This window comes from Bos indicus, chromosome 12 (genome assembly GCF_029378745.1).
Source record: "Bos indicus isolate NIAB-ARS_2022 breed Sahiwal x Tharparkar chromosome 12, NIAB-ARS_B.indTharparkar_mat_pri_1.0, whole genome shotgun sequence".
Classification (NCBI taxonomy): Eukaryota; Metazoa; Chordata; class Mammalia; order Artiodactyla; family Bovidae; genus Bos; species Bos indicus.
Window position 1 is genome coordinate 29,815,073 of NC_091771.1, and position 71,661 is coordinate 29,886,733.

The 71,661-nt window shown below is 44.1% G+C and overlaps 2 protein-coding genes across 11 annotated transcripts; both read right to left on the reverse strand.

Annotated features, from left to right (window-relative positions):
* Positions 1–1,672: 1,672 nt before the first annotated feature.
* On the reverse strand, positions 1,673–25,138 carry TEX26 (testis expressed 26). Of its 10 annotated transcripts, none has more exons than XM_070800207.1 (8): positions 24,946–25,096; positions 20,576–20,657; positions 16,134–16,268; positions 15,038–15,203; positions 12,397–12,547; positions 3,959–4,135; positions 3,628–3,789; positions 1,673–1,901 (listed from the first exon to the last, which is right to left on the reverse strand). In XM_070800207.1, the coding sequence occupies exons 1-8, from the start codon at positions 25,004–25,006 to the stop codon at positions 1,828–1,830; spliced, it is 1,008 nt and encodes a 335-aa protein (XP_070656308.1). In that variant the 5' UTR covers positions 25,007–25,096; the 3' UTR covers positions 1,673–1,827. The 10 variants fall into 10 exon arrangements, with proteins under 10 accessions (XP_070656308.1, XP_070656307.1, XP_070656310.1 ...); XM_070800206.1 differs by having other exon boundaries at positions 20,576–20,660; XM_070800209.1 differs by lacking the exon at positions 24,946–25,096 and adding an exon at positions 23,450–23,997.
* A 5,723-nt stretch (positions 25,139–30,861) lies between these two features.
* On the reverse strand, positions 30,862–49,119 carry MEDAG (mesenteric estrogen dependent adipogenesis). Its single transcript, XM_019971448.2, has 5 exons — positions 48,558–49,119; positions 37,928–38,037; positions 35,892–36,004; positions 35,163–35,448; positions 30,862–32,687 (listed from the first exon to the last, which is right to left on the reverse strand). The coding sequence occupies exons 1-5, from the start codon at positions 48,833–48,835 to the stop codon at positions 32,563–32,565; spliced, it is 912 nt and encodes a 303-aa protein (XP_019827007.2). The 5' UTR covers positions 48,836–49,119; the 3' UTR covers positions 30,862–32,562.
* Positions 49,120–71,661: the final 22,542 nt, after the last annotated feature.

Consider the following 71,661-nt stretch of genomic DNA (forward strand, 5'->3'; position numbering starts at 1 on the left):
TTTGTTAGCACAGTCTGAGGAAGTGGGTTAACATAAAACCAAACCATGTTCACAGGGATACACAACTTGTACTAGCATAAATTTATTGACTATTCTGGAACACAGAAGCGAGAACAAGAGAGCCCATGCTGTCAAGAGCCAACGACACTCTCTCCATGCAAGATCTGACTCCCCCTCCTTGACCTCTTTTGTCTGACAGACCCTCTGCCCCGTGTCCCCAGCCGACTATGCTTCAGCCACTCTGCCTCTGACTCTTTCCAGAACACTTTGAGAAACACTTCAAGATATTTCTTACTTGGATGACTTGCTGTTCCCCAAGCCTGGAAAGCTATTGCTCATCTTTTGGCATGGCTGGCCCTTCCTCTTCTTAATGGGTCAGCTTAAACCAGGCCTCCTTACAGGAGCCTTGGACTATCACAACGCTGCTTACACTGTGAGTGTGTGTGCATGCGTGCTTAGTCACCCAGTCGTGTGTGTGACTTTTCTGTGACCCCATGGACTGTAGCCTGCCAGGCTCCTCTGTCCATGGAATTCTCCAGGCAAGATTACTGGAGCTGGTTGCCTTCTCCAGGGGATCTTCCTGAGCCAGGACTCGAACCCAGGTCTCCTGCATTGCTGACAGATTCTTTACCATCTGAGTGGCCAGGGAAGCCCTATGCTGTGTGTAGCACTTACACTTTGTAATTCTCCTGTTCATTTTCACTTGTTTCTGATCTGTCCCTCTCTCCATGATGCAAGCTCCATGCATGTCTTTTCACTGCTAGTGTATCCCCAAGACCTACAACCCTGCCTGGCACATAAAAGGTGTTCAATAAACATTCATTGAAAAAAGGGCTCTTCAGTGTTTAATATTTGGTTCAAGATCCTGATGGAATATGGGCCATGCTCTGGAGAGTACTGGGAGGACAGGAAGTCCCACTGCACACACTAAACTGAGACAGAATCCATATGAAATTACTCGTGGGCCACAGCTACATCCCCGGTGCTCCAAGAAAGACATAAACAGGAAAAAAAAAAAAAAAGAGAGAGAGAGAGAAATTTGGAATTAAGTAAATGCACAGAAAAAACAAACCCAGCATGAATGGCAACATGAATATAAATTAAAACATAATTCAAGATCAAAACCATTAACATGGTCAAAGAAGAATAACATGTAATAGGAAAATGAAGAAGCTCTGTGTAAGTCATAAGCACTGATAAACAACATAGGAGCCAAAAGTATGTAGCAAAAACCCCAGAAATACTAGGAGACATGATGAAAACACTTCTATTGTGGAATGTTTTTAATTTTTTTGCCTCAGAATATGACAGTTAAAATATACAATTAAGACAAAGAAGTGGCTTAAAAATAAAATTAACTATACATTTTTTCTTCCGCTATTCATGTAATACACAAATCATTCTTATACTTGGCATAAAAAATGTTTGCTAATTTTCCAAAAGCAGAGATTTGTTTTTTTAACTTTCAAATTCAAAATCAACAATAATGAATTTTTTCATCCCCTAATTATTGAAAAATTAAGAAACCTCTTCCACATAATTCCTGGTTCAAAGAGGAAACCAGAACTGAAGACACAAAGTAAGTATCCAAAAGAGAATGGCGAAAAAACATTATATCAAAACCTACTGGATGCAGTTAAAATTGGGTGGGAATAGATTGGGAGGCAAGGGATGATTTTCAGCCTTAAATGATTTTATTGTTTAAAAAGAAAACAAACAAAATTACACCAAGTCATGATGAAATTATAATTCAGAACAATTTGGATCTTATTTTTTCTTGATTATTGAGAAAAGAACTCAGTTACTTTCAGATGTTCTTCATTTGAACTACTTTTCTTTTTTATCCGTCCTTTGGCCCACATCACAGTAGGAGCGAATAAAGCGATCAAGAATCTGCCTTTCTGAAAATTATGAAGAAAAACAGGATGAAATTTTCCACTTAACTATTTCAGGGCTAAATAGAGAAATTTCTAAGGTGACAAATACCTGACAATAGTACTCTAAATATGAATTCAATGAGACCAAAAGAATCACGATAATCAAAGCTATTATGTCTAATAGCTAAAAAGACTCTTCAATATTCAACATCTCTTGAATGTAATTATTGACTAAAAAGAGCAAACAATATTCAAGGGATCAGCAAGACTTCCTGGAAAAAGCATGGATTGTGGAATGAAATAGACTTAGGCTTTTGTTCTGTGCAGCCACTCTAGTATTCTTGCCTGGAAACTTCCCTGGACAGAGGAGTCTGGCAGGTTACAGTCCATGGGGTTGCAAAGAATCAGACATGACTGAGCACACATGTGTCATCTCTATTTATTCGTTGCCTCATCTCTGAATCAAGGTACTGATACTTACCTAGCACAGGTGTTGGAACGGATGAAGAATGCTATATGTGAAGCACCTAGACAGTGCTTGTTCTGCGTGATGCGATGAGAAACAAAACAATAGAAACTATTGCTCCAAAAGTTACATGAAAGCCAGGGTTGCTTTTCTGCCTACCAGTACTGGTAGGCTTTGCAGTCTTTGAGTGATAACTGATCATGGGAGGCCCCTCTCTCCCCAGCCTCCATTTCCTCATCTGGAAATTGAAGGAGTCTTGTCTGTTTATGAACATCTATGGTCCCCTAATACTAACTACATATTTTTAAATTGTACGTGGTGGAGCTATAAAGCTTTGTCACTCCTAGAAATTACCATCTGTGCAGCCAAAACTAAGAGAAAGAAAGCATGCAAGTGATGTTTGCCTGTCCTTGTGCTCAGTGTGACGAATGCCACCTGAGGGCTAGAGATCAGGGTGTGTGTGTGTGTGTATGTGTGCACGCAGCTGAGTTACTTTCCACCTAAGTTTGCATTTGTTTTTGTGATCCCACATTGAACTTTGAATGTTTTATAATGTACATAACATGTTAGTTTGGTGATATAGGAATATGTGTCCTAGAAAGTGACCCAACCAGTCCTGAATGACATTTATCTCTTTGAGGATGAGCTACATGAAGATTTGCATGTACCCTAAGAAGACTGTCACACACACACACAAAAGCACCAAACAGGAAATAAAGATTACACAAACTAAAACAAAGCTGTGAGAGAGCACAGACTTCCACTGGAGAAATCAATTAACCACAAGAAAAAGAGAAGTCGCCCTGGAGCAGTTCAACCACAGCAAAGTGAGATCAGAAGTAAGTGAAAAGCTAGATGTTTTCTTTTTAATAAGTGGGGATATATTCACTGGGGCTTCTTCGAATAAAAACTTATTTTCAATGGGATGAGGTTTACACAAAACTATATATGTTGCATGCATGCTCAGTCATGTCTGGCACTTCGTGACCCCACAGGCTGTAGCTCTCCAGGCTCCTCTGTCCATGGGATTCTCCAGACAAGAATACTGGAGTGGGTTGCCATGCCCTCCTCCAGGGGATCTTTCTGACCAAGGGATCAAACCTGCATCTCTTGCATCTCCTGCAATAGCAGGTGGATTCTTTACCACTGTGCCACCTTTTTGTAGTCACATACATATATATTGAACACCACGGGCTAGAAGTTGGGAAAGTTTCTATTTGGTGGAAAGCCACGTATTATTATGACCTGTAATTTATCGAATAGTAACTTGAGACCTCATCTTACCTTTGTAGGAAACACCCTGAAGGTACTCTGTGACTTGAGAGGGGCTGAATGAGTTGAGAATTGTCAAGAAATCCAGGTAGGCTTTCCCGTAATCACTTTGGTAGATGGACTGCTTCTTCGTGCGCTCTTGGCTCCTCATGTGGCTGAACAGCACAGAAGGGACTAGAGAGACGCAAGGGAAGGAAAGACAAGAAGCTGTCACTGGGCAGAGAATCCCAGCCTTTATTTGTGGGACTCGCCAGGTCCCACAAATGTGTTGTGGAATGTATTGAGGAATCTCGGAATAAGAAGAGTCTACAAAATTGTTTTAAAAAGTTACAGGTGTACTCACCTAGACCTTGAGAAGCAATGGGTAGGCTCGAGTAGCATCCATATTTGAAACTAAAATCCTGTAACTCAGGAATTTTAGCTGGAATTTGGTAATTCCGTCGAAATTCTGTGTCTGCTGGTCGGGGAACTAACTTTTTCCATTCTAGAAACATCTGAGAACGCTGTTTATCCTTCTGATCTGGGGCAGAGGTACAAATGGAAGGCAATAATTACTCCTTGTAAGGTATTTCTAAATAGCATCATATTTTCATTCCATTTTGCTTCTGGCAGTAGCTTCCAATTTATCACACTCAGAACCGTCTCTTCTTGCATTTAGAGGTATGGTCAATGTATTTTTTATGGACATTTCAACCAAGAAGTAATTTTCTGCTTTATCAGGCACAGGAAGCATAGGCTAAAATGATCAGAAGTAGTTTCTAATGAATATACTGTTCATCAGTTAGGAGTGTTCTTTGTTTCTGCTTCATGGACTCAGACAGCACACCTCACTCCAGTAGTCCTGCCTAGGCTCTGGGGCTGGGGTTAGGAAGCAGAGTGAGATATTTTAGACAGGGCTATGGTTGCCATATAAAATATAGGAGTTCAGTTAAATTTGTTGTAGTTGCTATTTTGGTTGCTGCACAAGGCCCTTGCAATGGAAATGTGGAGTTAAGTTTGAATTTCAGATAATGAATAATTTTTTGTGTCTGTATAAGTACTCATTTTTTACCTGTTATTAGGACTTCCCTGGTAGCTCAGATGGTAAAGAATCTGCCTGCAAACGCAGTATTTTTGCCTGGGAAATCCTATAGACAGAGGAGCCTGGCAGGCTTCAATCCATTGGATCGCAAAGAGTCAGACACAAGTGAGACACTAATGCAATATCATTATTCAGTTTTAATTGAGCATCTTGTATTTTTATTTGCCCAATCCAGCAACCTTAGATGGGCAGTACACATCATCCCCATTACCTAGAAAAGAACCACTCAAAAAAGACCTTACTGATGGATGGTTAGGCCAGATCATTGTTATTAGTGGGTCATAATAGTATTATTCTTAGAAATAACTGCTAAGAAATATTCACTAATATGATCATTAAAACCTCTGACGCACTAGCTAAAGTCAAGTTCCACAAGCATTACCAGATTAATGAAGTAGAGAATCACATCATCTTACTTAGAATGAGCTCACCCCTAATTCTCGCTACAAAATGTTGGTTCAGAGGCACATCACACAACACCAGCCTTAATCAGAACAAAAATATTAAAAATAGGAGTATCATGAGCAATGTCACAACAGTGCTAATTACTACTGACACTAACCTTGATTCTTCTTCCAAAATAGTTTTTCAATAGGTCTTCTCGAAATAGACTCCAATGTACATTGTATATCAAGCAATATGTGATGTCATCTACTGGCACCCAAGAGCAGTTTAATATTGATTTTTTAAAGAATGATCTCCGTCCAGAACAGCACAGTGGGAAAGGGTTTCACTACATGGTGTCTCTTAATTTAGATGTTGCAGGGAGAGAGGACATGGGTACTCAATGGCCCTCATAATGACCTCATAAACTGCCTGAGGAGAAGACAAGGTTAGAGAGAAGGGAAAACTCTAGGGCTCCAAAATCAGGACACTCCTTAAGATATTTTGGACAACCGTCTGGTATTGTTGCTAGTAAGTACCATCTATATAACTCAGTTTTTGTGAATTACTAATCAGTTCAGTTCAGTCACTCAGTCATGTCCGACTCTTTGCGACCCCATGAATCACAGCATGCCAGGCCTCCCTGTCCATCACCAACTCCCGGAGTTCACTCAGACTCACATCTCTAATATCTTTATTAATAAACAAATTCCCATTTGTTGCAGATGTCTAGCCCTTTTTCCTAGCTACAACTCAAAAGCAAATGCTTTCAGTTCCTACATGTGTTCTGTGCCAAAGTTAGAGATAATGAAGTCATTGTTCTACCTTAAGACAACCTAAAATGAGTGTGATGAGAAAGAGATAGACAGGAGACATAGATACAGAATGTAATACCTTGCAACTGTAACAAATGGAGATAATACATCAGAATTACTTAGGAAGGTTATGCCAAAATATACCTGCTGAACCTCATCCCAGACATTGAGAATTTCTAGATGTGGGAGGGACCCAGGCACTTATATTATGAACAAGCTTCCCATATGCTTAAGAATCACTGACTCAGAGCTTTGGATAAGGTGCTACAGAAGCCCAGAGGGAGTGGCTTCTCTGGTAGCTCGGTGGTTAAGGCTTTACCTTCCAATTCAGGGAGTGCAGGTTCGATCCCTAGTCAAGAAACTAAGATCCCACATGCCTCCTGGCCAAAAAAACCAAAACATAAAAAACAGAAGCAATATTGTAACAAATTCAACAAAGACTTTTAAAATGGTCTGCATGAAAAATCTTTAAAAAAAGAAAAAGAAAAGAAACCCAGAGGTGGAAGGAAGATAAGAATCAAAAGGCAGATACAGTGGGAGGGGACGTGGGTAAACCTATGGCTGACTCATGTTGATGTTTGGTAAAAACCAACATGATACTGTAAAGCAATTATACTTCAATTAAAAATAAAGAAAGGCAGACACAGCAGAAGGTGTGTTTTGACGAATGGTCAGCACTGAAGCTAAAATGCACGGTGCATTTATCAAATGCAGTCTAGTTGGTGTGAATGTGAAGAATGCAGGGTAGGGAGGAACAGTAGCTGAGGGTGAAGCAGGAGGGGAAGGTTAGGATCCACACTGTGAAGGGTCTTGAGAGACTTGTCCATATAGAGCAACTGGAGATGAAGACCCAGAAATGACGAAAATCAGGCTCTGGATTTACTCTGAGTTCCTTTGAAGAGAAAGAGTAAGTCTTCATTGATCCTTAGTACATATCACCATAATAGACCTCATTAAATATTTACTAAATTGAGTGAACAAAAGAGAAAAAAGAAATGTAATTGCTATGTATTAGTAATTAATCTGAACCACACTCTAGTGACTGCCTACATGATATATGCTTACAGTAACTCTTAGTTCTTAATCCTTAACTAATGGTTTTATAGTCTTTGTAAAATTTCCTATAAATGAGTTCCTTCAGCACTATTGGGAGAAATTGCTGATACAGAAGGATCTGAGGAACACCATGTGAGTGCTGAAGTGCAGCCGTAATGTTGTTGAAGTCCCAACAGAGAAGATAACCTGACCCAGTGCCAACCCCACCCCGAGGGACTATCCCTGTGCCTCAGGAGACCAATTCCCACTGGTTTTCTTTTCCAGTTGGTAAAGGTGATAGGGCTTCCCTGGTGGCTCAGTTGGTAAAGAATGCACATGCAATGCAGGAGACCCAGCTGCGATCCATGGGTGAGGAAGTTCTCTGGAGAAGGAAATGAATACCCACTTCAGTATTCCCGCCTGGAAAATTCTATGGACAGAGGAGTCTGGTGGGCTACAGTCCATGGGGTCACAAAGAGTCAGATATGACTGAGCGACTCTTTCACACTTCCACAAAGGTGAGACCAGAGTAGTTATAGCCCAAAGGGAGAAACTTCCCCTTTGAGATAGTCCATGGAATTGCAAAGAGTCAGACATGACTGAGCAACTAAGCACAGCACATGATGTTTGATCCCTAGGTGGGGAAGATCCTCTGGAGAAGGAAATAACTACCCACTTGAGTATTCTTGTCTGGTGAATTCTATGGGCAGAGGAGTCTGGCAGGTTACAGTCCATGCAGTTGCACAGAGTTGGACATGACTGAGGCAACTTACACACACAGCACATGATGGCTGCAGAAAGGCCCCTGTAAATCCACAGCAAGGACTGTTCAAAATGACTAAGACCAAGGGCACTCAATCTATAGCCAGGTGAAAGCTAGTTCTGTTCTAATTCCTCAAAGCCAAGTTCTCAAGCCTGAATGTGTAAACAAGCCCCTTTTACTGCTTCTCACTCATTGGCCTTAATTCAATAATGAGGATTCAAAGACAAGACACAGTCTCTGTGTTTCAGAAGCTTAAAGTATTAGAGAAACAGATACATAAAAGGGAATCACAATATTATTTGATAAATGATGTGGAAGAGGAAAGAACAGGAGCTATAAAAACATGGGAGGGGCGCTGATCCAAATCTGGAGGATCAGAGAAGTCTCCTGGGAGAGAAATGAAGTTTACATTTAGACTTCAAATACGGACAGAGATAGGGCTTCCCGGGTGGCTCAGTAGTAAAGAAACTTTCTGCCAATGCAAGAGCCGCAGGACACATGGCTTTGATCCCTGGGTCAGGAAGATTCCCTAGAGGAGGAAATGGCAACCCACTCCAGTATTCTTGCCTGGGAAATCCCATGGACAGAGGGGCCTGGGGGGCTACAGTCCATAAGGTTACAAAGAGTCAGACACGAATTGGTGACTGAGCACACATGGACAGATAGGCTAAAAATAAAAGGAGGGAGAAGTCTTCACACAGAAGAGGCAGAGGGCAAAGGGCACAAGGTTACAGGAGGCATTGTAAAACTGGAGGGTAGGGGGCAGTCATAGGGGCTGGAGGACGCTGAGGGGGTGGGCAAGGACCAGATTATATAGCACTCACCTTAAGGCACTTAGCTTTTATCCTGGGGATAACGGTGGGGAGGGGGATATAACTGAAGGGTTTTAAGCTGGAAAGTGATGTCAATTGGCACATCTGGAAACTTACTATGACCCTAGTATGGACATGGACTTGAGGAGACAAAGTTGGAGAGGGGAGTGGATTAGAGGTTATCCAAGAGATAGATGATGATAGCCCGAATTAAGGCAGGGGCCGTGGGGAGGGAAAGAAGCAGATGGAGGCGAGAGATTTAGGAGGGAGTCTCGACAGGTCTGGGGTATTTATCCACACATGGGGAAATGGTAATTTGTGCTTGCAGAGAGCACAACTCTAATTGGAAGCTTAAAGACATCTTTTAAGAAGGCTGACATTTCAGATGTTTTTCCATGACCCTTTATCTGCAAGTATGGAGGTCTTTTGATTCTGTTCCCATCCAGCTTCAGAAAGTATACTTCCCAAAGATTCTCTCCATCACTCAACAAATATTTACAGGGAATGAGGCTACATGCTGTACTAGGCCCTGAGTGAATAAGAGCTTTGGGGGGCGTACTGAGTCATGGAGGAAAGAGCAAAGCACAAACAACAGGAAACAAGAATCAGTCAACACATGACTGCAGAATGCAAAGGCGACGGGCAAACAAGATGACAGCAGGCCTCTTCAGATAAATCTAGGAAAGGTCTCACAGGCAAGGTGACATTTAAGCTGGAGTCGAGAGAGTGACAAAATGAAACCGCGCCTTTCAGGCAGAGGGGACAGGCTGAGTGCTGACCAAAGGTGGGCAAGAGGTTGCAATCTTAAAGGAACTGAAAAAAGGCGCATGTCGCTGGAGACTAGTGAATGAGAGGGAAAGCAAGGGCCAGGCCAGGCTTGCAGGGCCTTGTGAACCAAGAGAACGAAGTGGAACAGGGATTTTATTCAAAGTGCAAAGGAAGACAGTGAAAAGAAGCAGCAGAGGTATTCGATCCAGTTTAGACTGTGAAAGAGCCTCTGGCTGCCATGTGGCGAAGGAATTGCAGGGGTCGGTAGATGATACACAAAGTTCAGTGTTAGGGGAAGAAGAAGGTGATGACTTGGAACCCTAATGAGGCCTCTACTTGATCCCCCAATACACAAAATCAGGGGCCCAAGGAAGGACTTGAGGAAGAGATACAAATGCAGAAATCCTCGGGATGATGGAGAGTTGCTTTTATAAAGGAACCAGGAACCCTAAGGAACTCTGTTAGAAGTCAAGTAGAAAAAAAGACCAAAAAAAAAAAAGAGAGAGAGAGAGACACAAAGAAGTAGGGGAAACCAGGAGAGTATGGTGTCACAGAAGTTCAAAGGCCGCTTGCTCCTTCTTGTTTCAAGAAGGAGCAAGCAGCCACTGACATTTCATGCTGCCAGATTATTGGGCACGTTGACAAGAGTAGCTTCAATGACCAGATGGGGCAGAGACCAGATTGGAAAGGTTTGGAAGTAAAAGAATTAGCAGTGCTTCCTATGAAACCCAGTGGATGGCAACCATGCAAATGACTCCTCCCTCCCCACACTTGACCAGACTGAGAGCAGATTGGAGAGGTTAACACATTTTTAGAAGATGGAAACCAAATAGAGATGCAGCAATTGAGTTAGCAAAGTAGGGAAAGCTGAAATGAAGGGACTGCAGAAGGGGTTAACAAAATTAACCCACACAGCAAATCCACACAGCAAATCCACATGAGCTAATCCACACAGCAAAACTGCAGCAGGCTCAAAGTCAGAGGGAATTGGTTCAGTGGAAGGCTGGTATGGAGGCTCAGGGCAGAAAATGGGTGATCTTGGTCAAAACTTGGATACAGAGTGGTTAGAATTCCCTGAATCACCTTCTTGACCTCATGGTAGTCACATGATTACCCTTCCTAGACAGGTTCTTGGAGCAAAACTGAACCAAAGAAGCTCTGGATTCAGGGACACCAGGCACAGCAGAAGGCGATGTACTGAGATGTTGGACCAGGTAAAAATGGATTTAGTGAGTGTGACAGGCACATAGAAAACTAAGCATTTTAAAAGAATTAATTATTAAATATCAATCACCTCAGATATGCAGATGACACCACCCTTATGGCAGAAAGTGGAGAGGAACTCAAAAGCCTCTTGATGAAAGTGAAAAAGGAGAGTGAAAAAGTTGGCTTAAAGCTCAACATTCAGAAAATGAAGATCATGGCACCTGGTCCCATCACTTCATGGCAAATAGATGGGGAAACAGTGCAAACAGTGTCAGACTGTATTTTGGGGGGCTCTAAAATCACTGCAGATGGTGACCGCAGCCATGAAATTAAAAGACGCTTACTCCTTGGAAGGAAAGTTATGACCAACCTAGATAGCATATTCAAAAGCAGAGACATTACTTTGCCAACAAAGGTCCGTCTAGTCAAGGCTATGGTTTTTCCAGTGGTCATGTATGGATGTGAGAGTTGGACTGTGAAGAAAGCTGAGTGCCGAAGAATTGATGCTCTTGAACTGTAGTGCTGGAGAAGACTCTTGAGAGTCCCTTGGACTGCAAGGAGATCCAATCAGTCCATTCTGAAGGAGATCAGCCCTGGGTGTTCTTTGGAAGGAATGATGCTGAAGCTGAAACTCCAGTACTTTGGCCACCTCATGTGAAGAGTTGATTCATTGGAAAAACCTCTGATGCTGGGAAGGATTGGGGGCAGGAGGAAAAGGGGACGACAGAGGATAAGATGGCTGGATGGCATCACCGACTCGATGGACGTGAGTTTGAGTGAACTCCGGGAGTTGGTGATGGACAGGGAGCCTGGCGTGCTGCGATTCATGGGGTCGCAAAGAGTTGGACACGACTGAGTGACTGAACTGAACTGAACTGAATGGTAAAAAAAGCAAAAGAGAACTAAAAGGAAATATACCCATAAAATATCATTTGGCTCAGTAGTGTTTGTTGTTGCCGCTATTTAGTCTCTAAGTCGTGTCCAACTCTTTGTGACCCCATGGACTATAGTCTGCCAGCCTCCTCTGTCCATGGGATTTCCAGGCAAGGATACTAGAGTGGGCTGCCATTTCCTTCTCCGGGGGATTTTCCTGACTCAGGGATCAAACTCATGCCTCTTGCTTTGGCAGATGGATTCTTTACCACTGAGCCACCAGGGAAGCCCAAGCAGTGTTAACATAATTATAATATATCATATGATCATAATTATAATATAAACACTAGCAATGGCATTAACTCCAAATTTGTAATATACTTATATTGAGAGGATGGATGGAGGGGACATGAGAAAGAATTGTAGGAGGACCACATCCTCAGTTACTATAACTGAAGTCCATCATAATGCCTAAGACTGATGAATCAGAAAGAGTAGTGCGAGGATATGATTTTAAAATACAGAGGATCCCATAAGAATAAATAGTTGAAAGGATGGAAATTGATAGTCAGTGGGAGTAGGACCGAGAGTGGATGGGGGAGGGGTCAGGGAATTGCTATTTCACTGTGAACCTGTAGGTAACTATTAGATTTCACTCTATGCACATATCAGTTTAATAAAAGGAATTTTAACATAAGAGTTTTTAAAATGGTAAACCAGCAGTAAATAATTGAAGACAGAAGGCTTAACTCAACCCCATCATCTTCTCCTGGCTCATCCTTGTCCTTTGGACACAAGAAGCCTATCCTGACCTCTTCCTCCAGTGTTAGGCTGATGTCCTACTGTGCACCCACAGAACCCCGCATTTCCCACAACATGCACCTTTTTATAGGTGCTCACTAGGTCAACTCTTGTTTGCAAAATTGCCTTTCTCCACGTCTATACTGTGAGTGTCTTGAGGGAAGAGACCACATCTGTGTTGCTCACCATGGAGACTCCGGTGCCTAACATTTTACCAGGGAAAGGAGAAAAATGAACGTTTACCCATCGATCGGTCCACAAAATCTCTCTTTGTGATGGAAATAAACTGATTTCCTATTGCCTTCCGAACTTCTTCCATTGATGCAGCAATTTTCCAAGGAAAGTAGCTCTTTAATGAGGTTGTTGATTGAGGTAGTGTCCAGAGAAAGAAGTCCTATGGATACAAACACAATTTTCAAGAAAATCCACAGGGTTTCACCTTATGGAATGAAGAACACATGTGTTTTTGTATGTATGTGCTAAGTCACTTCAGTTGTGTTCAACTTTTGTGACCCCATGGATTGTAGCCCGCCAGGCTCCTCTGTCCATAGGATTCTCCAGGCAAGAATACTGGAGTGGGTTACCATTTCCTCTTCCAGGGGATCTTCCCAACCCAGGGATTGAACCCAGGTCTCTTACATCTCCTGCATTGGCAGGTGGGTTCTTTACCACTAGTGCCACCTGGGAAGTGTTTTTGTATACACATTCTTTTGAGTTCTTTACACCCAGCTACCACGATGAAGTTGCAGTGTCTTGCAGAGCCATCATCTGACCCAGCTATAACATGGAGCTTTGTCATTTCTTTCATTTTTCATGTGGAAGACAAGAAAATATGGCTGGGAGAAGTGATCATATTCTAAATATATTTTATAGGTATATAAGGTTTCTGGATGCATAGAATGTGGGATGTGAAGCAAAACAATGGGCCAAAAATGCAGAGAGGCCTCAGAAGAGTAAATAATGCAATAGACTCTCAACTTAGGTGATGGGAGAGTCTACAGGCTGGCAAAGGAACACTCATTGGCTTAGACAGCACAGGACCCTCCCACTCTGGCTCTTATTGGTTGAGACAGCACAGGACACCCTGCCACCCTGGCTGCCATTTGTTGAGAGCCTTCAATAACACTTAAAGGGAAAATAAATGCTGTCCAGTATGTATGTGTATGTCATATGTATACATATACAGTGTAATATTGTAACTATTTGGCATTAATTATAAATCTTAAGGAAAATACTCAAGAGGTAAATAGATTATATGTGGGTGCCATGAGGAACCAAATTAAATGGGGCATGTGTGTGTGTTCTAATGACTCCAAAGTCTACATCTAAAGCTCACCTTTTCCATTCGAGTCATAGATTTGTGCATTCAACTGCCTATTGGACATATCCTCACCCAACATGCCTTCAACTGAGCTCACATTTCCCCTAAAACCTTCCCCACCAAACCTGGTCCTCCTGAAAGTTCCAGTTCAGTAAATAGCATCAGCATAGACCCAGCCATCCAAGTAAAAACAGAAACAGCATCCTTCTTTCACTGCCCACCTTGTCTTTTACATCATTTCAGTCATCAAATCCTGACCTTAAATTCTACTGACCTGACCATCAAATTCTACTACCTTATTACCCATTGAACATGTCCAGGTGGCTCCATCCCAGGTGGCACCATGCCATGTGGAAACCCAATAAATGAAATCCTTTGCTACAATTGAGCTTTGCCTTTTATGATGCGAGAAGGGTACACAGTACCTAGAAAACAGAGAGAAGGTCAGCTACTTTCATTTAGTGGAGAAGGAATTCTAGCTGGCTCTTTTTAAACTAAGCCTATGAGTTACCTTGGTGGACAAGAGAAGAGCATTCTGGATAATCAAAATAGTATAAATTGTGATGGTTTGAGAATGCATATACCAAATACAAATACTTGTACATACCTGTTCATAGCAATTTTGTTCATAATAGCCAAAAGGTCAAAGTCACTCAGTCATGTCCAACTCTTTGTGACCCCATGGACTATGTAGTCCATGGAATTCTCCAAGCCAGAATACTGGAGTGGGTAGCTGTTCCCTTCTCCAGGGGATATTCCCAACCTCGGGATCGAACCCAGGTCTCCCACATTCCAGGCAGATTGTTTAGCAGCTGAGCCATCAGGGAAGACCAAGAATACTGGAGTGGGTAGCCTATCCCTTCTCCAGCATATCTTCCTGATTCAAGAATCGAACCGAGGTCTCCTGCAGTGCAGGCGGAGTCTGCAGCCAAAAGGTGGCAACAACCCAAATGTCAATCAATAGATAAATGGATAAACAAATTGTGGTATATACATACAATAGAATATTATTCAACCACAAAAAGGAATGAAGTGCTGATAGATGCGACAATGTGAGTGAACTTTGAAAATGATGTTTTTAAACAATGCTAAGTGTGAAGCCAGACACAAAGGTCATATATGGTACGAGTCCACATATAAAATATCTAGAATATCAGCCATAGAGACAGAAAGCAGATTGATAGTTGCCAGAGACAAGGGGAGAGAGAAATAGGAAGTAATTTCTTAATGGGTACAGGGTTTCCTCTTGGGATTATGAAAATATTTTGAAATGTGATAGAGATGGTGTTTGTATAACATTATGAATAGCAATTGCCAGTGATTTGTTTACATGAAAATGGTTAATTTCATGCTACATGAATTCCACTTTAATTAAAAAATATTTCTTATTTAGGGGGATAAGGGAGAAGTAGTTAGAAATAATTGTGAGAAAGTGAGCAAAAAATAGTCTAAGAAGGACCATAGCTGTAGATGATGAAGGACCTTTGGGATATATCCAAACTCTCATTCTTATGGATTATGGATATAATATTAAAGTCAAAAGATATGTAGATAGTATCTTACCTGACTAGGGTAAGATCTGTGGTTCTTGATTCCTCTTGAAGTCCCAACATTGATCGAATCCTCTTTAGAATATGGTTTCCAGACATACTCATCATTGTACTGTGTTTGATTAGGAATAGGATCACCAAGTGAATATGTATATCCTAGCCTTCTGGTACTTTTCTGACTATAAGAAAAGAGTAGAAACCAAACTAAGATTTACATAACAATTTCACAACAGTACACGTGTCAAATAATTTTTCAAAGATTGGCTAGCTTAAGGCTTGATGCCAGAAATAATTCAATATCTAGGTTTCCCTGAACAAAGCAATCCTGTATCTTAGGATGGCCCTTAACAAAAGTATGGGAGTCCTAATATGAAATTTAAAAGAATAATCTGAAATTCATTAAAGTTTTAAATTAATTTTTTTTAAAGAACTGAGTACTCTTCTGTATAAACAAGTAGTTCAGTGTAACCAGATACTTGGTAAAGAAAAGTTTCTATGAAAAGTATTCCAGTTAATAAAAGGAAGAAATATAAGAATTAGGATACCAATGGTTTTCAAGTCCCTACTGAAATAATGAAATGATCAGTAGTTGCCACTGTGAATATACACACAAAAAAACACCTATTAAATATTTTTGTTAAAATACCCAACCTGAATCAGATGAAGTCTTTGGAATATCAGATTACAGGAAATATATGAAAAAAGAGGATGTTTTTAAATGACATGATGAGGGTGGAGTCAGAAAAAAATCCAGAAGAATAACTTGCTTCTTTGACAAAGAAATTCTCAAAAAAAAAAAGAAAAGAAAAGAAAGAAAAGTAGAGAAACCTGTAGATTAAGTGAATAAAGATAATACAATGCATAGACCTTGTCTGGATTCAATTTCTAGGCAACTTTTTTTTTTTTTAATTATGAGACAATTGGGGGAAATTTTATTGCTGATTGGCTATTTGAGATTAAGGAATTGTTTTAGGTGACATAATGGTATTGTTACATATTTTTAAAGAGTCTTTATCTTTCAGAGAGACATAAAAACATATTTAGAATTGTGTGTGTGTTGGTCACTCAGTTGTGTCCAACTATCTGCAAGCCCATGGACTGTAGCTCACCAGGCTCCTCTGTCTTTGGGATTCTCTAGACAAGAATACTGGAGTGTGTTCCCATTCCCTTCTCCAGGGTATCTTCCTGACCCAGGGATCAAACCTGGGTCTCCTGCATTGTAGGCAGACTCTTCACCATCTGAGCTATCAGGGAAGCCCAAATATTTAGAATTAGCATGATATAATGCCTGGATTTTGCTTCAGTATTATTGAGTGGGAAGGCTAAGTGGAGGATATACATTAAAAATGTCCATGTGTTGTTGATTATTATAGCTGGATGATAATTGGGAATTTATTGTATATTCCTTTTTCTATGTCTAAAATATTTCATGTTGACTTAAGAAAAAAAAAAAAGGAGGAATGGGTTAGATTCAGGTTATGTTTGCAAGAAACCAAACATCTGGAAAGTGGGATCCATCTGGATGCTGGACTGTTTCACTTGTCATTCAGATGAGCAGATGCAAGCATGACTGTGGTCCTAAATCAAACCGAAGTCATCAAAGGTACATGAAGATTTTTGCAAAGGGAACACAGAACAGATTACTTTAAAGGAATCGATTTGCACATCTGCATTTCTCAGTATACTCTTTCCTAATGTGTCTCCCCAAGTACAAATCTGCATATCTATGTGGGTCTTTCCCGCATCTCCCATCTCTTGCTCCCTGCATTCTTCTTCATCACTATACTTCGGGGTGTAAGCTGCCAACCATGAGAAGGGTGCCTGGCAAAGGGAAACTTCATTATAGTGCTTTCAGGGAACCCTCTTGTAACCCAAATTTCATACACTTACCCAGGACTTGCTGTTCTAGGTCAAGAGTAAAGGGTGGGACTATAACCAGAGTATTCTGGCCTGTGTGGGGATGTCCTGTATGTAGGTATGCTGTAGATGGTGTGGCTGAGAGTAACAGCTAGTTTTCCCTTTCCTAACAACTATCAAATGTTCATCCCTCTCTAAGGAGAGCTTCTAAGAGAGCAGAGAATATAGATTGCTGAAAATGGCTCTTTCACTCACATCTTTAAATGTAAGCATTTTTCCAGCTTTTAAAAACGTCCCTAGGATATGTCGATAGCAGGAAAGAAGAGCATCTCTGTGAAGATGAAACAGTACAGGATGTCAATGCTGATTCTTTTCAGTGTAACTGGAATCTTTCTGAGACTATCACATTTTTAAAGATTTACTGTATAAAACTGGTACATGAAAATCTTGTGATCTTTTTTCAGATTTTTTTTATTCGTCATTCAATAAGATACTTAAATCTACTTTTTTAACCCATATGTATTATAAAACATTTACTTCAATATAGCCAATCCTCATTTTATTTTATTATGTAAAATATTTAATACATGAAAGTATATGCTAGCTTGTCATACTATTAATTTTACATGTATGCTGCTGCTGCTGCTAAGGCGCTTCAGTCATGTCTGACTCTGTGCAACCCCATAGACGGCAGCCCACCAGGCTCCCCCATCCCTGGGATTCTCCAGGCGAGAACACTGGAGTGGGTTGCCATTTCCTTCTCCAATGCATGAAAGTGAAAAGTGAAAGTGAAGTCGCTCAGTTGTGTCTGACTCTTAGCAACCCCATGGACTACAGCCCACCAGGCCCTCCATCCATGGGATTTTCCAGGCAAGAGTACTGGAGTGGGGTGCCATTGCCTTCTCCTTTACAAGTATAACTATATGCTAACCTATATAACTTTTTCTTTCATTAAATGCATAGTAAATATTTGTTTGGTATCTAAAGAAATCAATTAAATTGTTTCTGATTTTTATGCATGGTATTATTTAATTATTTGCCGAAGTCAAGCACCAGAGTTCTGCACACATGAGAACATTTTTAACTAAGAAACCTCATTTTTTTTTTCATACTCCTCACTTCAAAGATAGCTTACATATATAGCTATACATTTCACTGTATTATTTTTATTACTTGGATATAATTAATCATATTAGACTTAAATCACTTTACACTTCCCCTGTCTACTTTTAATAATCTTCACTAAAATATGCATTCCATAATTTATCAGTAGTTTTCATAATATTTCTCAAAACATATTTTAACATTTATTTGAACTATAAGTGTAGCCAGGTTTTATTTTGACAGGAGGTAACCTAATTTCACTTGCTGGTTGGACAATGACTGATTTTACCAGCTAGGTAAGCCTGGTGTAAATTACATGAGTTAAATCTTCAGCTCAAAGTTTTGGATAAAAATAGATTTAAAGTATGTAATGATAAAAAAAAATATCATATTGGAAAACATTTACTGAAATTAATGTTCCTATTTTCCAAGTCCTTTTTGAGTATATAATATGAAATAAGTTTCTTCCAAGTGAAGGAGTAACAGACGTAATTTAATAATCATTTGTTAAGACATGCCTTTTCATGTCTCAGAAAATGAGATAGGGAATAACTCAATAACTGGATGACAAATCATCTAATTATTTGCTTTCAATAAAAGTGAAGGAGTACCCAACCAAGCTGTCAGCCAATCAATCATTAAAAATCACCTGTGATTTTGCCATAAAACCCATTAAGAGTTCAGAGTATTGAATGGCAATGCTTCACTAAAACTCCTTTCATTCACATCTACTTAATTATGAGAACAAGTCTTCTCAATATGAGCATTTATAAATAAAAAAAGTAAGCAGGAAAAATTGATGCTGAGTGTGGTCTTATTCCAAAAATAATAACACTCAAATATGGAGACATAAAGTAATTGAAAACAAAACATCCCCATTTATCTCATTAAGATGCAATTCCAAAAAATTTACTTTTTGTGTTTAGTAATTATCAACAATTTGTAATGTGTTGATTGCTTTCAGCAATTCTGTACTAAAAATAATGTGATAACTCAATACTTGGAGTCATATAACATGTTTAAAAATTAATTTCAATTAATATACTGAAACAGTTGCAAAGAGGCATAATGGAGTGATCAATAAATTGCCTTCAAACACAAAATATATTAGAGCAGGGTAAAATTCTATGGAGGAAGTGGACTGGGAGTAAGAGTTCAAGAAGGAAAGAGAACGAAATAAATAATCTATTAAAGAAGAGCTTGTTTGTATATATTTTTTAAAGGGTCAGAGAGCATCAATTTGCTAAGATGGTTAGATTACTCACTGGTTATATGTAAAGAAACGATTTAATGGTCTTGTTTTAAAATGTCAATATTCAGGATGGGTTGGAAGTTTTATGTTTTACAGCTATTTTAATTTATGATGAGAACTTTCCTGTGAACTTTAAAAAGACGTGAATTTGAAGACCACTAATCTAGACTCCATAAGTACCCATTTGGTTCTGGCTTTCATCCCAAATGTTTCCTCTTCAGACAACCGTTACTGTCAGATGGTAAATCTCCCCGTAGGGGACATAATGTGACTCAGTGGGATAGCAAGCAACTCGGAAATCAAGAGCCTTGCAGCCCTGTGCTTTATGGAAGTCTGTCATAAATATTAGGCTGGGGGAAAATGAACAGAAATCTGGGGGGTAACTTCTTCATGCTAGCCAGGAGACTAGTGTGTTCAACTTGTCCTCAGAACAAACACGTTAGTCAGGAGTCATCATTCCCACTTTGCCAACCTTAAAACTTTTAGCCGAAGTAAAACTGGGCTTGTTACTTGTCTAAGGTAGCAGAGAAAATAAGGGCTAATTAGAACAGGGTGCTGAGGTTCAGCTCAGAACCCATTTCTGCCTGACTGCACTGCTGCAGTCTGGCCAGTATTCCATTGGACTTCTCAACAACGTGCACTTCTAAGGTGAAAAGATCCTCTACATTGGAAGCAATCTACAGAGTAAATACGGGCAAGGGAGGGTCCTCCATGCTGATTTCCCATTAATCACTGATGCCATGAAAGATGGCAGCCCCACCCTTGCTCACCCACCAGCGAGCTTAGAGGGGCAGCTGATGGAGAGAAATTCCCACCACCCTCGGTTCAGGTGGAGCTGGGGAGAAGCTGCAAGGCAATATTGCTTTAGGAACCAATAGTTGGAGGGGTGAAGGTAAAGGTAAGCGGACCTTGACCTTGTTCGACCTTCTGAGACTACAGTTGGCTGGAAGTGCTAACAATTCCTCACTTGTCCATTCATTCAGTTGTTATTGCCTACCTCCTATAAACCAGGTAACGGACTCAATTCATGCTCCATGTTTGGGTAGCACAATTATATTAACTATATACTGACTCTGTTGTAAAGCATGACACACAGTGGCTTTATGAAGGATCCGTGTATTAAATTTCTAAATCTCCCTATAGGGGCTTGGGATACTGTTTTAAGGTGAAAACCCTCTCTGACGCTTGGAGGAGACCTGTGTGTGCATCGGGTCTTATCTGAATGCATTTTCTATAAGCCTTCTCTGACTACTCTTTATCAGTTTTGGACTCTGAATAATAAAAGACAGGTGAACAAGTTCAAGTGTGTACATCAATGTGGCACGAACAGGGAGGTACCGAAACAAAGCAGGTGCTGTTCCTGTCTTAGGTGTGAATGCAGTCCTCATCGTGGTGGCATAAGAATCCCAACTGGTATCACCTGCTAAGAGCACAATAAACTGGTTTTAAATGTGGCAGACAGCATAGTTTGATCAAATGTTATTTCAATACTTAACACAATTTTGCAAGAGACAAACATTTTGAGTGGTAATGTAGAGTCTAAAGGAATGAAGGCCAACTTGTAAGCTCCACCAGGGAAGAAGGGAAGCTCAATTTAATCATCTGAGTTTCCCCCCTAAATAAAACTGTGTTCAGCCGTGTCTGATCCTTTGAGACCCCATGGACTGTAGCCTGCCAGACTCCTCTGTCCATAGGATTTCCTGGGCAAGAATACTGGAGTAGTTTGCCATTTCCATCTCCAGGGGATCTTCCCGACCCAGGGATCCAACCCATGTCGCCCACATTGGCAGGCAGATACTTTACCACCGAGCCACCAGGGAAGCCCTCCTTTAAGTTACTCGAATAAGTCTATTGTTTTCCTTGAGAATTCACATTGGCTGTTTTCAAGAATTTGAGCAATACATAAAAATATAAAGGGAGTTCACCTGAAATTCTATCATCTTAATGCACTCACTATCACTGTTTTAATGCCTGACTTTTCATGCATCATATTGGATACATCTGTAAAGGCATGAACTGATTTTACACAAAGGGGGTCATAGTTTGCAAGTCAGGTTCTCTCCTGGAGCCCTTCTCCGTACTCCTTCCTGCTCATACTGTCCTCACCCTTCACCCATCCCTCCTCCCAGGTTAACAGTTGTGCCTGTTTCTTTCCAGACTTTCAGACCAGCAGACATAATCATATACAGATTGATATATATGTACATCAATTCGGTAATAAACTGGTTTGTAAAATATTTTTTAAATTTCCCCTATTCTTTATTTATTTTTAATTTTTTGGCTATATGACATGGCATGTGGAATCTAGTTCCCTGGCCAGGAATCAAACCCATGCCTCCTGCCTTGGAAGTGTGGAGTCTTAACCACTGGACTGCGAGGGAAATCCCAATGTATTGGGCTTTAGTCCTATTTCGTTTTACAAAAACAGGCTCATCCTACACAAAGTAACCTTCATGTATCTCTTCTATCTGTCACTTAATAGCATGATATGAAAATCCCTCGTCTGCTGCAGCTCCAATTCATTCTTTGTAATGACTGCGCAAGATTGTATAGTATGGTGAAGTCACTCAGTTGTGTCCCACTCTTTGCGACCCCATGGACTGTAGCCCACTAGGTTCCTCTGTCCACGGGATTTTCCAGGCAAGAATACTGGAGTGGGTTGCCATTTGCTTCTCCAGGGGATCTTCGTGACCCAGGGATCGAGCTAGGGTCTTCCACATTGCAGGCAGACTCTTTACCAGCTGAGCCACCAGGGAATCCCATTGTATGGTATAGATGTTCTGTAAAGCTGTGAGAGTGGGTGAGCTCAGCAAGGGGCGGAGTGTCATTAGAAGAGCTGATGTCCAAAGGCTGAAACCCAGGCCTGTCCAATATCAAGAGGTTTGGGAGATGAGGAGCAGCTGGAGAAGGAGCCTGAGAAGAGTGTAAGATGAGCAGAGAACCAGGAGGCTGTGGATGGCGGAAGGAAAAAGGAGTTTCCAGGAGGAGGGAGGGACCACCTACAAGGCAAATGCCCCTGGCAGACCCAGGAGAGTGTGGACAGAGAATTCACTGCTGTGCTTAGTCACTTAGTCATGTCTGATTCTTTTCAACCGTATGTACTATAGCCTGTCAGGCTCCTCTGTCCATGGGATTCTCCATGCAAGAATACTAGAGTGGGTTGCCATGCCCTCCTCCAAGAGATCTTCCCAACCCAGATATCAAAGCCAGGTCTCCTGCATTGGCAGACCCTAGAACTGATCTGCCCAACCTCTCATTGCCAACAGAGTATCACCAAATTACTTGGGAATATAGTTTTAAATTTTAATTCAGTGGTCATTTGCTCCTTCATAGCTTGGCAGTTACCTGTGGCTTTTTACATTTCACTAACACCGGGGTGAAATGATCTCTTCACATTTGGTGAGTTTCACCTCCACCTGAGGCTCCCCTAATCTAATGAAAGGCTTAGCCCCTTCCTGTCATGCTCTGTCCCTCTGCTTGCAGACTCCTGTCTACTCTCTGATCCCGTCATACTAGAAATGACATTATCCTTTGATTCTCCTGCTTCACTTTACACTTTAAAGCATTTTATTCCAATTGCAGAATTAATGCTCTTTGTTGAGAGAATTTCAAGCATAGACAAGTAAGTGGGGAAAAACTGTGAGGCGGTGCTGCTCTCTAAAGAACCATCACTGAGCCTGAAGCTCTGAGTTTGACAGAGAAATCAGGAAGTTTTTTCTAAGCAAGCAACACCAACCTAGGCCCCATCACTCTTGGCAGACGCAAGGAAGGATGTGAGGCGAGGAACATCCTGGATTATCTGTTGGACCCTAAATGCAATTTCAACATCCTCATAAGAGAGAGGCAGAGGGAGGTTGAGGAGGCCATTGTGAGCATGCAGGCTGAGACTGGAGTGATGGGGCCACAGGTCAAGAGTGCCGACAGCCACCAGAAGCTGGAAGACGCAAGGCAGGACTCTCCCCGGAAGCCACCAGAGGGGGTGCAGCCATGTCAATAGCTTGATTTCAGGCTTCTGGTCTCCAAAATGTAAGAAAATAAATTTCGGTTGTTTTCAGCGACCCGTTCATGTTAATTTATGATAGCCTTTGGAACGAATACAGCACTTAAGAGCCCAGTCGATAGTAAGAGTTCGATAGCAATAAGCCCACGGTGGTCATCATCGACCTCATCCTATTTTGAGACCAGACCTGGGCACTGACACATCAGACCCACCTTTTGGAGGGTGACCCTTCCATTAGTGGAGGATGGAGCAGCATGGAGTGACTGTTAGAGACTTGGGACTGGGTGTGAAGGGGCAAACTCCCCCAGGGGAAGAGGCACTTTGGAGGCAGAATCAACGAGACCTGGTGATGACCTTGAGGTGTCAGTGCCCTCCCCTCTACTTTGAGCAGCTGGGATCCTCCTCACTGCACTTCTGTGTCTAGGAGGACAAGGAGTGTAATTTTGTACATGAGTCTGAGGCTCTCCTGTGACATCCAATGGCATGTGGTAGACAGATGAATATTTTGGTCTGAGATTGAGGAGGAGTTTATGAGCTAAAGATTAGAGAGCCATGAATTGGCACTTGAAGCCCTGTGGCAGGATGTGGCCACTCAGAGTATGTAAACCAAGAGGGATACACCTTGGAGGATCGAAACATTCCCAGACAAGAGAGGGGAGAGCAGACAGTGAAAAAAACCAAGACAGCATGGCTAGATAGGGAGATGAGATTCAAGGGGAATGCTAAGGGGGAGATCCTGGTGAGGAGCACCCCCCCACACACACACACAAACATGTACCTTCCTCTGCCTCTCCTGTTTGCCTGGACACCACAGAGAAACTCGGTGTTGTAAATATTTTTGTATTATTTTTTTTTTCATCTGCTATTTGTAATTTACAAAGGGATGAATGGGATGAAAGTATACATTTCATTCATTCTCCCGGGACTGCAATCCTAGGGAATTTACAGTTGAACAATCCCCACTGCTCTGGAGCCACCAGGGAACCACAATTACCCAGCTAGAGGGCTGCAGTGGGTTATTATTGCCATGAGAAAGGCCAGGATGGAGCTGACTACACAGTAATCACGCCACTAGCATCACAGCTAGAGTGGCTCTCCCTCCACCGACACAAAAAGCTGAGTTAGTAAACCCGCAGCATTTGCATGCAGAATTAGTATTAAAAGCACTGCCTCTGTTAGATACAAGATCCCTTTGAAAGAAAGGGATGCGAAGATTAGAAGCCAGTACTAAAGGCTCTAGTTCCCAGCCTCTGCTGCCTATGCGCCTGGGGGTCGCGTCTCTGCATTCTTCAGCCCTGCCCCCCTTTCTGGGCTGTTTCTCAGATCCTGCCTGGGGTCAGGGTTCCCCCTGGGTCTGCTCTCTTCAGAGCTCCCCACCACCGTTTCGTCTTTGTCTTTAGCCTTGTTCTCCCAAAGGTGTCAGTCCTCCCTTTGCCTTGTACCCTTCTGGGTATTTCACGGGGCGTTTAAACAACTGAGCGTTTTAGGGAGGGGTTTGGCAGGAGTTAGGGCGAAGGGCTGGGGAGAGGCAAGGTCATGAAGGCCCTTTCATTCTCCCTGAATTCCCAGCCTCTATTTAAATTGAGTTCCATCCATAAGATCGCGGTATCTTGAAGACCTGGGCAGCCTTCGCCCTAGGTACCCCAGCTCCAGGAGAGACCCCGCCCCCGAACCTCGCCGGGCCAGGTGGCAGGGTCCGCAGGCTTACTTGGCCGTCTCTTGTTGCCATATTGAGAAGGGCACGCATCTTCCGGCCCCGGCTCTGCCATTCTTGCTCCAAGAGGCCGTCGTCGCGGGGCGCTTTCCACCAGCTCGACTGGGTGCTGCGGTGGAGGCTGTTTTGTGACGCGTCGCCATGGAGACGCAGGAGGGTCCCGACAGCTCATCTCCGGTGCACCGAGGTGCTCAGCGCTTCACCAGGCCGGCTGAGGACACTGTGCGATGGTAAAAAGATGTGTTTCTAGTGCCGTGGATACCCTACTTTTGTGTATTTGTGTAATTCATGCAATAAGCTTTCCTGAGCACTGTCATACATTTGGGAAGAGGAGCAAAAGGGGATTAGACTGAAGAAAGTAATATTGTCCGGCTTTAACTGCAGATGTTCATCTTTGCGCAGTTTTCAGCTTAAGCGAATGAAGGCTAAATTGTCAGGGATCTTGCAGGATCTGAGCAAGAGGAAGTAGGAATCAAGCAAGAAGACAAAATCACAAGTCATGTGTGCCAGTGGAACTAGAGCCAGAGTCTCTGAGATAGGTCCATGCTATCAAACTGGTGACCCCAGCACAGGAATTAGGGGACAGTGGGAAGGTGGAAAGTGTGCTTGGAAAGAGGACTGAGCAGGGATGTGCGGGACCCCATTTTCCTCTCCAGGCCATGTTCCTGGCACCAAAAACTGTGTTTTGTACTTGTTGATTTAACTGTTCTTCTGTCCCCACAGATTGGACTGTGTCTCTCTCCCCCAGGTATGTTAGCATTTTCACAGAATGTAGAGGGTTTTATATTATTGGCAGCTACCTGGTAATCTGGTACATACTAGCAGTTTAGTGATATTGAATGTCTCCAAGTTAGGATACAGCTATTACCTACTTCCTTAGCTGATAAAGAATCTGCCTGCAATGAGGGAGATCTGTGTTCTATCCCTGGGTTGGGAAGATCCCCTGGAGAAGGGAAAGACTACCCACTCCAGTATTCTGGCCTGGAGAACTCCGTGGACTGTATAGTCCATGGGGTGGAAAGGAGTCGGACATGACTGAGCAACTTTCTCTATCATTACCCACTTAGGGCTTCCCAGGTGGCGCTAGTGGTAAAGAACCTGACTGCCAATACAGGAGATGCCAAAGACTACCCACTCCAATATTGTCGCCTGGAGGAGTCCATGGATGGAGGAGCCTGGAAGGCTACAATCCAGGGGTCGCAAAGAGTCAGATGTGACTGAAGTGACTTAGCATGGGTTACCCACTTCGGTGCAAAGAGAAAACAGTAAATATGCATTGGAGACTGCCAGCTCCACGTTTAAACAGCAATTTACAACAATCCCTTATCCTTTCAAGGAGTTATTCTAACACAGACCTTAGATAAACATGTTTACATGCAAGTGCTAAAAAAGTTCTTCATTTTTAGCCTAAAAATGAAGTGCTAAATAAGAATTTTCTGAGAGTAGAGTCCCATCCATGTAATGGAATGAATATAACACATTTAGACTCTGAAATTTGTTGCAATGAATGGTGGGACACACAGACTTCTATGGTATTAGAAGGAATGCATCTAAATTAAGATTTAGTAGTGAAGTCTAAATTAAGCAAGTAACACCCAATAACAGATTACTGTCTGGAAATAGTAGAGCTCATTAGCATAGTATAATTTAAAAGAGGTATATTTTAAAAATAGAGGAGTGAGTATATAGAATTTTAAAAGTGAATTTTTATTAATATCTTATATTTGACTTCTCCAGGCAGGCTGTGAAATGGGCAAGGGGTGGGGTGGGTTGGGTACACGCTGAACTGAGAGCCAGAAGATCTGTCAGTTTTTACCTGGGGGCCTTGGGCACAAAGCAGATACAGTTCCAAGTCTCAGCTTTCTTATCTGTAAAGTGAATATACGACTACCCACCTCACTGGGCTGTAGAAACGAATAATTCTAACAATACTTGATAAATCATAAAACCATACACACCTATGGTATTGCTCTTTTGTCTTATTGCTCTTCTGATCTTCATTCCTTTTTGTAGTCTTTCATTTCTGCTTCAGAATGGATGGTTCTTACAGGTCCATTTCATCATGAGCAGTACAGTGCTCTTCTTGCCTTTGAATTTGGGTTCCTTGAGGCAACTAGAGATTTCCCTGGTGGCTCAGACAGTAAAGCATCTGCCAACAATGCGGGAGACCCTGGTTCAAACCCTGGGTCGGGAAGATCTCCTGGAGAAGGAAATGGTAACCCATTCCAGTATTCTTGCCTGGAAAATCCCATGGACGGAGGAGCCAGGTAGGCTACAGTCCATAGGGTCACAAAGAGTCGGACACGACTGAGCGACTTCACTTTCACTTTCACTTGAGGCAACTCCATTCAAGGATTAAGTAGAAATGTTTCCCTTTCTTCTTTCCCATAATAGATACTAAGCACCAGAAGTGAGCCGTATGATGTATGTTAGAGGCATTAAGGGTTATTACTTGAGCTTTGGGGTAGGGGGGCTGGGGGGGAGGCAGTGAAAGCAACCTAAAAGGATTGACTGAGCTGAGCTCCCTTGGAGAGTAAGATCAAACCAGTCCATCCTAAAGGAAATCAACCCTGAATATTCACTGGAAGGACTGATGCTGAGGCTGAAGCTCCAATACTTTGGCCACCTGATGCAAAGAGCTGACTCACTGGAAAAGACCCTGGTGCTAGGAAAGATTGAAGGCAGGAGGAGAAGGGGCGACAGAGGGTGAGATGGTTGGATGGCACCACTGATTCAATGGACATGAGTCTGAGCAAACTCCAGGAGACAGGGAAGCCTGGTGTGCTGCAGTCCATGGTGTTGCAAAGAGTCAGACACAAGTGAGCGACTGAATAAGCTTCCAAGGGCACTCAGAAGGCAACCAGGTGAAGAGGGAGTGGCGCCCAAAGGCTGAGTGAGGCCCCAGAAGCGGGGACTGGCCTGTGTCCTTCAAAACCCCTGAGAACCTGGTGTTGCCATTCTATGAAAGAGGAGGGAGAGAGCCTAGCAGAAGGCCCAGCAGCCACTCTGGGAAACTTGGGCTCCACCTGAATGTGAGGAGAATGAAGTGGATTAGGCAACAGTGTGAAGGATCAGTTTAAGTAAATCCTCTTTTCCAGGAGTAAGAGAGGCAAGGTTCCATATCCCCTGCCAAAGTGAGTCAATCACACAGAAACTAAGACACTGAGTCTTCCAATACGCCTTTGAAAGAGTTTTGAATTGATCAAAACCAAATGGGGGCTTCCCAAGTGGCTCTAGTGGTAAAGAACCCATCTATCAATGCGGGAGACATAAGAGAGGCAGGTTCGTTCCCTGGGTCAGGAAGATCCCCTGGAGAAGGAAATGGCAACCCACTCCAGTACTCTTCCCTAGAGAATCCCACGGACGGAGGATTCTCCCTGGCTGCAGTCCATGGGGTCACAAAGAGTCAGACACGACTGAAGGGACTTGGCACACACACAAAACCAGTTGAGAGTAGCTGCATCGAATGGGTTAAATGTTAATTGGTTATTACCAATTTAAATGATTACAATCAATTTCTGTCTGCCATGCACATGGCCAGAAGAAGCATGAGATGAAGAAGTAAGGACAGGGGTGGGTGGTGGAGGGAGGAGACAGCAAGGAACGAACACTTGAATTTTGCCCATGTAAGAGAAGAGAGTCTAGTGGGGGAAGAGGGAATGGGTCAGGTGGAGGGTTATTACCTGAAAGGAGAGAAGAGTAACCAAGTTCATAGGCCAAGGCTAAGGAGCCACAAGAGAGAACTTGACCCTCCAGGGAGGGTGGATGGGGCCCCAGCCTGGAGGAAGTAGATGTGCCAGGAAGTGATCCCCAAACTGAGCATGTCTGCCACAACCTGGGCATCTGGTGAGGACACAGGTTCTGAGTCAGTAAGTCAGGGCAGAGGGTGGGGAGAGGGTAAGATTCTGCTTTTCTAACAAGACCCGCAGGTGATTCACGACATTTGAGATGGATAGATCTAGAACCGTGTCCCGGGACCAGCAGCCTTGGCATCACCTGGGAGCTTGTTAGAAACACAGATGCTCAGGCTCCATCCAGACCTCCTGGATCAGGATCTGCAGCCTCACCCTCAAGAGATTCCAGGGCACATTCCAGCCTGAGGAGCTCTGCTTCGGTTGACACGAGATGCAAGCTTGGAGAGGGAGTGGGAAAGAGTTGGTGGGAGACTCGGCTGGTGGCTGCTTCCAAAAGCCCAGAAAAGGTCACAGATATTCTTCAGCGATGCCAAGTGCTTTGGGTACCAATATGATGAGTGGGGTTTTTCTGACTTGCTTGTTGTATTTGGGCAAAAGACTTCCAGTTACTATGTGGTATGCAGTGCTTTTATTTTTATTCAAGTCTCTTCATGTAAAAAAAAAAAAAATACTGCCATTTCTCTTTTAGCTGATTGATTGCCTTGTAAAACATTTCCTCAGTTTCTGTGATGGACTCTGTGTTATTAAGGGTTCTCTAGAGAAACAGAACCAATAGTGTGTGTGTGTACAGAGAGAGAGACTTAGTTTAAGGAATTGGCTCCCACACTTGTGGGGCCTGGCAATTCCTAAATCTGCAAAGTAGGCCAGCAAGCCAGAGGCCCAGGATGGCCTGGGGCAGAATGAGGTCCAGGTCTTCCTGAGGTCACCTGGTTCCTATCTGCCACCAACAGGGGTTGTGGTTAAGCAATCCAAGAATGACTGCTATCCTTCCATTGAAAAATCCAGAAAAGAAAATCCCATACTAGTCTCTATTAGGACAGTCCAGTTTAACAGGGTAAATTCTAAGCTCTGCTTCTAACTTGCCACTCACCAAACTCACATTTTATTCAAATAAAGCCGTAACAGCAAGTTCAGACCTTTGATTCTATCAAAACCTTGTCAATAGTACATACATGTCACCTCCCTCCTGGGCCATCTCTCTTGTCTTCTGATTCTTGAGTTTTTGTCTTCTCTGAACTCTTAAGAGTAATTATTCATGCCTTACACTGTTGGTTCTCTCAAGTTTATTCAAGCCATGAGTATCAAGTGTGAACATTCATTTAAAATCTGTTGGACCAGCATTTATCCTTCCAAATGAATGTTCTCTTCTTCAAAGTAATCATTTATTATAATGACACTGCTATTGCTTAAAGCATCTTTGAAATGCATTAGAAACTCTGTTCAGAAATTGATGCACATTCTTTTGAATTTCTTAAATATGGGTATAACTTTGCTCTTTGAAGATAAGAGTACTTGAAACAGAAGACGTTTGAGCTGATAATTAAGGTAAGCAATCGAGTTAGGCAGTGTTATCCTTTGGCCAAAATTCAAACTCTAACCATGAGGTAATAAGATAAAAATTCCCTCCTGTAGATAATGTCCGGATTTGCATTCTTTTGGAACAAATTAATAGCTTAAAGTGACTCTTTCACTGAGAGCTTCTGTAATGTCACTTGGATAAATCAATCATTACATGTTTATTTTAAAACTAAATTTTACACTTACCGTCATTAATTTTATCACCAAAACTGGATCATAAGCATTTTAGATGCTTTCAATTTTGAATGTGTCCCTGAGCACTGATACTATTGTTCTTACTAGCTGAGCACCTGTCTGTTACAAGACTGGACACTCCTTGAAAGCAAGGGCTATGTTTTAGGCACCATTACTCACCAGCCCTCGGCTTCCCTGGTGGCTCAGATGGTAAAGAATCCACCTATAATGTGGGAGACCTGGGTTCAGTTCCTAGGACGGGAAGATCCCCTCGAGGAGGGCATGGCAACCCCCTCCAGTATTCTTGCCCAGAGAATTCCATGGACAGAGGAGCCTGGCAGGCTAAGTCCATGGGGTTTCAAAGAGTCAGACACAACTGACCAGCTAAGCACACATACGTATTTCCTTAAAGGCCGTGGATAGAACTTTGCTAAGTGAATATCGAATGAGTGAATGCACTTGGTTCCGAGTCAAATGATAACAAATTTTAATGATAAAAGAAAACTTTTAGATCTTTAGTCCATTCCTGGAGTGATGACTGATGGCTTTTCAAAAAATGGACTTTGTCAATTTTTGTGAATAGAGTTTCTATTCCCTTTGGGAAGTATATACTATTGGATATCCACCTAAGGTTTATTTGCTCTGGTATAAAACTTATTTGATTGTTAATATTCTTCATTTTGCACTGAATTTGAATAATAAACATTTATCATTTTCTGTTATTAAGGAAGATTCCCATTTTCTGAAACATCAGTATCACTTTTTTTCCTCCAAATACTTCATAGACTTGTTATTCAAAAAAGGCTCTTCTTTTTAAAAATTTTTGTTTATTTTTGGGTGTGCCCTGCAGCATGCGTGATCCTTGTTACCTGACCAGAGATCAAACCTGCGCCCCCTGCATTGGAAGCACAGAGTCTTAACCACTGGACCACTGGGGAAGTCCCCCAAAAGGCTCTTCCTGAGAAAGTAGCTATAAAACCACAATTCTTACTGTAAGTTAGTAAGTTACAAGGCCAACATACCACCTGCATAGCATGATGGAATGGTCACACACCTTGGTCACAAATTTAATCAATTCTATGTTGAATGCTAAGGAAACATTTAATTTCACGAATATGGCACATACCATTTCAAATACAAACGAAAGGACAATTGGTGGTGCTATCAAAATGCATCATACAGGAACATTCTTTAAAAGGATAAGAAAATTATACTTGGGACCCACAAATCTTTCTCATTAGAAGCCTATGTAGCAATTCATTCATGAAGGTTTTTATATGTAGATAGGATGATTTTTTTTTCTTTTTGAAGAACTCCACTGTAGCTATGAGATGAAAAATGTTATTGATGTGACTACAATGTATTATGATAATATATAGCTTTCTTCTATTTTGCTTTTAGTGTTAGGATTGCTAAAAGCTTATAAAATACCCAGCTGACATTATGTGCTTTTATTAGAGAGGACACGGCCACATACATTATCCTTCTCCCGTCATGTGTGGTATCGCATCACCTGGCCTCTCTCTGCACAGGCCACTCTGTTAAGAGGGAGGCCACAGGAGTTCAGATTTCAGGCAGCGGGGGCAGGCTTGCAATCCTACCAGCCTGGCCAGCCCTCCGTCAAGCCTCACCTCCGCTGTTTGTCCTAAGGTTTCATCCCACCAGCAGGATGAAAGACAGACTTGACTTCTGGAGAAAGATGTCCTGGACTTTTTGCTGAGCCAGGTTTGCAAGACAGTGGCACTGCTAACCTCACACTTGCTGGGTTTAGGTTCAGACAGGGATGTCCCCAAGCAGAGGGCCAAACCTGGAAATAGGAAGCATCTTGGGGCAAAACCTGGGTAAGATGGCTCCTCCTGGGAAGCCCCCAGGATGCCAGGGTATGTGGTGCCAGGGTATGCCAGGGTATGATGCCTGCTGCTTCCCTCTGGCTCTTTGCAGAAGCGTTCAAAGAAGAGGAACCTTCCAGCCGTGGGGCCAAAGCCTCCCATCCTGAAGTCAGCTGCATCAGACTGCCAAGGCATCGCCCTTGGAAATGCAAGGAAGGGGCCTGTCAGAGGAGAGGATATGGAGGTACCCGCCTCCCTACTCTCTCACGTCCCTTTAGCCCTCGATGCTGGCACAGGCCTGGGGTGTAGGAGGAACTGCGGAACATCCAGCCCAATCAGATAAATGGGTTTGGTGTCTCCTCAGATTCCAGAACGCATGGAAATGGCAATTCTGCCACAAGAGGCTCCATCAGAGATGATCTGGGTGACAGATTGCAATTAAAAACTTCATCTATTGAACCTGAAAAAAAAGTAAAAAGGGCCTGCATTATTACCATCTCTGGTAAACCAAAACCCAACAGTACTTAAAACCCACACAACATCCAATGTAAACATTTCAATGTGAACAGAGAATCCTGGCTTCCCCAGAAAAACTCAAAAGACAGAAACATGCTACTTGCTGTTCACCAAGAGGACGCGGATGGTCACCTGCCTCTCCATAAACTGGGCATGCAGGTACCGTTTCTCACTTGATGACAGAAGGCCCACAGGTGGGGACCAGATGCCAAGGACAAAGGTCAGTTTCTGAGAAGGAGACTAACTGATCACCAGGGCAGAGCCAGTGGAGATGCCTGCCTGGCCACTGATGTGTTGTGGCTAGACCACCTAAGGTGCATAATTATGGCTCAAATGAGCCTTGAGGAATCCTCCCTCCCCCACTCTGGAGTGGAAGGGGGCCTCAGGGCTGGGTCAGAGTAAACTTGCAAGGAAGCACTATCCAACTTCACATGCCCCTCGGTGTCCCTGGGATAACCAGTGGATGCAGCCTGCAGGACAGAGAGTGATGGTGAAACAGAGAAAGCCTGCCCAGGCTGCCCTGGCCAGGGGGTGAGGCTGGAGGGCGTCCAAGGGAGGACCGGGCATCTGGTGTGGGCACAACCAGGCAAGGTAACCTTCCCCAAAAGGATGAGCATATAAACCCTGCTCCCCACCACCACACATGGCTGCGATGGGACAGAACATAAAGGCATCTTTGTAAGGAACACCCAGACAGAGAACATAAAGCAACACGGGGAAGGGAGAAGGGGAGGAGCGGGGAAGGCAGGAGGGAGGGAGGGACACAGAGACAGAGGGAAGCTGCTTCCAGGATAAGAAATAACCAGGAGTAAGCGACTGATCTGATCTGATCTGATCTGAAGCTTCCCTGGTGGCTCAAACGGTAAACAATCCGCCTGCAATGCAGGAGACCTGGGTTCGATCCCTACGTCAGGAAGATCCTAGAGAAGGCAATGGCAGCCCACTCCAGTGTTCTTGCCTGGAGAATTCCACAGACAGAGGAGCCTGGCAGGCTACAGTCTTCAGGGTTGCAAAGAGTTAGACGTGACTAAACAATTAATACACACTTCAAGCATTTTTTCGAGAAACACAGGAAGAAAGCAACTGTCATGGAAAACAATTAGTGAAGCATCTGTATTCTTTAAAAAAATTTTTAACTGCAGTTCATAGAGACTGGTGGATTTTTTGGCTTGTTGGAGTGTTTTTCTTTGTTGGCAATTAGCTGCAAGAGTACTGGTTCAAGGAAGTTGCCTTTCAGCACAGACTAGCCTGGGACAGAGGGCAGGCTCAGCAGAAGACAAATCCAGACAAGACTTGACTGGTGTCACTGCCTTAGCCACACTACCTGAAAAGTCTTGCCAAATCCTGGGGAGGAGCTACTGGATAGAAAATCCAGAACGCACCAGATATGACCTGCAGTTTGTTAAGAGAAGAAGTCTCAAGGGTTATTCTTTAGTAGTCTTAGAAGCCCTGGAGAACCTTCCAAATATATTTTTTATAATTTTATTGATTTTATTTATTTTCTGGCTGTGCTAAGTCTTTGTTGCTGCATGGGCTTTTCTCTAGTGGTGAGTGCGGGCTACTCTCTAGTTATGATGGGAGGGCTTCTCATTGTAGTGGTTTTTCTTGTTGCCGAGCACAGGCTCAATATTGTGGCGCAAGGGCTTACTCTGAGGTATGTGGGATCTTCCCAGACCAGGAGTGGAGTCCGTGCCTCCTGCATTGGCAGGCAGATTCTTTACCACTGAGCCACCAGGGAAGCCCTCAAACATTTTTTTTTTTTTTTGCCCTCAAACATTTTTAAAGATGGATGTCTCGACCAAGTGTCTTCCTCCCTTAACCAACACGTTTCCCTAACATTCTGTTGCCCTGAATATGCACATCAGGAAAACATCATTCTTCTTTAGTTAAATTATTGTTAAAAATACTTCAATGAGCATTAACATGTATTTATGTTAACAATATATTTTAAAATTATTTTCTGAGTATGCTGCACAGTGAAACCACTGAGAGAAAACCTTAAGGAGCCTAAAAGGAAAAGTCATTATATTCTTTTTTAAAAAATTTATTGGAGTGCAGTTGATTTACAGTGTTGTGTTAGTTTACTATATTTCCTTTTGGTAGTAAATGTTTCTCACTTCTTTCTGAAAAATGTGATATTATATTTCCCCTTTATCAAGAGGCCTTTCCTTTTCCATTAATTGATTCTTTTCTCCCATGATATTATTCTACCCTTCAACTATCATTCTGGGGGTACTTGAAAACTTTTTTTAAAGGTCAGATTTATTTTTTCCTTTAAAAAAATTTTCTGGCCCCTCCACATGGCATGGGGGATCTTAGTCCCCTGATCAGGGACTGAACCTCTCTCCCTGCAGTGGAAGTGCAGAATCTTAACCACTGGACCACCAGAGAAGCCCCAACTTGAGAATTTTTAACATACCTCTAGAAGTTACGCTGAATTTTCGATCAGAAAAACTGCTCCTTCGGATTAAAGGTTCACTCATTTTTTCCAGGAATAATTTAATGGTCTCCTTCTTTTCTGGACTTGTACTTGACAAATTTAGAACTTTTCCATTCACTTTTACAGTGGAATTGCTGAGCCCAAACCAATAGAAGAAATCAAACAATGCATCGGCTTTGAATTCATACGCAAAGCTCAAATCTTCTCCGTTAACAACCTTGTTTCCTGGAGGGAAAAAATTCTTTACTACTTCTTGAAAATCAAACTGAAAGAGAAAGAAGCATTTAATTAATTACATGGATATAACTATAACATTATATTATAGACATACATTACCATAGTTATATTATAGAATTAACAGCTGTCCAAATGTCCAAAATATCACACCCTTTATTTCTCTTTCTGACATAATTTTAAATAGGTGTCTTTATTTAAAAACAAACAAACAAATCTTTACCTTTGCATAAGTTCCATCAAGTTCAAGGTAAAAACCTTGAACTGCTTGGTCAAACTGATATTTATTCTTACCCCATTTCTCAGAAGTTGCTAGAAACTAAGTTCACCTTATTGGTAGTGATAATGCAGCAATAGAAAATGTCAGTCTGGATTCAGTTAAGTGAGAGTTAAGCTTTAGGGACTCCATCCTGGCTTGCAATGTCCAGACCCCCTTCTGTGTTGGCAGCCGTGGATTAACACAGGCCAACTCACCTGGAGCCGGTAGCTTTCTCCAATCACTGAGGAAATGACCATGTCCATCCCCTGCTCTATCTGTCTTCTTATCTTGGGGTGCCTTGTGTTCACAAGAAACGCGTATGTCCTTTCTAGAAATGAGGAAGCACAAGTCAAAAACAAGGGCGCACTTGTGACCTAGACCTACTTCTTAGAGAATTGTTGGCTTTCCGGTCACCAGCAAGCCAAATGACATCAAGGGCTCAGATGCGCTAACAAGCATTCCTTGTTACACTGTGATCTGTTCCTGGCCTCTCCTGCAGAGAAGGGCATCTTGACTTTGAATTATGAAGTGAGCAGGGGATCTGAATGACTCCGAACAAGATGAGCAGAGAATCAGCTCTAAGAATCTGAATGAGGAAGGGCGTGTTTGAGGAAGTCTCTTTGGAATTTGTAGGCCCATTCTTACTCTCTTGGACTCATTTTTAAATAAGAACATTTTAGAAGTAAGTTTAAGAAATTCTAACGCTTTCACAGAACTTATGCTCGTGACTCTCCACATACTACTTTGAGCAGGAGGAAGACGGGCAAATGGAGATATTTTTATATAGGAATTTGAGTTAATTTAGTCGCTATCAGTTTGATTTCCTGGAAGAAACAATAAAGGGATATCTTTGAAATTTGAAGGCCACAGCATGAAACATGAAAGCATCTACAAGCATTTTTATTTTCTTTAAAATTAAGTTTATTTTAGAATAATTGCTTAATAGTGTTATGTTAGTTTCTATTGTACAGCAAAGTCAGTCAACTACACGTATATATATCTCCCCTCTTTTTTGGATTTCCTTCCCATTTAGGCCACCACAGAGCACTGAGTAGAATTCCCTGAGCTATACAGTAGGTTCTCATTAGTTATCTATTTTATATATAATATCAATAGTATATATACATCCATCCCAATCTCTCAATTCATGCCACCCCCCCTTTCCCCCCTTGGTGTCCAGACCAAGCTTTGCAAATAACATTTATTTCCTTTATCCCAGTTTTCTCATCTGTGAGAGACAGAGAGAGAAAACTAGGATTCTCATCTGTAAGAACCCACCTGCAATGCGGAAGACCTGGCTTCAATCCCTGGGTTGGGAAGATCCCCTGGAGAAGGGAAAGGCTACCCACTCCAGCATCCTGTCCTGGAGAATTCCATGGACTGTATAGTCCATGGAGTCGCAAAGAGTCGGACATGACTGAAGTGACTTAGCAGCAGCAGCAGCAGAGTGACTTTCACTATCACTATCTCATCTATAAAATGGGGGTGGTATAAGTACCACATAGGCAGGATGACCAGGCATCCTAGTTATGCCTGAGTCAGTTCTAGTTTATACCTTTGTCCCAGCATAATTATTACAATTCCTGTTTTCAGGTTCAAAAATGTTCTCCTTTGGATGACATGCCCCACAGGGTTTTTGCCCAATTATTGACATTAGCTCATTCCTCACAGGAGTATTTGATACGGGGTGGGCATCCCACTCCAGTACTTTTGCCTGGAAAATCCCATGGATGGAGAAGCCTGGTAGGCTGCAGTCCATGGGGTTGCTAGAGTTGGACACCACTGAGCGACTTCACTTTCACTTTTCACTTTCATGCACTGGAGAAGGAAATGGCAACCCACTCCAGTGTTCTTGCCGGGAGAATCCCAGGGACGGGGGAGCCTAGTGGGCTGCCGTCCATGGGGTCGCACAGAGTCGGACACGACTGACGCGACTTAGCAGCAGCAGCAGACAGTATGATACATCATCATCATCATCACTCCAGTCATTTTTGCAACCCCTTCAGGCTCAGAGATCACTTCCTGCCAAGACAGGAAGTACAAAAGAAAACTCAGAGACAGATGGCTTCTGCCGCAGGGTCATTTAGAGGTATGCTCTGCAGGCCTCCGATGATGGCCTAACCCATCTAGCTTCCAGCCTTGCACAAGCTGACACCCTCTCTGCTTTCTCCACGTCCAACTTCTGCCTCATCAACAGGCCACAGTCCACAGCCCAGAAAGGCAGAACCAAACCCAAACTTTATACACCTACCTTTCAAGGAGTCTTTTTTGGTCTGTACATGAACAAAGAAGAGCATTGGTTTGCTCAATATAGTTTCCCTGTAGTCTTTATAATCGCAGTAGTTGGTCAGTTCCACATATCTGTGAAAAAAGCAGAGATGATTACAAATGCTATGTAGCCTTCCACTGAAGTCAGGACAGGCATGTACTGGACACGCGTCTGCTATATCCACAGACCCTCCAAGGGAAGTCCTCTAAAATGTATTCTTGGGGAGGCAGTCATATCTTATATCAAATAAGTAATTCCCCCTCCCCTGGTTGACAGACAGATCAACATGCCACCCAAAGGTGGCCTGGGGCTGGGGGAGCCTGGCACCAGCATTCAGCTCTCAGGGGCAGCCTTTACCAAATGATGACCACTACCATCTTTTTGGGCTGTAAGACAGCAGTGTGTGTGTGTGTGTGTGTGTGTGTGTGTGTGTGCACGCGTGCCCACTCAGTCGTGTCTGAATCTCTGTGACCCCATGGATTGTAGCCCACTAGGCTCCTCTACCTGTGGGATTTTTCTAGGCAAAAATACCAGAGTGGGTTGCCATGCCCTTCTCCAGTGTATCTTCCCGATCCAAGGATCAAACCCTCATCTCTTGTGTTGGCAACTGGATTCTTTACCACTAGCCACCTGGGAAGCCCCTAAGATAGTGCTACCAGAGCACTATGTATCCCTGAATTGAGAATGAATTATCCTTCATAAGTGGACTTCTCAAGGTCTTCTCCAGTGCAGTCATCCTAACTGATGGATCTGAAATTTTCCTTTCCTTCTCTTTTTCTCTTCCTTTTTCTAATCCTGAGATAAACCCAGCCCCCTCCAGAGATGCAATATTCACATGAACTACTTCACGTCTCCCCCGATTGTGAGCTTGTACAGTTTTAAAAAACTAATGTAGGATTTCTGCCCAGGGCCCTATTCAATTTAGCCTCCTTGGTCTTAGTTCATTATTTCAACCCAGGAAGATCTTTTTGCTTTTTGACTGTGTCTTCCAGCATGTCAGTTTCCTCTCCCTACTCTACACATTTTCCAAGCCGCCTTTCTGTGTCTCTACCTGCATTGTTGATTTAAAAGAAGACAGATGTAAATTGGCTTCTTTCAAGAAGATGGCTAATTTTCTAGCCAAACCCAAGTTCAGAAGCGGCGTGGACACGGGTGGGCTGAGAGGTACCCAGCGGGCTGGGGGATGCATCTGCCCTGAGCCCTCTTCAAGACAGGGTGGCCTCCCCACTGATGGGCATCGCTATGAGGTCTGCGTGGGGTGAATGGGGGGCTTTTGCTATAGGGCTGTGTGTTGGCTTCTAGTCCCAGGCAGAGACCGCTCCTGCATTTCTGGTTTGTGGTCCTTCCAGAACCTGACCTGAAAAATCACCGCCTTGGGACCACCTGCAGCTGGGGGGCTCTGGCCACACAGTCCGAAGCCTCCTTCCCCATCAACCTGCTTAGAGGGGCTGGAGCTGGAGACCCAGACCAAAGCCTGGGTCAAGAGCAGTGGGAGAATTTATCTACCCCCGAGTCAGGAAAACACAGCTTCCGCTCGTCTGCCTCCAGCTCTGTCTCTTAGAAATCTGTGTCATCATCTTTTTTTCTGGGATTGTCAGATCTGATATTGAGAGCTTTTAAAACCTGACCCCCGATGGAGCACCTGGAATGCTTCCTGCCTTCTATTTCACCAGGCTTTTAATGAAGCCTCCACCTCCCAACCCTGGGCATGGAGGTGGGGATGGTGTTTAGGGGGGTGCTCCCGTGATGGGTGAGGGGGACACAGGCTGGTGCATCCAGGCAACGAGAGGGGGGGGCTGGTGTCCCTGTTCAGGGGTATGGATGCGAGGGGACAGGAGTTGGGGAGAGGAGGGTTGGGGTGGAGAAGGAGGGAGCCATGGAATGGACTGGGTGAGAGAACACAGATGCAGACTGGGATCTGCATGGCTTTTCCTCCATGCCTCCCCGCCCGCCCCCCACCCCACTCCCCACCCCCTGCCCCCACCGCCACCCTTCCTGGGCAGAACAGGGTGGAGAGAGCATGGGGTAAGCGGGCCCCTGAAGGGCAATGTCACCGTTCTTCTTTGTCCCAGCTGACCAACTGCCAAAAGGTCCTGGAGAAAGGAAGCAAAGGAGAAGGAAGGAAGAAGGGAATGCCCCTTGCTGGGTTCCTTCTCTCTCATTCATTCATTCACTAAGCCTGGGTGCTGACCTGTGCCTTACGCAGCTGAGGTGCTCAGGGCCCAGGAAGTGGGGGTGGGGTCGCAGGGCAGCAGTACAGGGGTCTCCCTGTGCTCCCCACCCCCTCTGCCATCCATCTATTTGGCTGTCAAGGACCTAACACAGGCAGGTGAGAGTGACCAGGGAAGCAGGTGAGGAGAGGCCAGCCAGTGAGGTCTGTGATTTCAGAGGGTGTGAGACAGGGTAGAGGGAGAAAGAAGAGGAAAAGCTTATAGCAAAAGAAGCAAAGACCAAGTCTGACTGGAGTAAACATCAGAGAGACAGATGCACGATGCTGGGCTGGGAGTACCACCTGTGATCCATCCAAAGCAATTTTCACACTCTCCCCACCTTGATTATCATGAAGTGAATTCATAGTCAGTTACTGCTACTGCTGCTAAGTCGCTTCAGTCGTCTCCGACTCTGTGCGACCCCATAGACGGCAGCCCACCAGGCTCCCCCGTCCCTGGGATTCTCCAGGCAAGAACACTGGAGTGGGTTGCCATTTCCTTCTCCAATGCATGAAAGTGAAAAGTGAAAGTGAAGTCACTCAGTCGTGTCCGACTCTTCACGACCCCATGGACTGCAGCCTACCAGGCTCCTCTGTCCATGGGATTTTCCAGGCAAGAGTACTGGAGTGGGGTGCCATCGCCTTCTCCGATAGTCAGTTAAGCACTTAATGTTTCCCTCAAGGTGATTCCTCTGCGCTCAGTAGCCAGTCTTACGGTCACTATCTAGGGCGTGCGTGCATGTGCGTGCGTGCGTGCATGCGTGTGTAATACACTGAGAAAGCCTGCAGCCTGGACTTACCCAAATGACAGTGCTCCACTTGCCTCTGCCTAAAATCGATTGTCTCATTGGAGGTATCGTTGGCAGGGAAAAGATAAAAATCTCAACTTGGAAACAATCACCGGTTGGGAAAATAATTGGTTTCCTCCAGAATTCCGCGGAAGAGGCTTTTTCTGAATGCTACTAACCCTGATCAAAGTCGAGGGACTGGGAGGAGGGAGGGGAAGGGGGGTCTTCTGGAGAGTCACATGTTGAGTTAAATGCATAACTTAAACATGAGTCACTTCTTCTGGAGCCTGAATTTAATAAGATATCCTGAATAATAAGATGACTCTCAACATCATTTAATCTTCCTTTGATGATATAGAGACACTTTTAGGATCTTACCCGGGCTGTCAACACATCACAGAGCAGTGCCAGTTATCGCTGTACCACAGATGTGAGAAAATGCTGCTCACGAGAGAGCTCTGATAACAGAATTTACAGACGAGATTGTGGCAAGATCCCTGCTTAACGCTCTATTGAAACCAGGTTGCAAAGAAGAAATATCCCCTTACGTTAATCCATTCCCAGCCTCCCAGATATGGTCCAATTGTTAAACACCTCAGAATCACAGTGGAATAAATAAATGGGAACATCCCTTTTGAATTCAGACATATGCACAGACACTGCCCTTCAGAGGCCTGCTGGTATGAAATTTGGATATGCAAGTCACTAAGATACAAAACAGACTGAGGACCTCATTGTTAAATCTCACAGGTCTTCAAGTACCCGACATTCAGCTAACAGTTTTAAGATGAGCCTGACTAGACTACCTTAGTCTGATGAGACTAGCTATCTCATCTTTCATTATGCATATTTCTGAACTGCTAATGCAGATATTGCTCCTGTGTCCTGGATATTTATTATATTTGCTGAAGTTATCCCTAGGGAAGAGAAGCAGTTGACGAGAGCTGCTTTAAACTCTGATTTCTTCAGTGCTTTTACCCTGGCCCCAGAATGCTCCTAGGTTGGAACTTCCTACACCTGGCTTTCATCCACTGTGATGGGAAAGCATGGTGGTGGTGGTGGTTTAGTCGCTAAGTCATGTCCCGCTCTTGCGACGCTATGGACTGTATGTAGCCCACCAGGCTCCTCTGTCCTTGGGATTCTTCAGGCAAGAATACTGGAGTGCGTTGCCATTTCCTTCTCCAGGGGATCCTCCCAACCCAGGGGTTGAACCCAAGTTTCCTGCATTGCAGGCAGATTCTTTACCACCTGAGCTATGAGGGAAGCCGCAGTGGAAAGCATAGTGATTCAAAATAAGAAGATTTAATTTGTATCCTGATTAACTGGCTATGTGAACTCAGTCCCAGAGCCACAGCTCATCATGACCTTGAGTGAGTTACTTAACCCATCTGACCCGGTCCCCTCATCTATAAAAGGGATATAATAGAATCACCGTCCATTTGATGATGTAATGAAGTGCCAATAACATAGACATACAGACGTGGGCTCATAGTAGATGCTCAACAAACATTATTAGTGTCTTTAATTCTGGCCAACTCCGCTGACCCTAGGGTGAAATTCTGTAAGCTTCTGATGCACAGCCAGGGCTGTGTTCATTCAAGTTACCAGGAAAAGAAGACTATGTATAAGTTTCTGAAAAATAAATAAGTAAGAGTTTCCCCTTCCTTGATCCAATTTCTTTCCTCATCTTTTTAGTTTGGAAAGCTAAAGGGAACTGCTTAATGAAGGCAATATCTGAAAGATGGGACCAAGAAAGAACATAGAATTTTTGCTTCTAGCAAATCAGGGATAGCTAAGATCACCCACCCCAAAGATACCTATTCTTCTCCAGTTTCCTTCAGATTTTACATCATCTTGGAATGATTCAAAAGTCACTCCAAATTTTCCTGGCCCCTGAATATTTAAACTGGCTTCCCTCATGGCTCAGCAGTAAAGAATCCGCCTGCTAATGTAGAAGACTTGGGTTCAATCCCTGGGTCGGGAAGATCCCCTGGGAAAGGAAACAGCAAACCACTCCAGTGTTCTTGCCTAGTGAATCCCGTGGACAGAGGAGCCTGGTGGGCTACAGTCCATGGGATCACAAAGATTTGGACACAACTTAGCAACTAAACAACAACTGACAATTTGTTGTTAATACTCAAAGACAAATAGAAATTCAAACGCACGCTCACATCTGTGTGTGTGTGTTCATTTCTAAAATATGTAGGGAGGAATAGAGAAAAAGAGGAATATATTGGATAGTCCTTGTGTAAAAGGCCCAGAGATTGCTAATATCTTCCACAATTCTTTGCTGTGACTAAGCAAAAGCTTACAAGGACATTCTTTCCAGTGTCAACTTGTTAGTTTTATGCAAAACCTCCCCTACACACTCAAAACAGTTCCTTTGGTTCATCATCTCACCTTCTTCTTCTGCCCGACTCTTGTGAAATAAACAAAAATTTCCAATTCATCACTCTAATGTCTGTGGCTCTAATCATTGATATGCATGTTCAATCATTCATTTCTGCAATAAACAATGACTAAGCAAATGTTAGGACAAACCTAGACAGTGTGTTCAAAAGCAAAGACATCACTTTGACAACAAAGGTCCATATAGTCAAGGCTATGGTCTTTCCAGTAGTCATGTACAGATGTGAGAGCTGGACAGTAAAGAAGGCAGAGTGCTGAAGAATTGATGCTTCTGAACCGTGGTGCTGGAGAAGACTCTTGAGAGTCCCTTGGACTGCAAGCAAATTAAGCAGTCAGTCTTAAAGGAAATCAACCCTGAATACTCTTTGGAAGGACTGATCCTGAGTCTGAAGCTCTGATACTTTTGCTCCTGATGCAAAGAGCTGACTCATTGGAAAAGATCCTGATGCTGGGAAAGATTGACAGCAGAAGAAGAGGGCAATAGATGAGATTGTTGGATGGCATCACCAATTCAATGGACATGAGTTTGAGCAAACTCCAGGAGATGGTGAGGGACAATGAAGCCTGGCATACCGCAGTCCACAGGGTTGAGAAGAGTTGGACACAACTTGGTGACTGAACAACAAAGCACCTACTATGTGCTTGGCACTGGGGCCCTAACAAAGAAAATAGTCTTGCTTTCTAGAAGCATACAGAAGCCCTTAGGAGAGGGCTAAAAAAAGGTACCATTTCAATATGAAAAGATTCACAACTAAGACCTCATTGCTTATAGTCTGATTATTGGACCTACAGCACTGACATCACAGGGGAGCTTGTAAAACTGCAAAATTCTGGGTCCCTCTCCAGTTGTATCTGATCTACAATCTGTTTTAACAAGCTCCTCAGGAGACTTGCAAGCTTATTAAAAGTTTGAGAAGCTTTGGCCTAGGACACAACCCCTGTTATTCAGAGGCTTACAAACTAATTAATCATTCAAACACACACAGACCAGAGGACTGCACAGTGCCCTGCTTATTGTGTCCACAGGGCTATGTCCTAGCGATGTAAATAAGAAGAAGCAAAGCCAAGAGCCTGAAGTTAGAATCATTTACTGAGCTGAGTCAGGTATAGCAGAAGGGTTGTTCTGTCAGGCCAAATAGACTGCCAATGGGTGGGCAGAAGCAGGAGATGGGAGCCCCAGTCGGGGCAGGGAGTCACGGCTTAGCTAAGCCTTGGGGACTGTGGGTAGCTGCATCCAGGCCTGCAGGTATGTGTTTGCAAGGACTGGAGTGTGGCTGGAAGGACAAAGCTAGGCTCCCAAGGAAGAAAGCAGCAATGGCTCGTGGCTTTTTTTTTTTTAATTGCACCCGATCTTAAAAAGTATTGCAGCATGCATACCCTTAGTTGAGGCACACGGGATCTAGTTCTCTGACCAGGGATCGAACCCAGGCCCCCTGCATTGGGAGCTCAGAGTCTTAGTCACTGGACCACCAGGGAAGTTCTGTGGCTCATGGCTTTTGAATCACCCCATATGGGTTTGATTTCTGCCTCTGTGACTTCAGCAAATATTTTAACCTTGTTGAGATGCATATTCTCACCTATAAAATCTGGCAGACAAGAGGTGCCCCATGAGGAGGCTGAAAAAATAGCATGTGAAGCATTTGGCGTTGGGGCTGCTTGATGAGAACATAAGCTGACATTGGTCCCGTGATGAAGATGTGCCACTGACTATCTTGAGGGCTTAACAGATTTTAATTCTGAACAACTTATAAAGTTGGTGGCATTATTATTCCCAGTTTACAGCTGAGGAGACTGAGTCACAGAGATGAAGTCACTTTCCCCAGTCACTCGGCTAGTAAGCAGCGGGACCAGGGTACAAACCAAGGCAGCCTGGCCCAGCACTCATGCTTATCCACACTTTGTTGTTGTTGTTCGGTCGCTCAGTTGTGTCTGACTCTTTGTGACACCATGGACTGCAGCACAGCAGGCTTCCCTGTCCTTCACTATCTCCTGGAGTTTGCTGAAACTCACATCCACTGAGTCAGTGATGCCATCCAACCATCTCGTCCTCTATCACCCCCTTCTCCTCCTGCCTTCAATCTTTCCCAGCATCAGGGTCTTTTCTAATGAGCGGGCTCTTTGCATCAGGTGTCCACATTTACCCTAAACTGAATTCCATAAAAACCATAGTTCAACACATGAGAGGTTATTACTTCATCAATACCACTATGCGTCCTGTATAAGGGGCTGCTATCCTGGGCAGGTCATTAAATCCAAGACTCAGACCTGGGGCCAGAGCAGAGGATTGGTCGTGTCAGGAGCCCACTGAGCACAACAGTAAGGGTGGCCAGGCTCCATGCGGAGATGCTTCTGAGAAGTGGGCCTGGGCCGCAGACAGAGCCCAGGCACCTCCCACCCACCGTGGATGGAGCTGACACTCCCCGCAGTGACAATCTAAGTATGATCCAACCCTGACTTTACCCCCATGAGTCTCCTCCCTGCCTCCCCTGCACTTCCTGCCCCAGGCAGCTCACCTCAAGGGGGTTGAGACCATCACTCAGCTAAGAGATGCTCAGATCTGAGCAGAAGCAGGTCACAGCACTACTTTCAGCGGCTTCCTTCATACCGCTGGACTTACTTTCTCTTTTAGGCTGATTATATGTGTACTGGCTGATGTAATCCCAGTCATTTATTTGAGGTTCAGGAAATCTATGAGCGTGCTGCTGTGTCCCAGAGGAAGTCAGAATTATTCCAGGTTGGAAGCAGCTAGCTGACAGCCTGGGCTGTAGAGTTAGACAACTCTGCTGAGAGGCCTTGGCCCTGCAGTTCACCGGCATCTCACCCAGGGAAATTACTTAATCTGAGTCCTAATTTTCTCATCTGTAAAAATGAGAAACAAACAATGGCACCAACTTTGCCAGCTTTTGTGAGACAATAGCTGTGAAATACTTGGCACCAATGCTGAGACTCAAGTAAACATTAAAGAAAAATGTATTTGCTTTTTTCCCAAGCAGCCTCTTACATGCTAGAGGACTACTGAAAATAAGGGATTAGAGCTCCTCTTTGTCAAACGTTGGCCATTACATCCCACTAACAGGCTGCATTATAGGAAAAAAAAAAAGGGAAAGCTGTGTGTATGCGTGTGTGATAGTTAATGGTAATTTACACCTGGTACCCTGAGCAAATTTCATTTGTAACATGGGTGGGAATTCTGCGCTTGATTCTGGGATCTTTAGAAGTGTGCTAGAACTTACTGGGAAAGAGTAAATCATGCAAATTCCTCTTCAGTTAAGTTGGCTAGAGATCACCGAAGGAAAGAAGAAAGGAAGAAGTGAACGATAGCTCAAGAGCAACTATTTTGAGACAGGAAGCTGCATCTATCTTCAAACCAAAGACAACTGGGTAAATCTGTGCCAGTTTGAGAAGCAGCAACTTCAGACACCTGAATTTTGACTGTGTCTCTCACGCCTGATCCATGAGGGCAAAACCTCTCACTGCCGCCCACAACTGTCTTCCCCTTCTTTCTAGAAGGCTCCCTCTGTTCAGACCAGGTTCCCTCCCAGTCCTCTTTCAGGACTGCACATCCACCTGCCACGGTCTGTCCCCCAAGAGGAAGGCAGGTTGTTCCACCTCCCGAATTATTCTCAGATACACCTTGCCATTCCCAGGTACAAAAGCCCTTGTGCTATTGCTTAGCCCATAAGAACCTTGTATTTGCTGATTCTTCTTTGCACCCTGGTCTCTGTTACCTCGTCATTGTTTATTCTGGACTCCAAACTGCCGGGGGAATTTTAATTTTCCCTTATGGAGGAGGTGTTCAAAGCAAGAGTTTAACAACCAGATTTCAATACCAGTTCAAGTTTTGCAGCGCTGTTGGCTGAGATCAGGGGAGTAAGGACTGCCTAAGACCTAACCTGTAGCTTCAATTAACTCTGGACATTTTTATTTTTCACACTCTGTTCTCAAATACAATGCTTATCTTCTTTTTTAAAATCTCTGCAAATCTGATTTCTAGCTCAGTTCCTACCACCATCCCCTGCTTATGGCTTGGAATTTTCAATTCGCTCAGAAAGGGAGAGATTTTTGCTGGGGAATCCTGTATCAGGCGCTCAGTGAAAGCCCTCACTATCTTTTGAGTGGAAAAGCAAGGTGTTCCCCAGCAGCTTTGAAGAAGGCATTTTAAATATCTCCTTTGGTTTGCTGGCCCCTCTTGACTTTATTCCACCCATAGGGTGCCCGGGGCTGCTGTCTCTCCCTGGAGCAAAGGCTTTCTAGCTTAATAGATGTCTGCTTACTCATCTCAGAATCAACCTGTCCCGCTTCCTGATACCCAGCTCCACAGCACAAAAGCAAGCTCCCCACCCCGCAGGTGAAACTGGAGCCACTGGGTAACCTCTGGAAGCAAGAGACCCCAGCAGATCCCAGGGTGAAACTCGTCCTCCTTTGCCCTCCCAAAGCCCGCCTCAGATGGGCTTCAATCCTGCTGCTTTCAAGTCCCCTAGGAAGTGCTTCAGGCACTTTGCCACCGCACTTAAACATTCTGTGACCCTCCACCAAGTTGTTTTGGCCCCAGCTCTGCTCCCGGAAGCCACACTGCACTCATCTTCCCAGAATGGAACTGCCCACTCGACAGCCAACTGCCCGCTCAACAGCCCACATGGTCCCTGGGTTGGACTTCACAGGCTTTGGTTCCTTCTCAGACACGGTTTATTAATTTCTTTTTTTGAAAAGGCAGTGAGGCTAAAGATGGGAAACTGTAAACTTCCGCTTGCTCTCACCGGGTCTCCCCTCTGGATCCAGCTGATAGCGCAGAAGAGAACAACCTCTCCCCGCCCCTCCCCCTCAGGCTAAAGCGAGGGTGTGAGTCTCTGCTTAGCAAGGGTGTGCCTCTACTTTGAGCTTATTTGACCGGGTTAAGGAGCCAGAAAGGAAGAATCATCAGCCAGTTCCGAGCTCCCCTCCCTGCCCACCCTCTACCACCCTTATGGGCGGCTTGGACAGCTGTGAAATGTCGGTGCAAAAGGCAGAAAAAGCCAGGGCAGGGGGAGCTCCGCACCTCTGGGTGATGTTAACAATGAGAAAAATCTATAAGTGTGATGGGGGGTGGGGGTCCAGGCTGGATCTCTGGAAGTGAGGCATGGGGATGGGGATGGGGATGGGGGTGGGTAGCGTGGAGGCCTCGGCGGGAACCAGGAGGCGGGCTGGGGTGCGCGGCGAGGCCACCCACCTCCTCATGTAGCTGCTCAGGCGGTAGAGCTGCCCGTCGAGGCGCACGAAACCGTCTCCGAAGACGTTGAAGCCCCCGCGCGCGGAGGCGGGCTCCGCGGGCGCGGGCACCACGAGCTGGTCGGCGCGCAGCTGGAAAGCGCCGGGCTGCAGCCGCAGCAGCTGGCCCAGGGGCAGCAGGGCCAGCTCGCAGTCGCACGTCCACAGGCTGCGCAGCTCCCCCGACGAGATGGATGTCAGGCTCGGCCTGGCCGCGGGGGCGCTCTCCAGCCCCGCCATGGCCGGGCTCGTGCTTTCGCTGTTGATGGCCCCCGGGGAGGCGCTGGTGCCCCGACTCGGTCCGCCAGGGACCCCGGGACGCCGCTCAGGTTCCCGCCGGCGAGGAGCGCAGAGCTGCGGCTACCGTGCCGAGAAAACGGCCCCGGCGCCGCGCGGCCCTTTTATCCCGCGCCGCGCCCCTCCCGGCCCTAGGGCACGACCCCAGACACTCCGGGCGGGCGCGTCACAGCATCTCAGGACTTGGCACGCTCCCTCCCGGCCGCGCCCGCTCGCGGCCAAGGGTTTACTCATCGCCCTGGGGTCCGCCGCTCCACGCCTGGGGCTGGGCCCGCCCCTGCCTGGACACTGTCGGCGAAGGGGGTGGGGGTAGGGACACACACTGCCAGGGGACACTGCCACGGGGACAGTGCCAGGAGGGAGGGAAACGTCCACCGAGGCTGCGGGGTCAGGCCCCGGGGTGGGAGCCAGGGCGCGCAGCTCGCCCAAGGCACCACACCTCCGCGCACGGGTTGGAGCGAGGCATGCATCCCTCTCCCGGCTCCCCACCTGGGGCCCTGGGGCCCTGGGGCCTGGGGCAGTGCCGGATTTCTGATCTCTACTCCCATGTCCCGCCCCCAAGCAGGAGTCAGATGCCAACCACCGTCTCCTATCCTTGCTGTTTTTTCCCTTCTAGATTATTCCGTGAATCTCCCCTGCTCAGCTTTTGCTTCGCCTGGATTCCCTTCTATGTGGAAATCCCACTGGTCATCGTGTCACTTTCCCACAATGGCTTCGTGAATCCCCCGTGGATTCCATCGCTTTGTTCTCCTTGCTTCTCTGGCACGGCAGACCACGGGGAGCAGTGTGTCCAGAGCGGGGGTGGAGGTGGGGAACCGAAGGGACCCAGAGGCCCTCTCCTCCCCTGCCTCCCCAGAGGCTGAGCCCCTCGAGTCCTGGAACATCTCCGGGTGTTCAATGTGGAGATATATTTGAGAGTTAGGTGTGGCTCGTTTTGTGCAAGGCATGAAAGGAGGGCTTTCCCATTCAGTTTAACTGTACAACTATTGCCAAAACATATACTAGCAGACAGGAAGAAAGCTAAATTCTGAGAAAAGTAGAATGAATAAACATAAGCCCCGCGCTTTCCTAGCGTGTGTGTGTCCTTCAGTCGAATTCGACTCTTTGGAACCCTGTGGACTGTAGCCCACCAGGCTCCTCTGTCCATGGGATTCTCCAGGGAAGAATACTGGAGAGGGTTGCCATTTCCTTCTCCAGGGGATCTTCTGGACCCAGGGATTGAACCCTCATCTCTTATGTCTCCTGCATTGGCAGGCAGGTTCTCTACCACTAGCCTCAACTTACTAATAGAGAGGTAGACAAGCAAGCAGTCCAGCAATCCTAGGACACTGAATGAAAATCTCTGTTGAGGATAAGCCTGAATTTATGGGAAGAGAGTCCAGTCTAGTGCTGAGATGCTGGAAGACTTCCTAAGTACTGTAATTTAGGACTGACTCTCAGCCATTTCCCAAAGTTTGAGTAGAACTTAGAAAATATCTTTAACTTGTCTTTATGTGCCCCCACCAGGACCCTGCATAGGTTTAATCATGTGAAATAAGGTCTTTCTGTCACATCTCATTGAATCTTAAAATATAAATAAGCTCCATTCACTCCTTCCTGCAGACAGGAGTCCCTATAATCTGTCCTTATGGCTGTGTCTTCCTGAGCAAATCTAATTTGTCCAGCAGGCATTGATACCGAATCAATCTTCTGCAGGAGGAAGGGGGCATCTGCCTGGGAAACAAGCACCTGAGGGCGTTCTTTCACAGGGTGAAGCCTGGGGATCACTGCGCAGGAGGTAGGTATGGGGAGGCTGAGGCTGTTAGGTGAGACCCAGAGCCTGGGATTGTGTTCACAGACAGGGAGGTGGCACCGGGAGTAGACCCACCACACCCTACTCAGGTGTTCATTCATTCTCACCCCAAACACTGCTGTAGTTACTGCTGCCCACCAGGCACCAAAAAAAAAGGACTTGATGGAGGTGAGAGCTGTACTAGATGTATGGACCAAGGATGAGGGCAAGATCAAGAGAGGGGTTGATTCTACCTGGCAGGGCCCAGGAAGGGTTCTCAGAGGAGGTGACCAAAGGCCTGGACTCTGAATACAGGATCAGAGCATCATTAATAAGAAGTTAGAAGATCCTGGACCAACCGTATGCAAAGGAGAAATTAGGGGGAGAGTAGAAAATTGTGTGACCAAAGAAGCTGATACCTATTTAGGGTGCTGTTTTTGTTATTCAGTTGTTGTGTCTGACTTTTTGTGACCCCATGGACTGTAGCCCACCTGGCTCCTCTGTCCATGGGGATTTCCAGGCAAGAAAACTGGAGTGGGTTGCCATTTTTGCCTCCAGGATTTAGGGTGAGAAGGTGAGTTTTGTAAGGGATGAGACCAGAAAGGGAAAGTGGAGCCAGATAACAATAGGTTGTCTGAATTGTCTAAGAATTAGGATTCTTAGGGTACTGAGGAGCCTTTGAGTGCTTTGAAGGAGGGAAGTGGCATAATTATGCCTGAGTTTAAATAGATGCTTTCGGTTATGACCATACAGAAGAGGTTTTGAAACAGGAAGATTGGAGGCAAAGAGACCAGGAGATTGATGTAGTAGTCTAGGTAAGATTTAATGAAGGTCTGACATAGCAGCTGTGAGAATAGAAATGCCAGGATGAGTTGGGGACATTTTTTAACTAGAGTCAGCAGGATTTCATGAGCTAATCTACAGAAGACGAAAGTGCGAGGCAAAGGAGTAGAAAGATGCTTTTAGTTTCTCACTTGGGTACCTCGAGGGTGATAACAGTAATGAGGTCAGAGGTTGTGGGAGAAGGAGCAGATTTGGAAGGGAATCCGATCAGTATGTACAGGTGTGAGAGCTGGACAGTAAAAAGGGCGGAGCACGGAAGAATCGATGCCTTCGAACTATGATGCTAGAGAAGACTCCTGAGAGTCCCTTGGACAGCAGGAAGATCAAACCAGTCAATTTTAAGGAAAATCAACCCTGAATACTCTTTGGAAGGACTGATGCTGAAGCTGAAACTCCAGTATATTGGTCATCTAATGCAAACAGCTGTCTCATTGGAAAGTCCTGATACTGGGAAAGAATGAGGGCAGAAGGAGAAAGGGGCATCAGAGGATGAGATGGCTGGATGGCATCACCGATGCAATGGACCTGAACTTGGGCAAACTTCGGGAGATGGTGAGAAACAGGGAGGCCTGGCGTGCTGCAGACCATGGGGTGGCAAAGAGTCAGACACAACTGGGTAGCTGAACAACAGCAGCAGGAACTGATGAGTACAGGAGGAAACATCCTTATTGGGGCTACTTATGGAACAACCACCTAGACAAGTCCAGTAAGCAGTTAGCAGGGGGATCTGGAGTTTTGGAGAGAAGACATTGTTAATGATTGAAATCTGAAAGCCATTAGCTCAAGGACAGGGATCAAAGCCGGAACAGTGGTTAGGAACATCTACCAATAAGTGAGAAGGTAGGAATTTGAACCCAAGCCTTTAGCTCACTTCCACAAATGTGTGTTGAGCACCTGCTATGTTCCAGGGCCAGCGGTTTGCTGACGATTCCAAGGTGAATAAATAGAGGAGGGCCGTTTCCTCCAGTCATAGAGAAACGTAGGGATCGGCACAGCTCATTTTCTGCCGCCATGTCCAGACTTGTTGCTGAAGCCCAGTTATTTATTTTGCTTGTAGCAGGTCTCTGATGCAGCAACAGCAATAACAACTCCAAAAGTTGCTTTCCCAATTATCAGGTCAATGAGAGCATGTCTAGGGCAGAGCTCCATCCATCCCCACATGGACCAAGTTCAGTACTACTGATCACCCTTCAACTTTTACTCTCTACGAATGGTTTGGCTTTGTTGAGAGGCGACGTGTTATGTGTCAGGGTTGTATGCATTTGGTTAAGATGAACATAGCAGCTCTCCCAGCTTCCCAAGTGGCTCAGTGGTAAAGAATCTGCCTGCAATTCAGGACACCTGGGTTCAATCCCTAGGTCAGGAACATCCCCTGGAGAAGGAAATAGCACCCACTCCAGTATTCTTGCCTGGGAAATCCTATGGACAGAGAAGCCTGGCAGGTTACAGCCCAGGGAGTCCATCAAAATGTGTTGCAGTAAAATATCAACAACTTATTACCTGAAAAGAAGAATTCAATGAGATTTTTCTTTGTTTTTCCATAGTCTCTGATTTTCCAATTTTTTGTATTTTCCAAATGAGTATATATTGTTTTGCACAGAATAATGATGTGGGACACAATAAAAATATTTTAAAGAGACTTTCCTGATGTGTTATCTAGAGGCTTCATTTCATGCATTTTCAAACACCTGCATTTCTTAATGGATAATTTACACACTATCAGAATGCCAGAGAAAGACATCAAAAAGTGAACAGAAAAGAATAGCATTCATTGTAATACCAAACATTGCTAACTAGTGGAGAGTTAGATCTTTTCATGTGTTCTTTCCTTTTCATTAAAAAGTATTAACCAGGCAAACATAATCAAGTCTAGCAAAGATATCTTCAGTCTTTTTTATATTGTTGGCTTGTTTACACAGTTGTGTTCATACAGTAGAGTTTTCATTCTGCTTTTCTTGTTTAAGACCATTTATATGTATATGTGGTGTTGGAGAAGACTTGAGAGTCCCTTGGACTGCAAGGAGATCCAACCAGTCCATTCTAAAGGAGATCAGCCCTGGGTGTTCTTTGGAAGGAATGATGCTAAAGCTGAAACTCCAGTACTTTGGCCACCTCATGCAAAGAGTTGACTCATTGGAAAAGACTCTGATGCTGGGAGGGATTGGGGGCAGGAGGAGAAGGGGATGACAGAGGATGAGATGACTGGATGGCATCACCGACTTGATGGACGTGAGTTTGAGTGAACTCCGGGAGTTGGTGATGGACAGGGAGGCCTGGCATGCTGCAATTCATGGGGTCAAAAAGAAAGAGACACGACTGAGCGATTGAACTGAACTGAACTGAACTGATATGTATATGTGTGTGTATATATATATATATATAATGTTTCAGAAATTGTTTTTGTAAGTATTATTTTAAGCCACTGTTTTTTTATCAAGTGGATATATTATAGTTTGTCTCGACATTTCTTTGCTCTTAATCTCTTATGTTATTTCCAGTTTTTTCTTATTATAAACAATGCTGCAATGAACATCCTTGCACATTAAATTTTTAATCCAAACTCTCAGAAATGGAATTATTGAGATAAGTGATATAACAATACACAAGGCTCTTGAAACATGTACCATTGTTTTCCAAAAGAATTGTACCCAATTGTCTTCTCACCAGCCGTAAATTCTCATGGTTTCCAATATTTGGTCCTAGGGGTTTGATACCTCAGCTATCTATATTTGTAGTTCTTAGATTACAAATGAAGATAAAAGTTTCGATGTGATGTTATCATTCAAATTTAGAAGACTGTTCATAGCAGAACAATAACCCATGGGTGAGTCTGTGGCTATGTTTGCAGTTCAAGCAAGACAATCAAGATCTTGCCATCCCCATATGCTCCCTTTGGGGTGACGTCACCGGCTCACAGGCTCAGTTCCTAAGGTTTGGAGGTTCAAGTCATCCAGACCCAGAGAGCTTGACTCCAATTAACCAAACTCAGCAGACTGAAAGCCAGTTCTCCACCAGCATAACCCCCATCCTTGGATTTCCTGTCAGCATGCAAAGACAAGCAAGTTTTCCCCTCTTAACAAAAAAATAATTTTTGAGCATTTTTATCTCTCTCTTTTTAGCTGCTCTCCCATCTCTCACTTTCCCTCTTTAGTCAAACTTCCTGAAAGGACCATCTAAACTCCTGCCTACCATTCACTCTTCAAGACTTTACCACCAGACCTCCACCCCATCACACCACTGTAACTGACCTTCCTGACTCCCCAGTGATCTCCATGCTGCCAAATCTAACAGATGCTTTCTGTCCTAATCTCACTAGACAACACTTTTGCTGCAATTCTTCCCTCCCTTAGCTTGTGAAGAAGTTGCACAGACAGTGCATAGTGCTAGGTTTTAGTTTAAAACTCAGTGCTGACCCTTATTGGCTTTGTCATCTTCACCTCTCTGGTGTTTGACCTCCTCATTCTTAAAATCCATGCAAGGTAGAAGGCAGAACAGTCACGTGACTCCTAGCTCAGCTGTTGCCGCCTTATCACCTGGATTCCAATTCCATGTCCAGCTGTGATCTTGAGCATCTGGCTCCTCTCTGCTCCAGTTTCCTCCTCTGTAAATGGTGGGACTTTGTGAGGGTTTGATGAACTACCGCCAAGTCTTGTCAACAGTGCCTGGCCTTCAATAAGTGCCCTTTAAGAATTTGCTTTATGCCTATAAGAGGAGACTTCTGTAAGAGTCACATGAGATGCTGTCACCGCATCTGTTAGCAGAGCACGGATGGTCATGCCAGCTCCCCGTCGTCTGCTGGTCTTCCTCCTGCTACTCGGGCCACTTCTTTCCGGAGTCCCAGGGTTCTGTCCCTGGCCACCTTCTCTTTACCTGGGAGACCTGGTTTAAATCCTGGCTCCAGATCCTCAGCCCCAACTTCACTGATGATTCTCGAATCTCTAGCTCCAGACCAGACTCGTTTTCAGATTCTCTGACCAACATCCCCAACTCCTTACTAAACTCTCCCGGGGGGTTTCTACTGGCACTTCTAACTCATCAACTTCCTTCCCTACTCCAGACCTGCTCTTTCTCCCCTGTTCCTCATTCCAGGAAGCATCACCATCCTTCAGTTCAAGACTTCAGAGTCATCCCACCCTCTTGCTTCCTTCCTTCCCACACACCCTCCCACACTGTCCCTCTGCCCCATCCTCCCCGCCAACTGGCTGCCTCCGCCTGCAGGCTCTGCTGCAAATCCCAGGAATCTCCTGTTTTCTCCCCAGGCCTGCTGCAGTTGTTCACTTCACTTTGTATCACTCTCCCCTGGACTAGTTGAGTAACTGCCACGCTGGCCTCAGCCCCCATCCCGCCTCCACCTTATGGCATTCAGATGAATTGTGTTGCTTCCCCTACATTAGGGAGGGGCCCCCATCCAATGGGAATGGTGTCCCCCAGAAGGATGGCTGTGTGAGGACAGAGCAAGAGGGTAACATCTATAAGCCCAAGAGAGAACACAGGAGGTAACTAAACTGCTGACACCTTGACCTTGGACTAAAGAACTGTGAGAAAAACCAATGTCTGTTGTTTCAGCTCCCCCGGTCCGTGGGATCTTGTAGGGCAACCCGAGCAGACTGAGACCCCACCTCAGCCTCAGGTCTGGGCCCCCTGCTCTAGGCTGGTGGGGTTGAGCTTGCTGCTCCCCAGAGCACAGGCTGGCTTTCCATCAGTGCTGAGCTCAGGCTTAAATATCACCTCCTCAGGGCAGGTTACGTGTGCTTCCTCCTCATCCCCAGGACAAATGATACCCGCTGTGTGTGCCCCTAGGCCAGGCATCGTGCCACTGATTTCCTTGTCTGTCTCTTCCACTAAACCCATGAGAGAGAGAGGAAAAAACCCCCAAAAAACTGTATCCAATGCCTTTTTCATTCCTAGCACAGTGTGGTTTCACAGAACACATCCAATTTATTTTTATTGAATGAATGAATAAGTGAATGAAAGGCAGCGTCATGTCATTATACATAAAGTTCTCAGAATGGTACCTGACTCTGAATACGTGCTATTGAGTGTTTGCTCAATAAATGGACAAAAAATTGCTGAGCATGCTTTGAATCACTTTTTCTTCTATTGTATCTGTTGAAGTCTTATGAGAGCTAAACTAAGAACATATGGGAAAATAAAAGCCCAGATTTGCAAAGAGATTTACTCATGCAAAGCAGTTCAAACTCATAGTTATTGCACTGATTCTTGACAACTTTAGTCATGGCTGAGCCAGAATGGAAAATTTTACCTCCTTTACTGTGTGCTGACCTCACTGGGCTCTGACTGTGTTCATCTCTGAGCTCACTGTCTGCCCAAATAAACACTCCCTTTCCACGGCAGAGTTCACAGGCAAGCCTACCCAGGCCAGTTGGTTCATCCCGTTACGTTCTTTGGAGCTTTGGTTAAAACCTCTTTAATTGCTGGTGGGGCACTCAGTGATGTGGGCAATGAGGCAAATGTGGGTTAGGATGTGGCAGCCGGAAGCATCTAGCACAGGAGAGAGGCTGGAGGAAGGGAGATGACTGGAGAAGAGCACTGTGTTGATGAGAACCAAGTGTGAGAACAGAGGGCCAATTCAGTTCTACAGACGCTGATTGAAGGCTTGCCTGGGTTAGGTGCTTGGGAGGCAAAGACGCCTAAGACCTGTTCCCTGCTTCCAGGGACCTGGAACCAAGCCAATTCTGAGTATTCAAAGCCTAAAATATTTACATCCAACGTGGGAATATAATGCTGTACATATGCAGCTTACGTAATGTTGTAAACCAGCATTACCTCAATTAAAAAGAAATATTTATTTTTAGAACATAATAAAATATTTACTGCCTGGCCCTTTACAGAGAACACATGCCAGTCTCTGCTTGGGGTCCAGACTGGGGTCTGGAGTGAGTTTCCCTCACCAGGGCACCTCCCTCTCCTGGAGGCAACTCTCTGCCCCCCACCTCTCCCACAATCTCTCCAGAGCTACCCACCACCCCTCAGCCATGGAAAAGACTCCAGACCACTAGAGAATAAAAGCTAGCCCCCAAACCCAAACCCTCAACCCCCCAAACACTTCTCTCAAATTAAAAAAAGTAACCTGACTTCATGGCCACTTTCGCCTTCTTTGGTAGTTTGGTCCATGCATTCATTCACCCAGTCATTCATTCATCCCATAAACACGGCTTGAGCCCCTTGGCCCTGGTGCTTTCTAGGGTTGGGGGAGAGAGTGAGAAGTAGACCTTCACCCTCCACAGAGTCAATAGTTACCTCCAGTCTTAGACTCTGATCTGAATGGTCAAGGCACAGACTTGGCACTTGGGTAGACCTGGGTTAAGACCCTGATTCGGACCCTTGTGAACTCTGCCTGCGTGAAAGTAACTAAATGAGCCAGCCCTGAGATAGTGAAAGAGTGGAGTCACTTTAACCCCTTCTCATTTCTGTGCATAGCCCTTTGCACAGGGCGGCAGGAGTGGGAGGTGGGGGATGGCATGGGGTGGGAAGTGGGGTGGGGGAGTGGTGGGGTGGGGTGGGGGAGAGGCGCACAAGCCCCACCCCAGAGAACTGTCATCTCCATCTCCAGAGACCGGAGAATCCAGCCAGCCACACCTCCGCGTTGATAAAGCCAACACAGATTTAGAGAAAACAACCCCGGGTGTGTTTTCCCTTTTTAAAAAATTTAATACTGGAAAACACTGCACTATTTCCAGGCCCCTTGGTATTTGTTACAATCTCAAGAGCCAAAATGATTTGAGTCAACAACAAAAAATGAGAATTTTCCTCTCACCACTCACCTCTGGGATTCTGAGAAAATGCGGAGCAGAAATAATAAGGATCTTGGCGATGCCGGGCTGACAGCAGTGGGAAGAGGGACCCAGCTGCCGGTCCCAACGTCAGGCCTCTGGAATGCTGGGCCCTAGTGCAGTAATCCTTTTCAAAGAAGAAGAAGAAAAAAAAAAGGCCCAGCACAGAATGTTCAGAAAGAAGTGAAATTTAACAAACAACAACAAAAAAAACAAGACATTTTGTGTCTTTGGGAGGCTTTACAATCAAGGGCTTAGCAGAGGCGGGGGTTAGGAAAACTTGCCCTTCCTTAATCCTGTTTTGACCTGTAAATTACCAGAACAGCCCAAGGAGGGGGAGAATGGCTACTTCCTTATCTCTTTGGACAACTCCACAGCTTTGAAAAACTTGTAATTCCATTACCAGTAAGCGATGTGTGCTAAACGCGGAAAAATCAGAAGACATTGATCTGATTTTTAAAATTAATACACGGAAGTCTCCCCTCTGGAATTTCCCCCATCCAGAGGTAAGCACTGGTCAATGTGTGACGCCTTTCTTTCTCCTGTGTAAAGGGAGTGTGTAAAACACACTTTTTCACCCAGTGTAGCTGCACAGGTAGTTAAGGTAATGTGCCAAGCGCCAATGAATGCGTGGACCAGGCTCCCTGAGGCCCCACAACCTGGTCTGGAATCAGGCTCTGCCCTCACCAGCTGTGTGGCTTCAGGCATGTGCTCCCCTCTTTCTGCCTCAATTTCCTCATTCTCTGCCTCAGTTTCCTCTTTCGTGAAGCAGAGTTCTTTACAGCACCCACTTGACAGGGTTGTACTGAGGACTGCGTGTGGTGTGTGTGCTCAGTCGCTTCAGTCGTTTCCGACTCTTTGCAACACTATGGATTGTATCCCGCCACGCTCCTCTGTCCATGGGATTCTCCAGGCAAGAATACTGGAGTGGGTTGCTATGCCCTCCTCCTGAGGATCTTCTCCACCTAGGGACTGAACCCACATCTCCTGCATCTCCTGATTTGCAGGCAGATTCTTTACCCACTGAGCCACCTGGAAAACCCATAGCGAGGATTAAATGAGTTATTATATGTAAAGAATTAAGACAGGAACTAGCACTGCTGTGTGTGCGCATATTCATTAATATATACACGCATTTATCTTAAATAAAATTACATCAAACTATTCATGGCATTTGGTAGCCCTTCTTTTTACGGGTTAATTATAATGACGATATTATAATTATTGTCAGTATTTTAAGTTGTTTCTCATTTCTCACTATTATTAAAAAAAAAGGTACTGCCAAGTTTTTGCACTTAAATCTTTGGCAACTTGTCTAATATTGCCTAGAATTCATTGCTTGAAACTGAGTCAGATGCTATGCCTTTTTAAAAGGATTTTGATACATAATGCTGAATTATTCTACAACAGGTTTTACCACTTTAAATTTCCAGTAGCATAGTATGAAGGTGACTTTTTTTCCTAAATTCTTGAAAGTACTGGATACTTTCATCCTATTCCATTTTTTTTTCCCCCATAAGGTAGGGGAGTTTTATTGTTTTAATTTTTATTTATTTTGTTAACAGGAAGGTTAAACATTTTTGTTTATATTTATTGGCTACTTCATTTTTCCCTTGGAAATTTGCTATTTATGTCCATGTTAACATATGTATTCTTATTGGTTTGTAACCACTCTTTATATATTCAAAATGTTCCTTATATTTTTAAGTTTATTATCTGTCTTTCAGATCAGATCAGATCAGTCGCTCAGTCGTGTCTGACTCTTTGCGACCCCATGAATCACAGCACGCCAGGCCTCCCTGTCCATCACCAACTCCCGGTGTTCACTGAGTCTCACGTCCATCGAGTCAGTGATGCCATCCAGCCATCTCATCCTCTGTCGTCCCCTTCCCAAAGCATATCCAAGTATATTTTTTATCATTGAGAAGTTTTTTGTGTGCATGTATATTTTAAGTACTCAAATCCAGCAATATTTTCCACTATGATTTTTGTCCTAAAAGTCATTGTTATAAATCCTTCTCTACTATCATCTCTCAAGTTACAACAATCTATTTTCTCCCAAAATACTTACAATTTCATTTTTACATTTGAAAATTAAGTTTATATCAAGCAACTTGCAGCTAATATGTATGGTTTCTCCTGCAGATTCAGTAATTAAATAGACCGATCATCATCCAACGTGCTTGATTGTTTTGAACATCAGTGTTCTCTTCCAAAAACTGAAAATGATGAAATAGCCTCTGTTTGTGATTGAGATTGTATGTATTTTGAAAAGTATTAAGTGACACAGCAGTGTACATAATTATAACCGAATTCAACTTGAAGATGTGAAAGGTGTGAGACACAGAAGAAAGGTTTGAGAATTCCTCTCAAGACTTTGGGAAGTGAGACATCTTCAAGTCTAAGATTCCCTAATTCTGAATGACCAATAAGCTTACAAAAGCCCAGAGCAGGGAGGCATTTGGGATTTTATAGCATAAATACATGGCTTAAATATGTGAATTGACACTTTATGCCTTTAGATATCACAGAACTGACTTTATATGCTGTCTAAAAGCAAACAAACAAAATTCAAGTTTTATAATTTAAAGAATTAGAAGTAGTTATTATTACATGGGCTTCCGTGGTGGCTCAGATGGTAAAGAATCTGCCTGCAATGCAAGAGACCCAGGTTCCATCCCTGGGTCGGGAAGATGCTCCAAGAAGGAAATGGCAGCCCACTCCAGTATCTTGCCTGGAAAATCCCATGGACAGAGGAGCCTGGTGGACTATAGTCCATGGGGTCACAAAGAGTCAGACATGACTGAGTGACTAACACTTTTCACTTTCTTATTATTACATATTTCAGCTAAAACACACACACACACACACCAAAAAACCCAAAAAACTTCCATTTGATTCTCCATAAACCTCATGGCAAATTTATTAGTGTTATGCAAGACTGTCACTTTTGTTGCTCAATATTTGCAAACTCTCACCTTGCTATTTTCTCTAAATCAGAATATGTATGCTCAGTCGCTCAGCCATGTCTGACTTTTGGCGACCCCATGGACTGCAGCCTGCCAGGCCCCTCTGTCCATGGAATTCTCCAGGCAAGAATATTAGAGTGGGTTGCCATTTCCTTCTCCAAATCAGAATAATCCAGATAAGGGATAGGTCAGAAGTGGTTGGTGGGGCCATCCCTTTCAGCCTCCGTGTTCTGGGTTCTGTTCAGAGTTTCCACCCACACCTGGTAACTTTGCACCAGGATTCATCCCCAGAGAAAGGGGGAGGGAGTAGTGTGGGAGGAGTGGGGGAGGGTGAGCCCACAGCCACCCACCCTTCTGCTTTATCCTTGGTCCTTAACAGGAATAAATCATGCCATTGACAGCTGACGTGGACTCAGCTTCAGAGACACATTACCCAAGGGGAAACAGCACAAGTTCATGAGTAAATAGTTACAAAACCATTTTCAGCGTTTCTGAAAGGCTTCCGAGAACCCAGTGAATAATCCTCAGTCATCCATCTATTTTATCGTTCGTTTGCTCAGGTTCCTGCAGAACACTACCAGAAACATGAGGCACTTCGGGTGGTTTTCAAGGATGTGAACTAAGGCTCTCTCATTTTCTCAGATGGAGGTAGTAAATTTAGCAATAAGAGGTACACGAGGGCTGTGTTGCACCCTCATTATGCAGCTGTGATTGAATTTGGGGTAAGAAATTTTGGCGCTTTGGAAAGTACCACACGTTCTTCATTTGCTTTTTCCTTTCTGTGCTATTGAACACTTTTCTGAAATCTTTTTCTGATAAGAAAAGCAAGAAGTGTGACAACACTTTTTTAATGAGCCCGAGTTTGTCCTCCTTATATAAAAAGTACAAAAAAAAAAAAAAAAAAAAAACCAGCTACCATTTCCTGCATGCCTGGTATACACCAGTAAGGAGTCTGACTGCAATGCAGGAGACTGGGGTTTGATATCTGGGTTAGGAAGATCCCCTAGAGAAGGAAATGGCAACCCACTCCAATATTCTTACCTGGAAAATCCCATGGACAGAGGAGCCTGGCAGGCTACAGTTCATGGGGTTGCAAACAGTCGGGCATGACTGAGCGACTTCACTTCACTTCACATCTGACTGCCACACACCCTGTTAAGGTAAATATTATCACTGTTTTCTAGGTGAGGAAAGGAATTTCAGAAGGATTAAGTAACCAGCCTGAATTGTCAGGGGATTTGAACCCAATCTCCCTCTAAAGGGTTTTCTCTTTCCACTCACTACTTAGGGCTGACTTTCCTAAACTTGACCTACGAAATGGCATTTAACAGACAGCTTTCTCTTTTCTCCACTCTCATGCAGGACAGGAAAAGGGGAAAAAAACCTTGCTGAGTCTTTAAATCATGAAACAATTTTCATCATCAATTCTGTGATTTAATGCTCTGAGGTTTCTATTAGATATTAAGGAATTACATTTCTTGGTTGTGTCTTTTTTCTGTTCCATATTCTGTCCTTGGGGAATTACAGTTCAGGCTGTTTTCCTGACTACTTGGTGAATGCCTCATTTCCGCAGGGTAATCTTCCTTCTACTTTCTTGTTACTCTAAAATCTAACAGAGTTTCAAATCCATGTATTGCCTTCTCCCATGAAGTATGGACTGCTGATCTACTATGACATACACTAAAATAGGAAAAGTCCGTCTTCATGGTTCCCCGGAGAGTTGTATGAACGGACATTCTAACAAACTGTCAGAAAGAGACTCAGACTTTGAGGAGACTGTAATTCAGTATTTGTGAAATCTTCAGCTGCACAGAGCTCTTACAACATACAACCACTGACGTTTCTTTCTACCCGAGAGGTATGTACTCCTGAGTTCAATGAGGCAGAAACCATGGATATGAGCTACAGAAAAGAGATTTTAAAACACAAAGATTCGTCTCTAGCAAATCATTGCAGGCTTTTAAATAATCTCTTAACAATTTGAAATTTTTGAAAAAGAATAAGAAAGACTTCAACGATTTTCTCTTTTTTTTCACATGGGAGATGCTGGCACAAAGAGTATTTCATTTGAACGTGTATCCTCATGACTGGTACATAGTAGGCATTTGATAAATATTTTGGGGGGAAAGGAATGAATAATTAAGACAAAGATTATTACTCTTTTTTAAAATTTATTTTTAATTGAAGGATAATTGCTTTACAATATTGTGTTGGTTTCTGCTGTACAATCAACATGGTTCAGCCATAGGTATATATGTCCTCTCCCTCTTGAGCCTCCCTCCCACCTCTCCCCATATCACCCTTGAACAAAGATTATTACTCTTTATACTATTTCAGTTTTGTTCTTCAATTTATTTATTCAACATTTATTCTACCCAGTTGACAAGTATGGTAAAAGATGCTGAGAATACAGCACACTGCCTGTCCTAACATAAGTTTTTAACTTAACCATCTGTTTAACCTAGGGCAATGCTTTCGTGGTCCTTTCTTCATATAAGATGAGAAGAATTACAGCTTCTCTGAATATGTTGTGAGAATGAAGCAGGATAAGATGATTCGTAAACTGTTTAGTTGTCTATTAATATATCATCAATAAATGCTATCAGAATGCAAGTAACAGAAGATCTCACTCAAAATGGCTTAAACCACCAAGGAAATTTGTTAGCTCAAGTAACTGAAAATATTAGAGGTAATATCAGCTTCACACAAGGTTTGATCCAGTAGCTCAACAATGTCACATCCAGTTTCTTTCCAGTTCTTCACTTTGCCCTTTTTCGTGTCAAATTCTAAGGCTTACTCCCTTGATGGTCTCCCGTAGGTTCCAGGAGCTCTCAGGCATGGTACTTCCTCATTCTGGTTCAAAGAGAAGAGAAAGCATCCCTGCCGAGCCTTTCCAAAAAATAAAAATAAGATTCATTCTGATTGGGCCTCCTTGTGTCACATGCCCACTCTGTAAAAATCAGATTCATTCTGATTGGGCCTCCTTATGTCACATGCCCACTCTGTAAAAATCAGATTCATTCTGATTGGGCCTCATGTCACATGCCCACTCTGTAAAAATCAGATTCATTCTGATTGGGCCTCCTTGTGTCACATGCCCACTCTGTGTCCAGAGGGATGGAAGGCACCGATTGGCTTTAGACTGCTCGCCCCAAACCTGAAGCTGGATGTGAAATTGACTTACTCCAAACTTCATGGATTCCCCCGGTAAAAGAGAGAATGAAAATGGAGGGAAATGGATGATGAATATGCAGCCAACTAACTGCTCTGCTAGCTGAATGTGAAGCAAGAGTCAGTCAACAATGCTGCCTGAAATCCATTTTATAGTCCCAGGTGAACTAAAAAAACCCAAAAAAACCCAATATTTGGAAAAAACGAGAGGCATGAATAAAGTGTATGATGTATATAAAGTTATAGAAACATAAATAGGACTCTGATAAGTAAGATAATTAATAGATTCAGTGACATAGTTCACTATTTTACTCCAAATAACAGTCATATAGTTATAAAATCTTTTTTGTTACGTGATACACTTTACACAGCGCTTCATACCATTATCCAATTTAACAAAACACTCCAGAGCGAAGCACTTTGCAAAGAATAAAATGCTTAACATATGTAAGGAATTCTTCTCTTTCTTTGAAAACTGCTCTGGGTGGTTCGCCTATTGTTTGGTTAAGAGAATTATACAATTTTGAGACAGGCTTCCTTATCTCGGGTAGACTGAAAGGCAATTAAACAATTATTCAAGTCAAAATCTGAGGTAAGTAGAAGGCTGCTTCAAAGGGTCCACTTGACAAAGTGAAAAGCATTTGAGCAGAAACAGAGAGCTGTATATAATTTCCTTCTGGAATATCCACTCCATATGGCCCAAAGCAAGAATTTTAAACTCCTCCGTGGAGAAAGAGACAGAAATAAAAACATTAACTTTTTTGCTCTGACTTCTTTCAGCCATTTTCTGAAGAGCCTTTGGAAACCATCCATTCTTGTAAACAGAAATCAACTGAGAGACTCCAAGGAGGTTTTTTTTTTCTCTCTCTCTCTGTGTAGGGCTTGTTCAGTCATGAATCAATGTCTTGTTCTGAGAGGAAGGTGTCAGCAACAAAAATTGGTTGTAAAAAGGATATTAAACTTTAGTATGCTCTTCATGGTGCCTCCTATTTCCCGTGGCCAAGGACAGAAACCTCGGAAGACACAGGGAGGGGAAGTTCCCCACCCACAACCCACCAGTCAGGACGCCAGGATTCCAGCTTCACAACAGAAGCCTGTAAAGTCAGTAGCCAACCCTTCTGAGGAGGGCACGGCAACCCACTCCAGTATTCTTGCCTAGAGAATCCCATGGACAGATGGGATTCTGCCTGTTCATCAGACAGACTACAGTCCACAGGGCTACAGTCCATAGCGTTGCAAAGAGTCGGACATGACTGAAGCAACTTAACACAGCACACACGGGCAGTGCCAGGCAGGGCTAAGTCAGGAGTGTTCGGTGGGCTGAGGGGGTGGAGGCTATGAACGCTGTCTCCACACCGTGATTATACCCGCCCTGAACTCCCTTCATCCCTTGGCCTCCTCCAGGTCATCAACTTGGGAATCATGACAGCCTCAGTGCCTGAGCTATCACTCAGACCGCTGTGTGTTGGGGAGGATGGGAGGGTGCAGGGTAGGGGGAGATGATAGCACAGAGTAGAGTTTGGTTTGAGAAATCTGGAGAACAAGAATGAAAGTTCTCATTACTGCCTCCTCATTAGAGCAGGACAGGGAAGCCCGGCGTGCTGCAGTCCACGGGGTTGCGAAGGGTTGAACATGAATGAGCAACTGAACAGCAACTGCTTCCCCACCTCCCACTGCAGCCCCTCCCTATGCTGCCCTTGAAATCTACTTCATCAGAGCAGAAATGATGCTATGCAGAACTCCCTCAAGAGCTGTAAGCCCATGCCTCTGCCACACTTGCATCAGTCTCCACCCTTGTTGGAATTCCCTCTGCATGGAACTGAGACCCACCAGCCTGCTCACCTCTGGAATCTTTCTCGTCACATCCTTGGGGAGGGGAAGGGGCCAGGATTGAAGAGGGATCTGGACCAAGTCGGGACCTCGGTCTTTAACTAAATTTAACCTTGATTCCGAGGACAGATATTTCCATTTGAAAGGATGTCTCAAAGGGAGCATTTGGTGTGCCTAGCAAACCATGGTGTAATTTGTGGCTTTTAACATTAGTCACCTCCCTGCTAGGGAAGAGGTTTGAAGTCCAGAAATAAGGATATTGCAGAAATGGACAAAACCACAGGGGAAAGGGTGGAGGAGCAGCTGCTGCCTTGCTTAAAGGTCACAAAGCTTTATTTGTACTTTAATATCCAGAGTCTAAGTGAGATAGACTGAGAGGTTACGATCCAAGTGAAAATTAGCTGAGGGCAACTGTGCCTTTTGAATTCTCTGAGTTGTGCTTGGCTGTAGAAGAATGCAAACCCTCTTAGCTATCTCTCTGTCCATGAGTATAGATGAGGAAGGAAAAGGCATTTATAAGAATAAACAGAAAGAAAAAATGCTAATTATTGGCATGGAATGGCAAGAAAAAATGATGGCCTTCCCTTCCATAGGGATTCTTAGAACAGGACAGATGTATGAGTTAGGTACAGATGCACGTGGAAACGGTTTTCTTCCCAGAGAATGTGATTCTGTGTTGTGCATAACCCCTAGTTCTCTGGACCACTAGAGTCTGAGTCAATCTAGGGATGCGGGATGCAGGAACCATGCTAGAGGCAACCCACTGGCTCTCAGCCCCCAACCCAGACACACTGTGGGAGCTCTGACCTCCTTCCTCCTAGCAGAGTCTCTGAGAGGTCACATCTTCTCCTTGTGATTAATTCAGATTTCGTGTCTGTTTCCAGCCTGTGACTTATCGGCCTTAATCTGTCCCCTCTTGTGTTGCTGATGATCACTCCTGTATCTGTCTCAACCTGATGGCTCTCCAGCCATCGATGTTGGCATCCCTTCAGGGGATGTTCACAGAGGAGGAGATGCTGAGTGTTTGTAATAAAAAGAGGGGCTCTGCTTTCTCAGTTTCTGGTCAAATTTCTCCTGGTGGAGATACACAGGTTCTCCCACGGTTGAAGGATGTATATGAGCACACTTTCTCCTGACACGTCTCCAAACAATAGTCACCTTGAGTTCCAGGACAGATGCTGGGAACAATAACCAATCTATACCGAGTGCCTTTATGCACTAGATGCCCTGCCAACCGCTTTACATGCATTAACTCAGTTGACCTTTGCTTCAAGCCTGTGAGGTAGGAACTGTCATGTTCCTACTCTACATGTTGGCAGACACCCAGCACCTCAACTCTCTGACCTCAAGGTGACAGGGTAGGAGGTGGCCTGGTCTGCTTTTGCTTCATTGTTGTAACCAACCCTCAGTTTCACTGTTATGTCACATCAGGTGCCCTTGGGTCATTAAGGCCATGATTCTCCAGTGGACATCAGACTTCATTATATTACATGTGTTGATAGCTTTGATTTTCTTTCAGTTACAATGCAATTAAGAAAATATGAATGAAGACTCAAGAAATAGAAGATGCAATCTGAGCAATAACAAAAGCTGAGATAGTTGTTAGGGAACCGTTGACTGAAACCACTTGCCTTGGCCAGGCATGATGATAACCACGTGCATGAGTTATCTCACAACAGGAGGTCCCGATAAGGAACACAGTGCTGAAACTCACCGGGAGAATGCAGGAGAAGCTGGAAGGAGGGAGGAGGCACCAGCCAATTATATGTCCTACTAAGCTCCCAGAATCCTTTGCGCCAGTGTCCATCATGATTGAACAGTGCATGTGCCACCAGGAAGGACCCTGAGTCAGATCAATATGGATGAAGCAAGATGATTGGTCAGAGACAACCTGGAAACTAACCCCATCACCATAAAACCTGAGACTGCGAGCCACATGGCAGAGCAGTCCTCCTGGGTTCCCTCACCCTCCTGCAGTCCATTTGGGTGCCCCAATATAGTCTTTTGCTTTGTCAGTATGTGCATTTCCTTGGACAATTCATTTTGAAATGTTAGATAAGAGCCCGCTCTCAGGCCCTGGAAAGGGTCCCCCTTCCTGCAACATACTGGGTATTTAATATCATCATTTTCTGTTCTGTGAGGACTCAGTCCTCATTACAGCCCTAGGAAGTAGGAACCATTATTATTCCCATTTTATAGGCACAGAGAGGTTAAGTGACTGGCCCAAGATTGCACAGCTCTTCTTGGAGAAGCCAGCATTCAAATCCAGCAATAATGGGAGTCTATTCCTTGCAAATGCCAAGTTCAACAAAGCTTTCAACCTTCTTGTATGCTTGCTTTTTATCTCACTTTAGAAAAGAATACACCAAAAAGATCAGAATTAAGATGAGAAGCAGCTAAGAGGAGGGACTCAAATCCAGGGAGGGATGCAGAGTTCAGGTTTTCTGATTGGTCCCTCCTTTTGGTTCATCAGAGAATGCTATACTGCGCATAAATTGTAACAAAATTGAAGAGACAAGTGTCCTACTGCTGCTGCTAAGTCACTTCAGTCGTGTCTGACTCTGTGCAACCCCATAGATGGCAGCCCACCAGGCTCCCCCGTCCTTGGGATTCTCCAGGCAAGAACTGTGGAGTGGGTTGCCATTTCCTTCTCCAATGCATGAAAGTGAAAAGTCAAAGTGAAGTCTCTCAGTCGTGTCCGACTCTTTGCAATCCCATGGACTGCAACCTACCAGGCTCCTCCGTCCATGGGATTTTCCAGGCAAGAGTACTGGAGTGGGGTGCCATTGCCGAGAAGGACACAAATACAGCCCTGTGGGGGCTTAGGTAACACAACACTCCCTGCCTGCTTCTGCCCACAGGAGACAACACTGAGTTAGGTCTCAAACAATCACTAGGATCTAGTATCTCCATGGATGGAGACAGGAAAGATGTCTGGGAACACTCTCTGGAGAAGGAGGGCTTCTGGTGCAAGTGTCCTGGGATCCAGAAGTGGTTACTGAGACCCATGGACCAAGGAGGAAGTAATGGATGATTCCAGAAGAGAAGATGCCTGGATTTATGAGAATGACCAGCAGGTGAAGGTTGGCAATGTTTCTAGCCCACACAAGGGCCTTCAAAAGCCCTTGGTAGTGACCCAGCGGGGGTCTACTTCAATCTGTCTGCAGGCACCCTGTGTATCTGTTTGTCAGGATGTCCTGGTTTACACCAGCTATCTTGGCATCCCACCTCCCATCCACTTTCATGGACAAAGAATCATATGGCTACTCTGTATCTGGCAAGTTCAAAGAGCCTACAGGTAGGGCCCAACACTTTGGTGCATTGAAAGTGCTCAAGAAACTGTGTTTTTTAAAAACCTGTGTCACAAACACTAGCTAAGCATTGTAAAGAAGATGGGTCTCAGATATCAAACTTGTAAGTGATTGCAACCAAAAATAGTTTTGAAAGCTAGAGTCAGTTGTTCTTCCTACACCTTATTTGGTCTGGGCCCAACTTAATACAAAATAATCTCAGTTGGTATCTATCAGAAAGATATACAGGAAAAGCCAGGCTTTGATAAATAAATAGCCTTCTGTCTATCCGCAGCCAGTTAGAGCAAGGAAAAAGCTTACCAAAGGCTTATAACACATATTGGCACAATCTGATAGTGCTAACTTTTATCCAGAAACCTTTGAGCTTAAAACAACTGTATTCCAAGAAGTTAATTGAAACCACATAGAGTTGTCAGGGAGCTTAAAAATCAAACACACAGTAACTTTGAAACAATGAGACTTACTAATTGTGGTAGACAAGTTGGCCAGTTTTTGCAGAGGAGCCAGACTATTTGTAGATGAGCTAAAACACTTTCAGGAAAGAAAGAAAATTGCAGAGTGTTCACAGAGCAGAGGGCAGGACAAGGAGGGGGCAATTCTAATCGTCCTTTCAACTTGGACATGGAATCTGTCTACAGGGATTCCCTTGGGGGTACGTGTGAGCTTTTTTTTTTAGCCTTATTTAGTTGATTGATGCTGTGTTGTTGCTGGGGTTTATTACTATGTGAAGTTGAAAGGCTTGATGTTAATGCATCTTAAACTTCAAGCCTCACCACAAACACTCCTGTTTTAAACTTGACTGTGCTGGGCAGTGTGCTTTGATCGGGTGGCCGTCTGGCTTGTGTGTTTCTGTTGTTCCCCAAGCACGTGATGTGACAACTGAGGCAATGAACCCGCTTTCTCTCCGTCTCTCTTCTGATTCTTTGGTTGTTTGTTCATTGAAAGGTGAGTAAATGATAACAAAAATATTAATAAAGCCCCCCTTAAAGTCTTATATTTAAAAGAACGTGTAACCAAAACCACAAATAAAGCAACTTGAACTCATTTACACTATGAGTAGGGAACAATGACTTTGGACCTGCCCTAATTTTGGATTCCAGATTCCAAACACTTCATAAAATATGACCAGCCGCGTGAAATCACAGGGTATGTACTGTGGGAATTATATTCATAGGGAGACGTTGTTTTCAACAGTTCCTGCTGGCAAAGCCAGACTTCTCACCGCCAACTTTAACCTTGTCAAATAAAACCATTCCAGGTAGGGAGGTTGGCGAGACGTCAAGGTATATTTGAAACCTAAAATTTGACTCTCCAGGGTAGGGGGAAATCATATATTCATTTATGCTCTGTTATGGCATATATTATGTATTTTTAAGGAAAGAAAAGGCTGATCACTTCCTTTTTATGTGTATTATCTAAACGAACTCAAATATTAGGTGTCAGTGAAATGCCAGATGACCAATGAGATCAGCTACATGAAAATATACAGTTCCACTCTTCTAAATGAGTAGCTCTTTTATCCTAATAAATGTTATTAAATATATGCAGAAAAGGTTCTCTCATAAATAAAATTCAACTTATTTTCAGATGCTAAGGATCTGAGAAGACCCTCAGGGGAGGAAAAAAAAAGGCTTGCAAACTTATTTTATTCCCAGATAATTCCTGCACATGTTAAATGTAGTAGGTGCAAACAATGGCATCAAATACTCTGTCAGAAATCACTCAGGGAAAGCAAGAAAGTATATGCTCTAATTCATTCAGTAGCTATTTTCATAGTCAAGGAAGGCTGAAGACGCTAAGCTTCATCCCAGCACAAACCATCTTTATTCAGGATCAGACAGATAGAATACCTGGGTGCCAAGTTCAATTCCAGACCATCAAACACAAATGCATAGATGCCTGGGCTATGACCATGGGCCAGGTACCGTGAGATCCTGGGTATGTTAATGAACCATACCATAGGGGCTAGAGTGGTGGCCCCAAAGGGATCGGATAGGATCTTTTCTGGAAGAACGGTCTTTGCAAAGGTAATCAGTAATTATGATGGGGATCTTTAGATGAGGTCATCTTGGATTAGCTT

Bases quoted from the DNA above. Each gene is read 5' to 3' on its own strand.
- TEX26 (XM_070800206.1), bottom strand. From the start codon at position 25,006: ATGGCAGAGCCGGGGCCGGAAGATGCGTGCCCTTCTCAATATGGCAAC. The intron at 16,269-20,575 runs GTACCTCCCTGT...CTTCCCTGATAG, and splicing joins ACAGCACCTGCTTTGTTTCG to CTCAGATGGTGAAGAGTCTG. The intron at 12,548-15,037 runs GTAAGATACTAT...TTGTATCCATAG, and splicing joins ACAGATCTTACCCTAGTCAG to GACTTCTTTCTCTGGACACT.
- MEDAG (XM_019971448.2), bottom strand. From the start codon at position 48,835: ATGGCGGGGCTGGAGAGCGCCCCCGCGGCCAGGCCGAGCCTGACATCC. The intron at 38,038-48,557 runs GTGGGTGGCCTC...CTTTTTTCACAG, and splicing joins CTGAGCAGCTACATGAGGAG to ATATGTGGAACTGACCAACT. The intron at 35,449-35,891 runs GTGAGTTGGCCT...TTTCTCTTTCAG, and splicing joins GAGAAAGCTACCGGCTCCAG to TTTGATTTTCAAGAAGTAGT.